General features: G+C 38.2%; 1 protein-coding gene across 1 annotated transcript; it reads left to right on the forward strand.

Moving 5' to 3' along the window:
• Positions 1-25,871: 25,871 nt before the first annotated feature.
• Positions 25,872-47,622, forward strand: brinp3b (bone morphogenetic protein/retinoic acid inducible neural-specific 3b). The gene is made up of 8 exons (XM_051701549.1): positions 25,872-26,311; positions 26,402-26,675; positions 34,488-34,678; positions 36,417-36,610; positions 41,495-41,600; positions 41,883-42,119; positions 43,128-43,350; positions 46,299-47,622. Exons 2-8 carry the CDS (start codon positions 26,443-26,445, stop codon positions 47,413-47,415), a joined length of 2,301 nt encoding a protein of 766 aa, XP_051557509.1. The 5' UTR covers positions 25,872-26,311; positions 26,402-26,442; the 3' UTR covers positions 47,416-47,622.
• The last annotated feature ends 24,467 nt before the right edge of the window (positions 47,623-72,089 follow it).

Genomic DNA, 72,089 nt, shown 5'->3' on the forward strand with positions numbered 1-72,089 from the left:
TATGCTTGGGGTCATTGTCCATTTGGAAGACCCATTTGTGACTGAGCTTTAACTTCCTGGCTGATGTCTTGAAATGTTGCTTCAGTATGTCCACATAATTTTCCTTCATGATGCCATCTATTTTAAGAAGTGCACCAGTCCCTCCTGCAGCAAAGCACCCCCACAACATGATGCTGCCACACCAATGCTTCATGGTTGGGATGGTGTTCTTTGGCTTGCAACTTCGGCTTCACCCTTTTTACTCAAAACATAACAATGGTCATTATGGCCAAACAGTTAAATTTGTTTCATTAGACCAAAGGACATTTCTCCAGAAAGTAAGATCTTTGTTCCCATGTGCACTTGCAAACTGTAGTCTGGCTTTTTTATGGCGGTTTTGGAGCAGTGGCTTCTTCCTTACTAGGCAGCCTTTCAGGTTATGTCGATATAGGACTCGTTTTACTGTTGATTATAGATACTTGTCTACCTGTTTCCTCCAGCATCTTCACAAGGTCCTTTGCTGTTGTTCTGGGGTTGATTTGCACTTTTCACACCAAACTACTTTCGTTTCTAGGAGACAGAATGCGTCACCTTCCTGAGTGGTATGATGGCTGTGTGGTTCCATGGTGTATATACTTGCATACTATTGTTTGTACAGATGAATGTGGTACCTTCAGGCATTTGGAAATTGCTCCCAAGGATGAACCAGACTTGTGGGGGTCTTGGCTGATTTCTTTTGATTTTCCCATGATTTCAAGCAAAGAGGTACACCTCCAATTCAGCACACCTCCTATCAGAAGCTAATTGTCTAAAGGATTGACATCATTTTCTGGAATTTTCCAAGCTACTTAAAGGCACAGTTAACTTAGTGTATGTAAACTTCTGACCCACTGGAATTGTTATATAGTCAATTAAATGTGAAACAATCTGTCTGTAAACAATTATTGAGAAAATTACTCATGTCATGCACAAGTAGATATCCTAAACAACTTGCCAAAACTATAGTTTGCTAATATGAAATCTGTGGAGTGGTTAAAAAAAAAAAACCTATGTGTATGTAAACTTCTGACTTCGTCAGCTTCGACAGGCGTTCAGCTTCAGCTGTATTTTAAAGGCTCTGGGACTCCAAAGAACCACAGTGAGAGCCATTATCTCCAAATGGAGAACACTTGGCACAGTAGTGAACCTTCCCAGAAGTGGCCAACCTTCCAAAATTCCTCCAAGAGCACAGCGACGACTAATCCAGGAAGTCAAAAAAAAAAAAAAAAGCCAAATGCAACATCCAAGGAACTGCAGGCCTCTCTCGCATCAAAGGTCACTGTTCATGACTCCACTATCAGAAAGATACTAACCAAAAATGAAGTGTGGCGAGGTGAAATCCACTGCTAACCCAGAAGAACATTAAAGCTCATCTGAATTTTGCCAAAACACACCTTGATGATCCTCAAACTTTTTGGGAGAATGTTCTATGGACTGATGAGTCGAAAGTGGAACTGTTTGGAAGACAGGTGTCCCCGTTACATCTGGTGTAAATCAAACAAAGAATTCCATAAAAAGGAAATCATACCTACGGTCAAGCATGGTGGTGGTGGTAGTGTGTGTTACACCAGCAGCGCCTGCTATCTCTCCTGAACACCGCCAGAGGTCACCATCTCCAGAGTACTAACCCTTACTTCACGAAATACATTTCCCATAACCCTCCGCTCAGACTGATTACTCACCCACCTGTTTCACATTTATCTCTGTCTAAGTTTCCTGTTTACACTCATTCAGTGTGAAGTCTCGTTCTGCCTAGTCTGCAGTTCTGAGCATTATTTACCATTACTGTTTTCCTTGTGTTTTGACTCCTGCCTGTTCACCGTATTTCCCAGCCTGCTTGTGTGTTTTTGGACCTATTGCCTGTTTACTGGATTATCCCTCTGTCTCTTGGATTTACTTGGTTTGCCTTTCTTGGACTGTTTTCCTGTTTGCCGAACACTTGCCTGCTTTTTGTTTAACCTTTGATTTGCTACTTGTTGTACTGTTTATACTTTTATTAAACTGCATATGGATCTTAACATTACTGCCCCGGCGTCTTCGCTACAGTGTGATGGTGTGGAGATGCTTTGCTGCTTCAGGGCCAGGACGACTTGCAATAATTGAGGGAAACATGAATTCTGCTCTCTACCAGAAAATCCTAAAGGAAAATGTCCAGTCATCAGTCCATGAGTTGAAGCTCAAGCACAACTGGATTACACAGCAAGACAATGATCTAATGCATAGGAGTAAGTCCACCTCTGAATGGCTCAAAATAAGCTAAATTTAATTTTTGGAGTGGCCTAGTCAAAGTCCTGACTTGAACCTGATTGAGATGCTGTGGCAGGACCTTAAATGGACCGTTCATGATCGAAAACCCTCCACTGTAGCTGAACTAAAGCAGTTCTGCAAAGAAGAGTGGGCCAAAACTCCACCACAGCGTTGTGAAAGACTGATCTCCAGTCTTTGCTTGCAGTTGTTGCTGCTAAAGGTGCTATAGCAACCAGCTATTAAGTTTAAGGGGGCAGTTAGTTTTTCACATGGGTGATTATAGGTGTTGGATAACTTTTTTTTTTTTTTTTTTTTGCTTCAATAAAAAAATAAATAAATTAAAAAAAAAACATTTGAAGACTATTTTGTGTTTACTCAGTTTGCCTTTTGTTATTTCTTGTTTGAAGATCTAAAACAATTTAGTATGAAAAATACACAAAAATAGAAGAAATCAGGATGGGGGCAAATACTTTTCCACAGCAATGTATAAGGAAAAACACTGAACAAGAATGGTGTTCATGAGAGGACACCATAGAGTAAACCACTGCTCTCCAAACAAAACATTTCTGCACTTATAAAGTTTGATGCTCCACAAAGCTTCTGGAATAATTTTCTGTGGACAGATGGAACAAAACTGAACTTTTTGTCTGAAACACACAACACTATACTTGGAGAAAAAAAGGCACTGCACATCAACACCAAAACCTCATCCCAACTGTGAAGCATGGTGGAGGAAGCATCATGGTTTGTGACTGCTTTGCTACATCAGGGCCTGGACAGCTTGCAATCATTTAGGGAACGATGAATTCAAAATTGTATCATATCATTGGTCGACAGTGGACTGACTTGCTAGGAAGACTTTGGTATAGTGAAAAGAAATTAACCAACTTTTTTTGTTTGTTTTTTATTACATAAATACTTTTTGATCAGATCTGTCCAAATTTTCTAAACGAGCCCAATCTTTAAATGCAGCTCAACTGAATGCTTCAGTCAAATAAAATTATCGCTGGCAGTCTGCTATTGCAGCACCTGTGTTTTGAAGCACCACAGAGTGTGATGAGGAGCTGATGTGTGTTGGCCCCTGGGGCTAGTGGAATGTTTTTACCTTTTTGTTCTTGCTGTCAAATTTTGTAATTCATTTGACAGTGCACCACTTGCTTTTCTCTTCCTTTAAAATAAAAGATCTGTCTTGATTCTTTGTAAAAAAAAAAAAAAAAAAAATAAAGTTTCTGTCACTCCATTTCAGTCTAAAATGACAGGTAGTTTTATGTATACAAAATATGGTGCATTCAGTGCACCATATTTAGCAATATTTAACAGCTTTTAGCAAAGCTGTTATAAGAGATTTAAGAAATTATTTCTCTACTCTTGTAATAATTAATCAACAAGAAAGAAGGCCTTGAATAAAATATACTATTCAAATGGGTTTCATTGTTAATCATTTATCATTGTAAGTTATGACAATAGGCCAAGATTGCATGTTTGTTAGTTTTCTATTGCCATAATTATGTTGAATTTGGACTTTCAGTAATGAGGGAATCTTTTGAATCAACCAGCAACTTATATTTTTTTCTTGTCTATTATCTACACATACAGATATTAGTTTGGCATCTATTTTAGGATAATTAATGAATTTAAATGTGTTATATAATGCACTACTTAATCACACATTTACATTTGGCAAATGACTTGTAGTACATTCAAAGTATACATTTTATCAATTTGGATGTTCCCTGGTAATCAAACCCGTGACTTTTGCGTTGCTAGCGCCATGCTCTACCAGTTGAGCTGCAAGAACCCACACGTAATCACATATAGAAATATTTGCTGCATTTAAAAGACATTATAAAAAAAAAAATCAAATTATTGTTTGTTTTATTTACAAAATATTGAACATAAGCTTATCACTGGCCCACTGTCCACATTCAATTTTGCAATCAAGTCTGTCAACCTGTCTGAGGCAAGGTACACCAGACTTCACACAAGATGCATTATTGCATTTCATCAGTACAATTTTTTTAAGCTAAAAGGTTCAACAGTCGAGCTGTTTGCTTGATTTAACGGCAGGCTCTCAGCCAAACCATTGAAGGGAGTTTTATAGAGAATGAGTGAGGTTTTTATCACTTCACCTGAGCAATGGGACTGCATAATAAACAACAAAAGATTATTTGTTTTTCTGTTTCCAATTCTATCACTCTTTCTCAGTATATGAACTATATGACTCCTTCTGCATCATGATGACATGTAGGTAATTAGCTGTGCAAGATTCAAACGATTTGCTTCATCTTCTTTTTCCATGAGTAGAGAGTGTAATTGGGTAGTGGAGTCTAAAAAAAAAAAATCTAAATAATCTTGTTTTATTACTGTCAAAATGAATGTGAGTTGTAAGCTTATTGGCGTGTCAAGTATTACTAGATAGGTACATTGTCAGAAGAAAATCTGAGTGGTGATTGCTGTCCCAACTGTTGAATGTTAAGAAAAAAGCCCATCCTTATGTCTATATTATATTTTGGTGCCAGGATATGGCTGGGGCATGTTGCTAGGGTATTGTGACTGGTTGATAGGCTGTGGCTAGGACGTTGCTATTGTGCTACATAATGGCTGCTTTTTGGCCCACCCTTAGGTCTCTATGATGATAACCCACCCTCAGGTCTCAATGAAATTCTGATCTAGAGATAAAATCCCTCTGATCCCTTTTTAATGTGAAATCTATGGGATAATGTCACCTGTTTTTCACCTGTCACGTGAGCATTGTAAGTACAAATGTTTAGAAACATCATGCACAGCCTTTATGACACAATGGCGGAAGTGATTAGAAACTTTTAACTTGACTAATTACAGTATAAGTATCACTCTTCTGGTACTTCTTTTAGCACAGTAATCAGTGTCTTCTTATTAAGTGTGTTTTCCCAGTTCTGGAGTAGTCTTGCTAGCTTAGACTATAGTCAAACATTCTGTAATCTAAATCCGGCAGAGACGAAAATGCTCCCAGCACAGCGTGGTATTAAGACCAGTCCCTTCGTATCTACCCCTCAAAGAAACCCACCTGCTGAGAAATGATCTCTGAGTTTCTGAATAAGCCTAGCTGGATTTTTAGTGACACTAGGCTGTTTTTCCAGCCTTTGTATGGTCTTTCTCCCAGCTCTGTGGGTGGCTCAGTCATTCGGTGAAACTGCATTAATTAAAAACCTTGATACTCTTGACTAACAAAGAAAAGGAACAGAAGATTTAAAAAGCCTTGAGAAATAAAAAAAAAAAAAAGTTTAAATGTTCCAGAGCACCAAACCAAATTTAATGTAACTGTCTACTATGCAGTAAAATACAGCAAGCTTGCATGAATTTGACAAACGCATTGATTGTTCTTGGTTTTATGATGATGTAATATTCCTGGGGTTTAAAAAAAGTTTAAGACTCTTTCCATCCAATAAGACAGGCAGTGTACAAGCTACTCAAGTGATTCTCAAGGATTGCAACTGGCATATAATTGGCATTCATGTTCAATTTATATTCAGTGATTTCTTGTTCTGCAAATTTTGTGAAATTGCATAGTGGAGTAAAATTCTCAGATATTTGTGGAGATAATCATTGGTGAGGGCAGGACAAACTTTTGACTTGATGTATAGAACTTACTGCATGTAGAAACAAAAATAGGTCAGGATGTATACATGAGTGTAGGCTCAATAGTACTTCACATCATCACTTTTTACAAGCATTATGGAACAAATGAGACACATCAGTTCTACCCTTGAAGCATGATGAGAAAAAAACTATTCCGTCCATTCTTTGAAGGTTATTATTTTTTGAAAATGCCACAGTTTTATCATACACATGAGCTGGCATATCACTCTGCTGCATGAACTGCTATGATTAGTCTTTTTTTCATGTCTAAAGATGTGTCCATACATATGTGCATAAATACAGTATGTCTGCATTTATAAGACAAAGCCATAAACAGTATGTGTGCCTAAACGGTGCTGTTTCATGTTCGGGAAATTAGCGTAGCAGAACTATTGCCAGAAAAATCATACACATGCTCAGATCTGGATCTGGATCAAAGTCCGCAAAATGACAACTGCTGTGTGCTTTTAAACTCACCACTAAGTTTTGCGCAGAGAATATTCTGATCAGGCAGTGCATTGGGGGGTCGTTTAAAAATGATTGATGTGCCAGATTTGGCCCATGGGTTGAGAGTTAAAGCTTGCTTGCATGAAGCTAATTGAACCAGAGTAAGTTTCAGGTTGACAAAACCAGATAGATCCAAAATGGATTAGATCAGGTTCAACAATCTCAAGATGCTCGATTTAAACATTCTCTGCTAACTTAGTTTGATCCTGAGTTCATGCTTAACCCTGAAGCGCATGCACATGAACGAGTGACGTGTGGCAAAAACAGTCAATGCGTGAAGCTTGGAGAGAGTCTGCACAATTTACTTCTCGTGAGAAATTCAGTGATTTATATCTCACTTAAGGTCAAGAGCTCATTATAAAAGTATGAATAATTTGAACATTTACATAGCATGAAGAAACACCACTGTTACCAAGGAAGTTTGAGGTTACTATGTGTCATTAAATTTATATTGAATAAGAACATACAGGTTTATTATTTTTTAAAAGCATATATATATATATATATATATATACACACATACACACACCGATCAGCCACAACATTAAAACCACCTGCCAAAAATTGTGTAGGTCCCCTTCGTGCCGCCAAAACAGCGCCAACCCACATCTCAAAATAGCATTCTGAGATGATATACTTCTCACCACAATTGTACAGGGTTGGTATCTGAGTGTGGAGCGGGACATGCTCATGTGTCTGTCACTGAGGAGAGAGGAAGTTGTAAGGGCCATCACCTGGTGATTAATGATATGTAACACCTGTGTCTCGTTACAGTGACGACGGAGATGGGCTTGAAAAGGCCGCCGAGAATGCCAAAGAGGGAGAGAGAGTAAGAAACAAACACACACCCGAAGCTGCAAGCTGAAAAGCCAATACTTTGATTGTGAAGCTGAAAACCCAATGCTTTGAGTGTGAAGTTGGAAACGCTTAAATAAAAAGCTTGATTTACCTGGACTGCCACCCCACTTCCTGCTTCCTTATTGTTGATTCCTCCACACTGAGTTACCGTAGACTTTGTCAGTTCAAACCAGTCTGGCCATTCTCTGTTGACCTCTCTCATCAACAAGGCATTTCTGTCCACAGAACTGGTGCTCACTGGATGTTTTTTGTTTTTGGCACCATTCAGAGTAAATACTAGAGGCTGTTGTGCGTGAAAATTCCAGGAGATCAGCAGTTACAGAAATACTCAAACAAGCCCATCTGGCACCAACAATCATCCACACGATTATATAATCAGCCAATCATGTGGCTGCAGTACAGTGCATAAAATCATGCAAATATGGGTCATGAGCTTAAGTTAATGTTCACATCAACCATCAGAATGGAGAAAAATGTGATCTCAGTGATTTCGACCATGGCATGATTGTTGGTGCCAGATGGGCTGGTTTGAGTATTTCTGTAGCTGATCTTCTGGGATTTTCAAGCACAACAGTCTCTAGAATTTACTTAGAAAAGTGCCAAAAACTAAAAATATCCATTGAGCGGCAGTTCAGTGGATGGAAATGCCTTGCTCGAACTGACAAAGTCTGTGGTAACAGATAACTCTGTACAATTGTGGAGAGAAGAATATCATCTCAGAATGTTTTTCTGAGATGCAGGTTGGCGCTGTTTTGGTGGCACGAAGTGGACCTACACAATATTAGGCAGGTGGTTTTAATGTTGTGGCTGATCGGTATGTGTGTGTGTGTGTGTGTGTGTGTGTGTGTGTGTGTGTGTGTGTGTGTGTATATACAGGTGCTGGTCATATAATTAGAATATCATCAAAAAGTTGATTTATTTCACTAATTCCATTCAAAAAGTGAAACTTGTATATTATATTCATTCATTACACACAGACTGATATATTTCAAATGTTTATTTCTTTTAATTTTGATGATTATAACTGACAACTAAGGAAAATCCCAAATTCAGTATCTCAGAAAATTAGAATATTACTTAAGACCAATACAAAGAAAGGATTTTTAGAAATCTTGGCCAACTGAAAAGTATGAACATGAAAAGTATGAGCATGTACAGCACTCAATACTTAGTTGGGGCTCCTTTTGCCTGAATTACTGCAGCAATGCGGCGTGGCATGGAGTCGATCAGTCTGTGGCACTGCTCAGGTGTTATGAGAGCCCAGGTTGCTCTGATAGTGGCCTTCAGCTCTTCTGCATTGTTGGGTCTGGCATATCGCATCTTCCTCTTCACAATACCCCATAGATTTTCTATGGGGTTAAGGTCAGGCGAGTTTGCTGGCCAATTAAGAACAGGGATACCATGGTCCTTAAACCAGATACTGGTTGCTTTGGCACTGTGTGCAGGTGCCAAGTCCTGTTGGAAAATGAAATCTGCATCTCCATAAAGTTGGTCAGCAGCAGGAAGCATGAAGTGCTCTAAAACTTCCTGGTATACGGCTGCGTTGACCTTGGACCTCAGAAAACACAGTGGACCAACACCAGCAGATGACATGGCACCCCAAACCATCACTGACTGTGGAAACTTTACACTGGACCTCAAGCAACGTGGATTGTGTGCCTTTCCTCTCTTCCTCCAGACTCTGGGACCCTGATTTCCAAAGGAAATGCTAAATTTACTTTCATCAGAGAACATAACTTTGGACCACTCAGCAGCAGTCCAGTCCTTTTTGTCTTTAGCCCAGGCGAGACGCTTCAGACGCTGTATGTTGTTCAAGAGTGGCTTGACACAAGGAATGCGACAGCTGAAACCCATGTCTTGCATACGTCTGTGCGTAGTGGTTCTTGAAGCACTGACTCCAGCTGCAGTCCACTCTTTGTGAATCTTCCCCACATTTTTGAATGGGTTTTGTTTCACAATCCTCTCCAGGGTGCAGTTATCCCTATTGCTTGTACACTTTTTTTCTACCACATCTTTTCCTTCCCTTCGCCTCTCTATTAATGTGCTTGGACACAGAGCTCTGTGAACAGCCAGCCTCTTTTGCAATGACCTTTTGTGTCTTGCCCTCCTTGTGCAACGTGTCAATGGTCGTCTTTTGGACAACTGTCAAGTCAGCAGTCTTCCCCATGATTGTGTAGCGTACAGAACTAGACTGAGAGACCATTTAAAGGCCTTTGCAGGTGCTTTGAGTTAATTAGCTGATTAGAGTGTGGCACCAGGTGTCTTCAATATTGAACCTTTTCACAATATTCTAATTTTCTGAGATACTGAATTTGGGATTTTCCTTAGTTGTCAGTTATAATCATCAAAATTAAAAGAAATAAACATTTGAAATATATCAGTCTGTGTGTAATGAATGAATATAATATACAAGTTTCACTTTTTGAATGGAATTAGTGAAATAAATCAACTTTTTGATGATATTCTAATTATATGACCAGCACCTGTACATATATATATATATATATATATATATATATATATATATATATATATATATATATATACACACACAGGGTAGGGAGGGTTACTTTTGAAATGTATTCTGCTACAGATTACAGAATACATGCTGTAAAATGTCATTTGTAACATATTCTGTTAGATTACTCAAGGTCAGTAACGTATTCTAAATACTTTGGATTACTTCTTCAGCACTGGTAGATTTTTTGCACTTGTTTTGACTATAAAAAATCTGCCAGTGCAATAAGACAAAATACACATGTTAAAAATGCATTCTCTGAAAAACCTAAATATCTTATGCAGTGTTGTTTCTAAAACAAGATCAATTGTTTTAAGGATTATTAGATATTTTTACAGGAAAACAATAAAAAAAAAAAAAAAAAAAATATTATCAAGAATAAGACTTTTGCCCTAATATCAAAGGTCTTACTAGAAAAAAAGAAATTATGATCCGATGTGAATTTTCTTGATAAAAAAATATGATCGTGCCTGGTAACATGTGCATGTAAAATGGATAGAAATAGCATTTTAGCTTAGCGTAAAGCTAACAATTTACACAAGGTTTATTTCTATTTCTTCTGCTCCAAACTTACTTCAAACTTCTCTGTCTGCTCGTATGAATGTAACACGTGTTTCACTGCTGTTCAAATGCACTTTGGATCACATCATTTATATGTACAAATGTTTTCCATCTGAAATGACTAAATATTAAATGAAACAAATGACAATAAAATGCAAAGTAATCTCTTTGGTAATCAGAATACTTTTTGAATGTAACTGTATTCTAATTAACAATTATTTAAATTGTAACATTTTATTGCGATCAGTAAAAACATCAGACTCATCAAATAGCCATGTGTCATATGTTGTCGGAAAGCTCTCAAAGAGTAGAATACAACCAGCCTATTTGTTTTACTCACAGACAAAAACATAGCGAGCTATAACTAAGTATATGTCTTTGATAATTATGTCGGTGTTGCTTGTATCATGCCACATTTTTGCTTCACGAAATACGGAACATAAAATATCACATACCATTACTTAGAGGATGCGATTATCTTTCGGACGAGCCTACACACAAGATAACCGGATGCACAGATCATAAAATAATCCACACATAGCATGTTACATATGGCCACCAAGAGATGGTGCCATGTAAATGATACAAGCTCAGTGATGCAGACTCATTGAGTCAAAATTTACTCATTCTGTAAAATTTCATTACTAATTTCTGCATGCTATGCAAACCTTTAGTCATTGTTGTGTTTGCATGTGTAATTAGCTCTTATGTACAATTATTATGTTTTATTTGTTTGGAGAGGCTTCCAGATATATGGAGGTGTTTTTGTACACTAGGATAAATTATTTTTGTAATGCTATAACTTTTGATTGCTTTGTTGTATCAACACAAAATTTTCTCACATACAGTTGACATAATTGGAAATAAGTTTTTCGGAGCCACCTTATTTACACCCAGAGATATATAATGTAAAATCTGAAATATATATATATATATATATATATATATATATATATATATATATATATATATATATATATATATATATATATATATATTTGGCTCAATTTGTTTTTGATTTATCAGCAGTTTCTTAAACTGAGAGTCTTAGACTGTATCATAATGTACACTGATGAGCCAAAACATTATGACGTTGGTCCTCCACAAGCTGCCAAAACAGCACCGACCCACCAATGGCATGGACTCTACAAGACCTCTGTAGGTGTTCTGTGGTATCTGGTACCAAGACATTAGCAGCAGATCCTTCAAGTCCTGTAAGTTGCGAGGTGGAGCCGCCGTGAATCAGACTTGTTGGTCCAGCACATCCCACAGATGCTCAATCGGACTGAGATCTGGGAAATTTGGAGGCCAGGGCAACATCTTGAAGTCTTCAACATGTTACTCAAACCATTCCCGAACAATGTGTGTCGCAAAAACCTTGTCGCCAGTTTGTGGTTTGTCCCTCCTCGGACCACTGTCGTAGGTATTCACCACTGCTGACCGGGAGCACCACACAAGCCTTGCTGTTTCAGAGATGCTCTGACCCAGTCGTCTGGCCATAACAATTTGGCCCTTGTCAAAGCTGCTCAGGTCTTTACTCCTGCCCATTTCTCCGTCATTAAACACGTTGACTACAAGAACTGTTCTACTGTTCGCTTAACATCTAATCTACCCAGACCTTGACATGTGGCCTTGTTAGGAGATGATCAACGTTATTCTCTTCACCTATGAGTGGGCATAATGTTTTGAATTATTTGTGGATATCATTAAAAAAAATTAAAAGTTTTCTTTACAATGATACCAAACACTTGTCTAAGTGAGCCTTTAATTTTGGCTAACTAAGCCTTTAATTTTGGGTATTCCACTGAAACAGGAAATCTTTAAAAACACCTTCAGAGCTTAAAGGGTTAAAAGCCTAATATGAAGTGCAAGCCATATCACTTTATGTGAAAGTCTACAATATTATTTTAACCAGTATATTTGTTCAGGTGGAAAGATTCGTCACAAAATAAATGTGTCTTTAAAGTGTGAGAATCACCTTACGAACACTTCTACAAACCATATTTTTTCAGAGATTCTCAGTATTCCGCACTGCATACAGGTACCATAGTTAACGAAATGCAAAAAAACTCAATAATACATTTGAATGTGCTGCTCAAAAGATACACGGTTCCCGGATCTCTTATAATAGGTTAATAAAGAGGTCTAATATATGAAATCTTAATATATAAATCTAAATTAGTTAAATGTATACATTCCCCTATGAAGCACGTGAAAAACCAGAGTTTGCTCAAAATAAACTCAAACTTACCTGGGTAGCCACTGAAACCAGCTTTGTGCAATGGGCCTGTGATATATTCCAAAGATTCACTCTTAGTACTAAAAGGTCTTCAGGCTTTTACCGTAAATGATATACTGTACTATACTGACATTCTGTCAGGATCCTGACACCCATGTTGTGTTTTTCTTTTGTTTGTGTATGCACATGGATTCTGTTTGTGTTCTCTTGCCATGTGCCCTTTAGTCAGTTCTCGGTAAGTGTAAAAGTCTCAGTAAGTCTTAAAAACGTTTGCCTTGTTATTAGTTAATCTGCTTCATCTGCCTCCTTTTTTACCCTCCTCATTTCTCCCTCTATTTATGCTGCCTTCATGTGCTATCGGAATTATCATAATTTCCACTTTTGAAGTGGTAATTACGAGTATGTCGTATTCAAGAGCTTTGTTGTTGGAAAGAACAGGAAACATGGATGACACCAAGTTCAGTCATACATATTTCTTGAGGAACTTTTTTTTTTTTTTATACAATAATACATATTACTCAGTTAGCTTGCTGATAACAATGGAATATGGTCAAATACAAGTTATGTTCACATTGTAAAAATGTACAATATGCATCAAATGGTTGCTGATAAACATAAATGAATTTGACCGAAACGGCAATCTTTAACACTTAGCTGTATTTAGAAAAAATTACATAATCTGTCATTCACTACAGAAACCATACATTCCTCTGCCATGTTAAAATGTACTTCTCCCATCTCAGAAACTCGGGTACCAAAATGATCTCCAAGTTTCCCAGTCATAATTATGACTTGAGGGGTCATTCATTTGCAACTTCCAAGTGGGAAAATCATATTTACAATAATTCAGATAGCACCTGAAGGCAGCATTAATCTCCCCATGTGCTCTATCTGGTGCCAGTTCATTGTGGCTGTGCATGTGCTTGTGCTAACCCATCCTGGTGTTAATTTGGTGCTTGTTTTGTACCAAGCCTGTGTCTTCTCAGTCCATTTGTCAGTTATCTAGTGTCCTTTCTTTTCCCATCGATCGTTTAGTTCATATGTTCTTAGTGGTCTCGGCTCATTTGGCCTTCGACCACATTGCACGTGTGGCTTTCCCTCGTCAGCCCTGCCTGGTGTACCTGCTCTCTGGCTCCTTTCCCTGTCCACCTCCCTACCACGTGAGTGAGCTCATTGCCTGTGTCAGTCTGCCAAGTCACTTAATTCTTCGGCTCTCACCAGGGCCCTGTGGCTTTGCAGCTCCCTACCTGACACTGCCTGCCTGTCATGATTGCCTGACTGCTGCCTGTGGCTCACCTCTGGATGCTAGATGTCTGCTCATTTCCGGCCAGGCTTGAATGCCCTGTCTGTCCTCAAGTTCAGTCGCCCAGCCAGACCATCCTCTCACTCCCCGTCTCCAGTCTGTCTGTGCCCATCACTGGGTTTTTGGACTGCATTTTTTTCTCTTTAGGGTTTGATTGTTTATCTAAAACTATGGTAGCACTTAATTTTACAGTACTTTTCTACATTTTTGTACAAAATATATTACAACAACTATAGTAATTACTAGGTACAACCCTAACCCTAACCTTAACCCATATTAGTACATGTTACCTAATATTACTTGGGTAAGTACACTGCAAGTATACTGAATGTACACGTACTGTAAAATAAAGTGCAACCAAACATTTTTTTTTAGTTTTGGTTGCACTTTATTTCTTCATTCTGCAAACCATGACACCTTGCTTGAACAATCTACACAGATTTTACAGAAGACATTCACTTCTGATTGCAGGTGATAATGGCAGAAACTCAGGACTGTGCTGCAAGTATTCCAGGTTGAAGGCAGAAATCAGAATTTTCTGAACTTTGACCACTATATTCCTGAAGAATTACAGTATTTGGTCAACAGTAATGGAAAAATTCTCACTAAAAAGGTTCATTGTTTTTAATAGGCTATTTGTGAGTAAACTCCATCTATTCTTGCCTTCAGATAACACACGATGATTGTTATTCTGGTGAACATGGTGTCCAAATGGCCTGAACAACTGCCAAAAATGGTTTGCAAATTTATGCAAACTCCCATTTAATTTTGCAATGATTATTCTTCATTACTCCGTTCTCCATTCCATAGGTTTGAATTGCTCAAGCTATAGGCTCTGCAACTAACCTCTCCACCCATACTGCCCAATATGCTTCCATTAAAAATGCATTAGTGTTGCAAAATCCTATTCAGTCCTATATCAAATGAGGCTCTATGAATCCTCTGCCAGGTATTTCAAACCATCCCAACAACGATAAATTAATGAAGCACATATGAACAGCTCTCGTTAATAAGGACCTCTCAGACTAATGGAGGTATATCAAAGCTGCACATGTAAATTTGCAGAGTTGTTTGATGGAGAACCCATTGAAATACAAAAAGGATCTGGTAGTCTAATAGTCATACATGTAACACAAAGGTCACACCAGGGACTAGTTAGTAACTGAGATACTTTCAACATTATGGCCCTCGGCAAGGCACTTTACTACAGGAATTATGCAAATCAGATAACAGCGTAAACAAAGCGAAAAAAATCTGTGCTGAATGCAATGTGCACAGCACAATTCCCCATTTTGCAGGTTGGTTCTAGGTTGTGGAGAATGCAGCAGACAGCTGTGATCTGGTATACTTAACTGAGACTGTAAAGCATCACTGCACCACTGCTATTCAGGCACATGAATCAGACTGATCTCACAGTGAAATCGAAAATAGTAGGTTGACTTTTCTTTCCCTAAAATCGGTCTGTACTTACCGAAATTTGAAACTGCGCACCCAGTAGTTAAAGCGGTAAGTTTTATTGGGCATATATGGATGTGTTCCAATTTCCAGGAGTAATGTCCAAGGATGGGTGCCAAAAGCGAGTTGTGAAATGAGTTTTTAGCTGTACAGGCTGTAATACAGTGAAGAGGAATGTATATTTTATAAACTGTACACCCAAAGCCTGAACCTAACCATCAGTGGAGTAAAAATTTAATGTTCGAGGGAAAAATGCAATCTCTGAATTGTGCTCATCACTGATTATGCGAATGCAAATACTTCTGTTTTCAGTGTGTGATCCAAATCAGGATCTGTCACACTAATGACACAATGCACTTCCAGACGCACCACAAAGGAAGGTAAACATGCTGGAGCTGATGTAAAAATGCCTGTGGTCGAACCTAGGGTACGGAACTCTCCAAAATAACATGCTTCCGTTCTTTGACATGCTGAAAGTGTCCTGATACACTATATGACCACTTATAGCAGACATCCTCATCATTTGATCATCATTTTGATTATTACTGCTGCCATGCTCAATAGAAAATTTACATAGATTGTTATTTTTGATAACCTTCTGCTAACTGCCTGCTTTCTCTGGGCGGTAATAGTGCAATATTAATTGTGACATGCAAAAAAGTGCAGACTTGTAAATAAGGCACATTCTATAATAAGCATCATTTGCATAGAAATGAAGCATTGGCACTGAAAAGAATGACAGTGACTTAATTTAAATGTGCCTGGTGCAGTTTTAAACCAGCACAAATAGTGTCTGGTCAAGTTGGACTGTGGGTAGCTGGACCCCTGTCTGTTGCCTTAGATTGAAAGCATCATGTGAATCTAAAATAATGGAGTAACAGATGTGTTTGTATATCAGGGTTAGCATGCCCTTTGATTTCATATGTAGCCACCTCCAATGACCATTCACTGCTGAAATGAATTCCCATATTCTCAGTGGTTGTGTGGCTACAGACTGTCACAACAGATCCCAGATGTCTCAACCTGTTGCAGATTCCTGAAGCCAAAGTTTAAATACAGCAGGTGAAAGGAGTCTAGAAAGAAGATATGAATAGATCCTAATATGTATCTACTGTATATGGGAAAGTGGACTATGGGACTGAACGGTGCATTATGTTTGCTGTAAAGCATTCATTTTCTGTCAGTGCAGGCACTGAGGCAGTGATGCTTGACCTAGCAAAGGTTAATAACAACCCATGAAACTACAAAGGTTATAATTAAAGAACTGGGACTTGGCAGTATTTCAGCACAAAACATTTTGTACCTGAAGAGAAAACCACTATTACTGATAATTATCCATCATGCAGAAGCCAAATGATTTTATAAACTCCCTGAGGCAAAAACAAAATAATGATGGTTTGTCCTCAGCTCTCTGCCCAGGCATAAGCTGTAAAGCTAGAAAAAGAAACCTTTTTATCCTACATAGCAACTCTTACAGGCTGTCTTCTGTCCAAGAACTATTGCCCTTAGAATTTAAAATGACTATTCCCTCCAGTGACTGAGTTGTAAATCATTCTTGTGTCACATATTGACCTCTATTTTGACATAACTGCATTTACATGAAGTTGTTATGTCCCTTGGGAAAGTCAACGGCTGTTCTACAGTGTGGTCAGTGCTGATATAAAGAAGACAATGGTTGTCTTAGTTCAATACTAAGTATGCAGCATGTGGACTATAAATTAATCCAAACCATAGATTGTGAAATCACAGATTCATCATGAAAAAAGAGATACATGGTTTTGAAAATAGCACTCTTTATGTTGGATTTCATCCTCTCTTTTTAATATAATATCATTAATAAACAGAGGAGACCAGGGCTAATTGTCACACAGGGAAGTTTTCACGAGAGATATATTTTAAATCAAAAGTCCACTTACAATAATGCTTGTTTGCTCTAAAAGTGGTTGTATGTTGGCTTCTAACAGCTAGTTCAAAACAAGTGTTATATAATTAATTTATATTATTTAATTAATTTATATTTTTGTTATAGCTCTTGGGTAAACATGTTAACACAATAAAATCACACTAGCATACATTAAAGCAAGTGTTAGCTATATAATGAATATTTTTAAAACTGTTATCTGTGTCCAAATGTCAGGTCAGGACAAGTTGTCACATATGTTTCATAAAAATAATAATAATTGATTAATTAGAATTTCTGTTGACCTAAACAATGCCTCAAAATGTTTGTATGTTACCAAATAAATTTTTGCTGTTTCATATATTGTGCTGTGTTTTTTTAAATAAATGTTTTAGTGTTTTGTAAAAATAATAGAAACATAATAATAATACAAATTGAATAGGCTGTGTAATGACGGATTGCGATTGTGACAACTTGCCCCATCTAGTGTGATAACATACCCTGCTATGGGGCAACATCCAAAAGGTCAACATGTGTTCAGTGAACTGTAATTTCTTTAATTGGCAATAACGGTGGAAATGGCTGTTCAATAGCTTCAATGTAGCTATATGTTCAGTAGGCTTTTTGCAGCCAGTAATTTAAAGTATGTTAAAGTCACATTAAGGAGTAAAAAGTGTGACAACTAGCCCCGGTCTCTCCTATACAGTATTTTTACTGTACTTCATTCCTGGATAGCATTCTACTGCACTTTAATACACCGTACATTAGCACTGGTGTGCCTGACTAAATCCATCAGGCATGATTAAACACCATGGCTTAACAATGACCTCAAGCTGCTTTTGTAGACCATTTTAGTAATGCTTTCTAAATGTTTTCCCATTAATGCCATGTAGCAAAAGCACTTGTCCATATGTACACCTAACATGCCTTGACAAGTGCTAACCTTTTGCATGGCCCTGTTGCTAAGTTTTGTTGTAATCTTTGTTCATTTGGGTGTTATTGTTTTGCTGCTATAAAGGATTATGGGTTAAATTGCATGGCTAATTTTACAGTTAAAGGCTTTCGTAAGAATTAGAGGCACAACGGCACTTCTCACCTATAAAGGAATAGTATAGTATCTCTCATAGATTACTCACCCTCATGTCATTCTTTGTTCCGTGGAAAACCAAAGGAGAAGTTTAGCAGTCTCCCGTACAATGAAAGTGCATGGGGACATGGGACTGTCAAGCTCCAAAAAGCAACATAAAGCCATCATAAGAGTAGTCCATTCACTATATTCCAAGAATTCTAATGAAATACAATAGCTTTTTGTGAGGAACAGACTGAAAATGTAACTGTAATTCATTGAAAACCTTTTTGCTTGACAGCCATGGTTACCATTCACTTTCATAGTATGGAAAGAGCACCCTTGACATTATATATATATAATTATATATATATATATATATATGAAAGAACAAAAGACATCCTTGTTTCACAAACCATGATGGTAAATGGTGACAGAATTTTCATTTTTGGGTGACCTGTTCCTTTTAAAACAGTTTGAGAGTGAGATGCAAGGTCAAGCATCACCACAGTTATTTAATATGCAGCAGGTTACTGCCCAATTTCATCGAAACCTCTTGTATTGCACATGGATAATTCCGTTTCAAAGTATTACTTTTCAAAACTTAATTTTTCCTCCAGGCTTTGCTGTGTTCATTTCACCCCCAGAACAGAGGCTGAGTAGGCAAATCAATACTGTATCCCAGCATGTTGTCTGGGGTTTAATTTGCTGTGCAGCTGAAAGTAATCAAAGAATCTTGAAACCACTATTCAAGGTAAACAAACAGATCCATTCACACTTAATATAACAGAAAGACCCTACAGTGCTGTACCATGAATACTGCATGCTGTATATTTCCACTGGAAAATATTGCATCAGATCTACTTGTATTGCACAAGATCAGCAAAACTCCAGTAAACTCCAGTACTAAGGGTATTCGTTGCATTTATGTCAATTAACATATACAGTGGCAAGAAAAATATATGAACCCTTTGGAATTAGCTGGTTTTCTGCATTAATTGGTCATAAATGTGATCTCATCTTCATCAAAGTCACAAGTATAGACAAAACAATGTGCTTAAGCTAACAACACACAAACAATTATAACCCTTCATGTCTTTATTGAACACATCCCATTAAACATTCACAATGCTGTGGGAAAATTAAGTAAACCATTGGATTTAATAAATGACTGATCCTCCCTTGGCAGCAAAAACCTCAACCAAGTGTTTCCGGCAGCTGTGGATTAGACCTGCACATCGTTCAGAAGGAATTTTGGACCATTCTTCCTTACAGAACTGCTTCAGCTCAGCCATATTATTAGGATGTCTGGTTTAAACGGCTCTCTTGAGGTCATTCCACAGCATCTCTATTGGGTTAAGGTCTGGGCTCTGACTGTGCCACTCCAAAAGGCAGATTTTCTTTTTTTGAAGCTATTCTGTAGTGGATTTACTTCAGTGTTTAGGGTCATTGTCCTGCTGCATCACCCAACTTCCACTGAGCTTCAGCTGGCGCACAGCCACCCTGACATTATCCTGTAGGACATCTTAATAAACTTGGGAATAAATCTTTCCCTCGATGATGGCAAGTGGTCCAGGCCAAGAAGCAGCAAAGCAGCCTCAAATCACGATGTTCCCTCCACCGTTCCTCACTATTGGAATGATGTTTTCATGTTGGTATACAGTGCCCTTTTTACGTCACACGTAGTGCTACATGTTCTACCGAAACAATTTAACCTTAGTTTCATCGGTCCACAAAACATTTTCCCAGTAGCGTTTTGAAGTGTCAAGATGGTCTTTGGCAAACTTCAGGCACGCAGCAATGTTTTTGATGGAAAGCATATGTATAGTTTTGACTATAAAAACTCTGCCAGTACAGTAAGACAAAATACACATGTTAAAAATACATTCCCTGAAAAACCTAAATATCTTATGCAGTGTTCAATCAAATTGATCCTGTTTTAAGGATTTTTAGATATTTTTACAGGAAAACAATACAAAAATTATTATCAAGAACATGATTTTTGCCCTAATATCAAAGGTCTTACTAGAAGAAAAGAAATTATGATCCAATGTAAATTTTCTTGATAAATAAATATGATCGTGCCTGGTAACATGTGCATGTAAAATGGCTAGAAATAGCATTTTAGCTTAGCGTAAAGCTGACAATTTACACAAGGTTTATTTCTATTTCTTCAGCTCCAAACTTACGAATGTAACACATCATAAGAAAGTGTTTCACCGCTCTTCAAATGCACTTTGGATTGCATCATTTATATGTATAAATGTTTTCCATATGAAAGAACTAAATATTAAGTATTATTCATGTATTATATTTGCATTGCATAACCAATTACATTTTCAAGCTTTTTCAAGTATGATCAAGTTGCATCATAGCTCAATTGATAGTGCATTATATTTGCAAAGTCCAGCAGAGCACACGAGTTGACACGTCAACCCAAAGTATCAGATAAGCACCACAAAATGACCTGGATACTTCATTGCTTTTATGACACTATTGGTTAGGTTTAAGGTTTAGGGTAGGGACATATTTATTTATTTTTTTAACTCAAGCATTAGAGCATTAAAGGGATAGTTCACCCACAAATTAAATTCAGTCATTGTTTACTCACCCCTGTGTTGTTATAACCCCATATGACTTTCTTTCTTTCTTAACACAAAAGGAGAAATTGTGAAAAAAAATGTGTACTCAGTGATGTCATACAAAGGCAGTTTATGTTGACCACCTCTTCAAGCTTCATAAAGGATGCAAAAGTATAAATAAGAACTCTAATAAATAATTGTATGTGACTCATGCCTTGGTCTGAAGGCATACAATAAGGTCTGGTCTAATGCCACAGTTTTCAAACTGGGAGGCGCCAGAGCTTGTCAGAGGAGGTGAGGAGATTGATGATAAATTCACCAAGTAAAATCAATAGATACAAAATTACAATAAAAATGTATTGTCAAGATAAATGAAAATTAAAAGCTGAATTGATCGTATGCCAGCTTGAAAGACCGTAGCAATATGGCATTATAATACTATTAAATGTCATGAATGAGTGCATATCATGCAAGAGCACATCCATGTACCGGCTGCGTGAGCGCGAATCTCTCTTCTCACGCGGATTTTCTTCATTCTAACAAAACTGAATGCGCACTCTCAAATATATGCTGCTTTATGAAAGCTCCCTGCTCTAGAGTGCGTGTGCATGGTCAAAACGTGTCATGTTCACTCGCGATTCTATTATAAATTCATATAGCTCTGCCTCTGTTCATCCATCACGACATGTCTGTTACGAGTTCAACATGATATCGGGTCGATGTGTCTTCATGTGTTTGTGACAAGTGCAGTTTCACATAGAGGTGGACACTGGTTCATGTGATGCGAGTTTATCACAAATAAAGGCTAAAAAACAGTTAAGTATTTCCATTGTCATAAGGGCAAACGTGTATTTTTAATCAAAATAATGCATAATACTGTTTCATATTATTAGACGGTTTCATATTATTATGGTATTCAAATTAATAGAAATATTTATCGCCGTTAATCATGCATCAGTGTTTGACATATTGCTGAATGAATCTGTCAGACTGAATTTAAGGTTAATGGTCATCATTGGTGAATTGCTCCAACGCCTGAAATATGATGAATTTTGATAATATAACAAATAAGTTGCCAGAATGTACTGCTGTTTTTAGTGGAACAAAGATATTTGTGGCATTTAGCATAGGTTATCTTATTTTTTATTTTCTTGGCTATTGTATAGGCCTATACAGTATACAGCATTATTGTAGCCTATGTATATAAATCTGCAACAAAAACAAATCAAAAACAAAAAGGGGTGGGGGGTTGATTTGTAGATTTTGTCAGAGATGGGGCTTACTGTTAAAGACTTTGAAAACCCCTGGTATAATGTATAATTAAATGAAATTCTTGACCGTCCGTTGCTGTTCTGTGTGCATTCATGAGAGTGTACAAGAGCAGCAGCAGTTGCGCTGCACCATCTCGCAAAATGGGCCGTTTAATCGAAAACTTGTTTTGTTTATCTAAAAACAGGTCCGCCACAGCGATAGTAACAACAGAACATTGAAAATAACTTATAAAACATGTCTGAAGAGTTTGTAGTCAAAGAATAGATGCATTTCTATGCCCAGACTTATTTGTTTGAACCGAATTTCATCATTCATACAGAGACACAATTCATTAACATAGTTTCCTCCATTAAAAATGTTCAGTATAAATTCATTTCATACTCCACTTTATAGCAATTCCTTTTTTTTTTCTTTTTTCTTTTTTTTTTTTTTTTGCAAATAAAAGAGGTCAAGGTAATCCTGGAATTCAAGTACAATTTTGCAAAGTGTGGTGTATAATTATTTAATAGATTTTAAAATGTAATAGAATTTTCTGCATGATGATCTTAACTTGATATAACTCTTTATAAACTCAATTTAATGTCCTTTACACACACACAAACTTGTTTTTATATCATTGTGGGGACCCTCCATAGACGTCCATGCATTTTATGGATTTTATACAGATCTAACGTTAATTTATATCCCCTACCCCTAAACCTAAACCCATTCAACTTAAATATTATTATAATTTGTAAACAAATAATAATATATTATAATAGTAATATATAGTAATATATCTCAATCATGCACCTTTAACTTTTAAACCCTCACGCTTTTATTATGACATTCTGAATTCTCCAGGAAGTCCTGAAAATGTGTCTGTTTGTAGGCAAGTTCACAGTAGTTTAATTCGCTTCTTATTCAAATTCTGGTTAAAAAAAATAAAAAAATAAAAGCACCTCCAGAGCAATTCTAAATTCATATTATAAGTGAACCGAACTATTGAGTATCTACATCTGAGATGTTATTCGTGAGAAGAGTTCAAATATTGTGCACCGTGTGAAGGCTAAAAATAGCCGCGAGTGTGTGTAAACATAGCAGAGCCATTAAATAACGTGCTGGAGTTGCGCGTGCATTTTCTATATTTACTTATTAAACACAGCCTTTTGTGATTCACAGAGTTATTGCACGTCTTCAAGTGGCTTTGAATAAAATGCACGAGTCATATGAACTACTTTAATTGTGTTTTTATGGTTCTTTTGTGTCATTTTTTGAACTTGACAGTAACGAACATGATTAACATACAGTTAATCCGTCTAAAGGCTTCAGTATCGGAGCCGATACCGATCCAGGTATCGGATCGATGCATCCCTAGGTTTTACTTTTACTATCCTTGTGGGGACATATGGTCAACTGTGCTGTAGACTATGAACATCTCCACAAGCATTGATTACATATGAAACTCTGAAAACTATATTAGGGTAGAGAAGAGAAAGTATAATAGAGGAGTGATTTTATATTCACAAAGAGACTAAATCAAGCAAGCATGGGATATCTGTAAGTAGTGGAATATTGCTAGTCTATTTAAGTGCAACTTTAGCGTTGGATTTTTAATTGGAAAATATTTCATTTTTCCAAATCCGTGATACATTTTAGATGCAGCATTACCCTACTGCCTGGTTTCTATTCAAATTTTTTGAGTTGAGTTTTTCTTTTCTCATCAGATAGTGGAGTCCAAAAGTCTGAAACCACTATTACATTTGTTTTTAATCCAGCATTGTTTTATAATTGAGTAATAATAATAATAATAATAATAATAATAATAATAATAAATGTTTTATTACAAAATACTGTATATTACAGCATAACAATTTGAGTGAAAACTTTAATTAAAAGATTAACAGTGTCTTAGAATTTGGAATGTGCTTTAACCTTGTGCAGCATGCACTCAAGCTGGCATGCACTAGACAAGTTTGTGCAAGTCCTGGTGATCCATGTTATCCCAGCATGATTTGAGAATGTTCCAAAGACCATCTTGTGTACTTCAAAAGCAGCAAGGAGGATATCTGACCTTTTGTAAAAAGATGTAACATGGTCAATGTCACAAATTTGTTTACACTTGAATAGTGACCAAGAAATAGTGCAGAATCTGAAATATTTGTACTTCATTTTATATCATAACTATTGTTTACTTTGTTAAAAATATTTTTATTTATTTATTTAATTAAATTGTTTAATCCTTAAACATTCTGTTTTATGATTGTTTTCATTTAAAACATTCACTTTTGGACCCCACTGTACTGTAGGTCACACTTAGGGATTTATTTATATAAGCCTATAAGGCAAAACTGAGGAAGATAAATTAACACTTGTTTAGTTTTTCTGTTATTCCCACGCCAAAACTTTTGCTATGTATGTCTATAACTCATCGTCTCATAGTCTGTCTGTGCCTAATGGAAATACAGTAGCTGCTCTGTCCAGATAATGTCACCTATTAGCTGGGTATGACCTTGAAACTCCAAGTGAAGCTCCAACCAATTACAAAAGCTATTACAGCATTTATTAAAGTGAAATTAAAAATACTCTGGATGCTTGGAAATATTCTCCACATACACGTAAAACGTTATCTCCACTCTTGGTAAGTTGCTCACATTTAATCATTACGGGCAATTCATTACCCTCAAGCTTTTGAAGATAATTTCAGATGTGATGAAAGTCTGTCAGTAATGGCAGAACATCAAATGTTTGCTCTGTCTGTCTCTGACATTATTTTGGTGCAGAGCAGAGTTGAGGGAGGGGAAATGAGTTTCCCTTGAGGCTAAAAACTGTTATAATCTCTAGGGTTCCAGGTCTTTGTTGTCTGTTTACACAGTAATTGAAATGTTCAAAAACCTCTGCCCTTTCTTACTCTTCCTCTCTTCCCTGTTTCCCATTCCCTCTGTCTGTTCATTTTACTTTCTTTTCCGCACTTTACCCCCTGCCCTGTTCGCTGTTCCTACTTTTTGTTGCTCCCTTTCTTTCTTTATCTTCCTCACATAGCCTGCATAGCTGAGGGATTCAGGCACTGTAGCTTATTTGTGTGGTAATCATATCCTGCACCTTGATCAGTAGCACACACTGCATTGATGAACCAGTTGCTGGGGTATGTCTTTTATTCTGGAGAGATGCTTGGTTGTTTTCAATGCTTCTTTTTAACCATACCAAAAGAATATGGAGATAAATGTATCTCCTGGAGATAGGTTTGTTGGTTTAGGTCATTATAGGATAATTGTGTGTGTGTGTGTGTGTGTGTGTGTGTGTGTGTGTGTGTGTGTGTGTGTGTGTGTGTGTGTGTGTGTGTGCATGTTTATCCTACATTTTGGGGGCCAAATGTCCCCACAAGGATAGTAAAACCTGAGATCACTTACTTTGTGGGGCCCAGTCAGTGGTCCCCACAATGGAAATGGCTTAGTAAACATAATAAACTATGTTTTTTGAAAATGTAAAAATGCAAAAAGGTTTCTGTGAGGGTTAGGTTTTAGGGAGGGTTAGGGGGTAGAAATTATCATAAGATCTGTATAAAATCCATAAAATGCATGGAAGTCTATGGAGAGTCCCCATAATTATATAAAAACAAGTTTGCGTGTGTGTCAGAGAGAGAGAGAGAGAGAGAGAGAGAGAGAGAGAGAGAGAGAGAGAGAGAGAGAGAGATGGGGGCTCATGAGTTATCATTCATATGTATTGCTCAGTGTGAAAAGGCAGATGTTCTAGTAGGATACAGGCATCAGTGCTCTATTATAATTTACAGCAGATTAAATGCGCCTCAGCACTGGAGACAGAGAGAGGACAACCAACCTGCGAACCCCGAGAGAACAGAGGAATCTAAATAAATTCTTTTCACTTTATATTGCTCCGAAGATCGTTACCCTCACGCGTTTCCGACGTATGTAAAGACATTTGCGGTATTTTCCACTCTGTCCTCTGTAAGACGTGCCTCAACTTCCATTGAGCGCGAGCGTGGATTTGGGAACGCGTGTGCACCTGGTTTCAACCACACCTGATTTATGGAAAACAACGTCTATAGAAATCATTCTCACCTATCGTGAAAGGATCATTTGTTGCTTTTGTTTTGCTGTTTGTTTGTATAAAAAAGTTGTATATTTTGTAATTCACATTTTCCGTCTCTTGGATATAACGTCATGTCAGGTAGTGACCCTATTTCAGAAATGTAGCGTATGTGATGTTAACTTGAAATCAGTGTTTGAATATATTATATAAATATTATTTGAATTTCAGGAGAAAGAAGCGATGTGAGACGAAACATGTATGGCTGAAGGATGTGTGCTCGGAGCGTTGGTCCTAGACCGCCTGACCTGATGCTCTTATGGGAGGTGATGGTGATCGGTCTTCGCTGGTGCGGTGTGCTCGTCTCTGTGGCTGTGTATGTCGGCTCCGCGGAACCACTCGGCTGCCTGCTGTCCGATAAAGGTCCATTCCACCGCTCTCAGGAATTCATTGAGTTCACCGAGCGATACCAACACGGGTTTACAACCAGATACAAAATATACAGGTATGACAGAGTACAGAAATAATACTCCAATAGGGTACTCCATGCGCAAGTGAATTGCCTTTTTTATTATCCTGTTTGGTTATTTGAACTGATGCTTAAAGGTCATGCCAGATTCCCCATAATGAGAGTGCAATTAGTTTACTCCCAAAGACTACGTTTTAATCTAATTAAAGTTTTCTTTAAGCCTACATCATCAAGAACATCATTATTTTTTGCCATTCTAATTGCCAATAGGTCATTGGTGTAGACTGTGTATTGAAATATCTTTTAATATTTGATTCCTCTTTTCCATAAATTTATTTTACTATTTCAGACTGAATTCCATTCAAACTTTAACTTGTAGACAGCTACAAGAAATTTAAGATAAAAGTTCTCTGATTGACTTACATTGTGGAATGTTCGCCATTCAAAATCAATTTGCACACAGAATTACAATTGGTCTTCTTTCTTGTGTTTATTTTCATGCTGATTTGTGGTCCATGTATGTTGCTTTCATTTGTTTTTTGTTTTGAAATTGAAAAAACAAAACAAAATAAAATATAAATTATGCTTTAGTTTTTTTTTTTTTTTTCATTTAAAAATAATTAGGCAAAAACAAGGAAACAGCTTGTTTTGTTTATCATTAATTTTGTTTAAAAAAAAAAAAAACGAAAATGTGAGAAATCAGCAAAATATCTTATATTGATTGATACATGGATATAAAATGAATATAGGCTACAGGTTGAATATTTGATTTGCACATGGTTGGATCTGAAACGCGATTGGTCAGTCTGCAGTCCTGCCTCAATTACATCCATCAGGATAAGACCACAACACCATACAGCTCTGCAGATAGATTAATTTAATTTTTAATTAAGAACATTAACATTCTTCCAAACTTTTGGCAGTTTCGCTCATAAAGGACAAACAATGGATCTCGAGACCAGCTGAATACTGGTCACTTAATCTCAGCAACCACTCTTTTTTTGTACACATTCACTTATGGATGTAGATGAATCATGGCTGAATATGAACAGTGAATTTCTACAATGGCAAAGGTAACTGAAAATCTTTGTGTTTGAATGATGATCCATGTCTCAGGTGTCAGTGTCAAGATGACAGAAACACAAAAATGTCAGAGTGCACCATTAAAGATGCAAGTACTGTCTTGTGCCTTTGTCTTTTTATCTGATAAAAAAAAAAAAAAAAAAATAGATAAGATTCACAACAAATAAATTATTTGATTCACCTCAGGGCTGGTTGGTTTGGTTTAAGGCTTAACTCTTTTATGAAGAATTTTAAGAAATCCCTATGGAAAAAAAATTTGTGGGGAAAATTTTTTTCTGAAACCCATTGTTGGGGAAGCTACTTAGAAATGGTAGCCTCCCAAGCCGCAAGCTACTCATTACTTAAAGTAGTTAAACTACTATCAAGTTGTTATTTTATTTAAAAAAATAAAATAAAAAAAGAAGTTAGCTACACTATAAGGTGCTAACAAAAAGTACCTAACTACACTGAAGCTATTTAAAGAAGATAATATTTTTAGATGCATAACAATCGGATTATATTATTTAATTCTGCAATCAGTTCTGTATATTATATTAGGGTGACATTGCCTTATGAATATTTACTCTCATAACTCTCGTAACCTTGGTTCCCTGAAAGAAGGGAACAAGATGCTGCTTTAGAAGCTGACGCTATGGGAGCACCCCCCTGGGGGCATTGACTTTGAAACCCTATACCATCACGTCAATTTGATTGGCTGGTGATGCGTAGTGCTCTGCCTATGCTGATGTCATCATGGCCAGATAAGCTGGAGCCCATCACCACACCATCAGGATTTTACAGCTGAGGGGAAGGAGAGCGTATATCCTGTAAAAATGTAACAGTGAAAAATCAGTAGCTGCGGCACATCTAAGCAATGTCTTCCTCCCTCCTTTCAGGAAATCAAGATTATGAGAGTAACTGAGACGTTTCTAAATAACTTCAATGCTGTGTCAGAAGCTGACACTATGGGAGCCATATACTATAACGCGTAGCACTGATGTGCATTGTCCACTAGCCAACATGGTAGTAAAAGGCATTGTGGTAACCACCACTTTATGTTGACAAATAGGAAGGAAAGTGGGGACAATAAAACAATGGTTCGCCATGCCATGCCACATATTGGAGCAATGTCTCAACACATCTTCCCAGTTAGTGAGAAGAGAAGCAGAGTGATTGTCTACCCAAGGGCTTTTGTACAATGATGCTAGCTCACAGGGTAGTGAAACACTGCACACATGCTATTATTCACAGCAGTGGAAATGAAGAGACCAAAGTTTTTGCCCTAACATCATTACTAACTAATTGTCAACGATCAACCTTCTTCCTCTGTAAAGACCTGGGAAGAGAGGAAAGATACAAGCAGGTTATAAAACCTGGAAAATGTGTTAAGGGAAGCCCAAGCTGCAGCCAGACATACAGTATGTCTTCTAGTGACACACCCTTTGCCCATGCCCAGTAAGAGGCCATACTCCTGATTGAACAAGCTTTTATGCCCATGGGATATTGTATGCCTTGTGAATCATATTCAAGCACAATAGCATCCACGACCTAATGGGAAATGCTTTGCTTGTAGATGGCCAATCCCTTTGAGTGGCCTCCAAAGCAAATAAAGAGTTGTTCTGGTACCCTGAATTGATTTGTCGGTCAATGCACATGCTCAATGCCCTCGCAAGGTAGAGTGTATGCAGTCTCTTAGCCTCATCTGTCTTCAAGGGAGGAGGAGAGAAAGCCTACAAGGTAACAACCTGAAAAGGGGTTGCCAGTACTTTGAGCACATAACCCTCTCTGTGCTTGACAATGGCCTTTGATAGGCATGGTATAAGCAAGAGTTTTTTGACCAAAAGGGCCTGATGGTCCCCAACACATTGTACTGATGCCAAAGCGAGTAGCAGCACAGTCTGCAGTGAGAGTAAATATAAACTTACTGCCTCTAGTGGCTCCAATTGGGAACCCGTAAGTGCTTCTAATACCAGTGCTAAGTCCCAGACCGGGATAGTAGTGGGTCGAGAAGGTCTCAGACATCTCTCACCACACAAGAATCTACTGATCAGCGGGTGTTTGCCTGCAGACAAGCCCTCAAGGAGATTGTGAGTGGTCTCTATGGCAACCACATATACTTTGAGCATAGATGGAGTGAATCCTGCATCCAGACACTCTTCTTTTTCTCCCCTTTTCTCCCCAACTTGGAATGCCCAATTCCCAATGCGCTCTAAGTCCTCGTGGTGCTGTAGTGACTCGCCTCAATCCAGGTGGTGGAGAATGAATTTCAGTTGCCTCCACTTCTGAGACCATCAATCCGCGCATCTTATCACGTGGCTTGCTGAGCGCGTTACCGTGGAGACGTAGCAGGTGTGGAGGCCCATGCTGTTCTCCGCAGCATCCACGCACAACTCACCATGACCACGAGGAGGTTACCCCATGTGACTCTACCCTCCCTAACAACTGGGCAAATTTGGTTGCTTAGGAGACCTGGCTGGAGTCACTCAGCATGCCCTGGATTCGAACTCACGACTCCAGGGGTGGTAGTCAGTGTCAGCACCCACTGAGCTACCCAGGCCCTTCTCATCCAGACACTCTTGTATAAAGAAGAGGATCGTCTGCACAGGGCAGTGTGCCGGGTCCTGCCCAGTGAGGACCACCAATCAGCAAAGAGTCGTCAAATGTGCCAAATGCATGAGCAACAGATCACTGTGCTTGCACACCTGCACCTCTGATTAAGCAAGTAACAGCCAATCATTGAGGAAATTTAATATGTGGAAAGCACTCAGCTTCAGAGGTGCAAGCACAGCGTCAACACAGGGACAACCCAAAGTTTAGGACCTTGAACTGGAACACAGTCCCCTCAAAGGTGAATCTCAAGAATGGCCTGTGATGAGGGGCAATCTGTACATGAAAGTATGCATCATTTAGGTTGATTGATACAAACCATTCCAGATGATGGACACGAGACAGAATCTGTCTCTGAGTCACCATCTTAAACAGAGACTTCTTGGGTGTCCGATTCAAGGGTTCATTCAGAAAAAAGACATTTGGTCTCAATTATGGCCTTGAAGCGCAGGGAGAGCAAGAGGAATGCTGCGGGGACACAAAAGTGGTCCGGGCATTCTTCTGAACCGGAGTAGACTGGTCTGCATGCGAACGACCCTACTTCCATGGAGCCAAACCATCAAGAACGGTTGACCCACCCAGAAAGAACTTTACCACTGAGAAGAGGATCAGGAAGCATCACCTTCCACTTGGGTGTAGTAATACAAGATTACGCTGGCCTAGTAAAAACTGTTTGTCAAATCTAAGTTGCTCGAGCTGAAATCTCTCAACTGCCTGACCGAGAACCTCATTCAACTCAGTTTCTGAAGCAGATATAGTGCTGTTTTCCATCACTCATGGGGAAATACAGAAACTCTGCTCATCAATTGAGCATGGCCAGGTCTCAGCCCAAAGGCCTCCAGCTCTTTGTCCGTGACACCAAACGTGATTAAACCATGTGCATCAATCTCAGGGTGCAGGTCATCACGGGTGAACCGTATGGAACAAGACACCATACATGGAGTAGTAGAGGTGTGCAAGGCTTGTTGTAGCAACAAATCCTCCTCAAAATTAAAACTGCCATGATGGTATAAAGTTTCAAAGTCAGTGCCCCCTTGGGAGTGCTCCCGTAGCATTAAGCTTCTGACACAGCGTTGAAGTTACCTTCTTGAAAGGGAGCAGTGGTTTTACTAAAGTAACCATAATTTAAACATGCTATTTGTAAAACAATAGTAATCACAAAAATAACCATGCTTTCCGTAAGAGTCAAACAAATAGAGTGAAACTGAATGTAAATTTATACTTAACATACAATAATTAAATAAATAAAACACCCTAATTTATATAACTGAATCAAAATATATTAATGCAGTAGCAATACAATAAATGTTTTGCTTCAGAAAAGAAGGCAAAGTCCCATTAAGGCTGCGTGGGACTCAAGTGAAACAGTGAATAATTGATGTGAAATATTTTATTTACATGAACTTTCCGAAAGAACCGAATATCTAAAATTATTCAATTTTCCCAATGCTACATGAAAGAGACAGAAGACAGTTTAGGTGAGCGTGTAAAATTAAAAACATGGAGTGCTTTTCTTTCGAGAAATAGCGAGATCTATTGGATATTTCTCTTTCACTTCATTTCTCTTCTTTTCTCCATATAAATGAATGCATAACTAGGGTAAACAGGCTTTGTTTTCTCCTGTGCTAAACCACACCTCCAATAAATTGCACATTGCTAATTGCATTTATAGACACCTTCACACTGCAAAGACAAACTCAGAAAGTCTTAGAAATTAAAAATACCCTTTAAAAATTAATAATGGGTAAATAAATACACCTCCACATCCTACATTTAAAGGCCTTGCAGCAGATCGCTTAATTATTATTAGCTTCAGTTTAAAATTGATCTTATCTTCATTTTTGTCTCTGGTTTGTCCACAACAAATAGCTTGTGGCTGTTAATTACATGATGCCCTCAGGTCTGCACTGTGGCTCTCAGAGAGCTCTCCAGCAAAGAAGCGGTATGCCCTTTAAGGTCTGTCTGTGGTGATCAGTGGCTTAGGTGCTCAATGCTGATGCTCACCAGGCTCTTCATCTGACACTTACACCATTCATCTTTGGGTTGATTGGTGATAATGACATCCTTTGTTGCTTTCATGATTGTTCTGTAGACTGAACTCTCATGTGAGTGATTGGATTGGCTCCCATGAGCCTAAAACTCTGTATTGAGAGTTGTGCTTTAATTGCTAATCTCCAAAGAGAGATTTCTTCTATCAAGGCTGTTTTCTCAAGTGTGGAGACTAATAGCCTTGTAATGGATTAGGAATGTAGGAAATAGGATGAAAATAATAAATATTGATCCAAAGGTAGGGCGTAGGAACCTGAGAAGAGGTATACTATTTTGTTTGCCATGCAGTTTGTTAACTGTGTGATGAGATATTACCACATAAGGCAAATGTATCTCCTAAAAATCTAATTTGAAGTTATTTAACAGACAGGTAATACATGGTATTAGGTAAACATGGTCAATGACCTTGAAATTGTGCAGAATCCTAAATATTTCTCATTTATTTTACATAATTTTTTTGTTTTGTTTTACACATTTTTAAAAATCCTAAAACATTTTGTATAATTCCAGATTTAAATTAAAAAAACAATCAAACAATCAAAAACTGGTTATGTATGTCTATTTGAAAAGCTTCTCACCCAAATTTTGCTGCAGCGTGTTTGTTCCACACAAGTGGGATGCTTTGCCAGAAATCTACCAATGAGCCCTAGCTCCAGGGGAAGTTGCAAATTCTGTCAGACCTGATATCAGATGACTGAAACTTTGAAACTGAGTTCTCTTGCTCGGTAATGTTGGGTGCAAATGTATTTATTGTGAAAGAAAATAGATACAGTAGTCAACCCACAAAACCTTTTTTATATTTTAGTGGGTGTATACATTTTAGTTTACTTCCTTTAGTAGTGATAGATAAAAAGTTTGGAGGGATTGTTATCTTGCGTGAGGGCGTAATTAGATAGATTTAGAAATAAAATTTCACGCACACTGCAGCAAACAATAACACAATGTGCAACCTCAGTGTTTGGTACTGTATTTAGAGCAGTTAAAGGAACAGCTCATCTAAAAAATTCAGCTGTTATTTACTCACTCTTATGTCATTCTAAACCTGCATGCTTTTAATTTTTTCTGTGGAACACAAAAGGAGAATTTTGTAGATTCTTCACACAGCTCTTTTCCATTCAAGGACAGCTGATAGTGACCACGGCTGTCAAGCTCTCAAAAACACAAAAAGCATTATTAAACTACCATAAAAGTAGTCAATGCTTACAAAAATCGAGAGTCCATGGCAAATTTGATGCAGACTTGCTGCAAATTCGCCACTAATCATTTTCAGATGCAAATGAGCTTTGTGGCAAACTTGCGGCAAAATGTCCATTGTTGCCAAAGGTTTGCTGCAGGTTCACCACTATCGGTGAGGAGCTGCAAACTTCTGGCAAACAACTGCGGCAAATCACAAGTTCATTTGCATGTGAAAATAATACATTACAAATTTGTGGCAAGTTTACGGCTAGTTTGCACTCTAGATTTTTTGTAAGGGGACTTATGCACTATATTCTAAGCCTTCTGAAGCCGTGCAATAGATATGTGTGATGAACAGACTGAAATTTGAATAATTATTCACTATCGAATCATTCATGCAAATCGTTTGATCACAAGATACTTAAGAACCAATGGCGTTTGATGTTATTGCTTTCCAATCTGCCATAATCGCCATATTTAATTTGAGAGCTGAATTCAGAAGACTTGAAATAAAGCATACATTTTACATTTATGGTGCTTTTATAGTGCTTTTTTGTACTTTTTGGAGCTTGACAGCCCATTGTCACCATGAACTGTCCTTTACAAAGAGGTTGTTCAAGGTACTGATATGTAGTTAGTATATCATTTTTCGAAATGCAGAGGCACTGAACAAAGTTTAAAGGAGGATTTTAAGGGATTACATGCTCTTCAAGCCTCTACACAATGAAATACCACCTACCATCCTGGCTACACTATTCAAGTCCAAATGAGATTTTTGGAATAGAAGTAAATCTGGAGAGGGGGGGACCTGGAGAGGAACCAGATTAAGCCGATGCATTAGAGGGTGATGTGAATGTGACTATAATGAGTAATGGGAGGGCCAGGTGGGGATGATTAGTTGTGCTCTACTATGAGCTCATATGACATCTCACGTAAATTCTTATGAACTCACAGGGAGTTCGGCCGATGGAAAGTCAACAGCCTTGCTTCAGAGAGGCAAGAAGGCAATGGGGTGGCCGTGCCCTTTGACCCTGACTTCATACATAACATCAGGCTTCTGGGGAGAAGGCCAAGTTTGCAGAAAATAACTGACAACATCATTAAGAAATATGGGACTCACTTCCTGCTCTCTGCCACTCTGGGAGGTAAGGGAACATTATTATGTGTGAGACAGTTATTATCCCTGCAAAATAGATTTTCATTCTCATCCTGTTCCTGAGTTAGCAAGGACATCTTTATATAGTCTCAGTGGAGGTAACGTTGACATGACATAATGCATTATTGAGCGCCTGGGTTAGTGTTGTCTACTGGATGTGTCACTCATTGTTTGACTTCATGGATTATCTCAATGAGTCATTACAATTTATTGTTAAAATACAAAAATCAACAGATTGTTTGAACAAAGCTGCTTTAAGGCAACATCAATAAAAATCAAAATTGACCATATTTAATTTTTTATTACATGTTCCTGATCTTATTGTGCACAATTCATCTGTGCATGTTATTAAAAAGAAAAAAAATGTTTGTCTTCATAATTTCATCAAAATATAATAATTTAATGTTAATATAAAGAGGTTACAGTGATAACAAGCAAATAACGATAGATTTGACAAAAAGCTTTAGCATTTGGATATATCAAGATTCTCTTGAGCATGAACTTGAAGTTGGCCTTCACCTACAAGTCAAATAGTCTCCTCATAGTGGGTGCTGGCCGTGTTTCAGGAGGGGAGTAGACCACCAGTCTGGCTCCATTCTGGTATGGCCCACAATTAACTATTCATTCAATTCCCAATGGACAAAATCAAGTCCAGCAATAGATTTTTCTTATTTAATATCCAGTTTCACTCAGAAATACTTAACATCGTGGAAGTAACATAGGTTGTGACTACTGTTTCAGGTTGACTTTAAATTGTCAGAGTTTACAGAGTCAAGAACAAGTGTGTGGATTGTTGGCCTGACTCCACTGGGGGGCCAATTATTAGATTAACTTACCCACCCTGGTAACCCTCCTTTCCCTTACAGGATGTTCAATACTTTGTTAGTACTGATATATATATATATATATATATATATATATATATATATATATATATATATATATATATATATATATATATATATATATATATACATATAATAGAACTGATTCGTGGTACTTCAAGGTACTTCAAAGAATATCATGGTATTACCATGCCCAAAAACTCTTGTATTATCATGGTACTGTGTACAAAATAGAAGAAGAAAAAAAGAGTGATAACTATGATGATTTTTGGTAACTTTTTGTTAGTGCCAACTGTACAGCCCACCCTGAGAGACCTATGTCCCACCTTGCATGTTATAGCTAGAGCTGGAGGATAGGTACATTACTTTCCCTGTCTGTTAAGCGATTTTCACAGATGTCATCTCTGAAAACTATTTTGTGTGTTGATATACTGCATCGAAAAGCCTTTCAGTTCTCTATAATCTTTTATACCTTCCCTGCTGAGAGATTGTTTACAGTACACGCCTCTTCAAAAGGTATTTTAAGTCAACATCTCAGTTCATAAATATCCCTCTTTTATACCATGAAATACCTAAAAGTCTAGATCATTTGAAGGTCTGGCTTATGCTCCACAGGACACCTTTTGACTCCAACTTTTTTCTTTGGCACTTTTTCCTTCCAAACATACCCACCAGCTGAGTCAATTGATTTTCATAGGGTCTCTCTGGCTTAGAGATCTCATCTGTACCATGCTTGTAATGAGAGCTGACACATCAAGGGGAAGACTACTGTGGCTTTGTGGGCCACTGACGAGCTGAGATGCAGCGAGCTCATGCTGTACATGATTAGGGTTGATTAGCTTCTCCAGCTGATATTATAATTTTTGTCTGCCTTTTGATCAGGCGAGGAGTCCTTGACCATTTTCGTGGACAAAAGCAAGCTTAGCAGTGGTCAGCAGAACGGCGGTGCCTCCAACAGTACAGCTGGTTTGCTGACTCTTGAAGCCCTTCACCAACTGGCTGCATCCTATTTCATCGACAGGGACAGCACACTGCGGAAGCTCCATCACCTCCAGATCGCCTCCACTGCCATTAAGGTACCACCCCCACCAAGAAGTGTCATGCCTATTCACCTGAGGGGCACGTTCCCCCTGACATTTTTTTGATCCAAGTGGATTTTGAGTGCAACTTCCAAAAAAATAATAATAATAATTTTAGTCTTAATATGTTTATTAAGGTTTTGTCTAAAACGTTTTTAATAGAAAAAAAAAATCCTCCATATAATATATAAATTAGGTCAGTCCAGTCGAGTCACACCTTCCACATTATTTGCTTTAAAGGTGAAGTGTGTAATTTCTGCGACCACTACCATCAACAAATTGCAACAAGAATTATGATGAACAATCCTCCTGTCTGCCATTGGTCAAACAAAGAAGTGGTCTTTCCCAAAAATCATGATCATTGGGTGTTGCTGTGTTGGGTTGGTCGGAATGCTCAAACAAACAGCAATGTGTCAATAGCACCATAAGGATGCATCGTCACACTCTTTGGGAAATCAACCTATGAATGGTTTACTTGTAGTTGACTCTGCATCTTAACCTGGAATAAGAGAAGGTATTTTAACATTGAAAAAATTACACACTTCAACTTTAAAGGAATAGTTCACCCAAAACGACTAAAAATTAATATGTAATTCGTTTTTGATTTCGTATGAAGTATATCAGGGCCTTGATGCTCTTGTATCTGAATGAGAGCAAATCCCAGCAGCCATGTTCTAACGTCTAGTGGAAAGCCTTTGTCAGAAGAGTGGAAGATTTTATAACAGCAAAGGGAAGTATTAATGCCAATGATTTTTTAATTAAATGTTCAACAAGCACATATGGGTCTGTTGTTAGGCTGTACACATACTTTTGGCCATGCGATGTAGGTGCCTGATGCCTCTAACCCTGTGGTAATGACACAGGGAAAATGGGTTTCAGATTCAACCTGAATTTATGTAAATACAATTATTTGTGCCTTGTAGGTCAATTTATTATTCAATATGTAGTAATCAGCAAAGTACTGTAACATTGTGCCTGCAGCTTTTTTGATACACTCCACACTGATCTTATTTGCTCAGGCTTTGTTTAAAGTGCTTCTGCCGAATGCAGCCTTTAAATATAAATCCATGCTTAAAACAAGTGCTTCAGATATGAATGACCCAAGGTTTTCTATGTAAAAACTCTCAAAGCCGTCATCAGTAAAGCAGGGTCTTAATCCCAGGCAGCAGTTTTCATCCAAAAGCCAATTACCTTAGAACTTGAAGTCACTGCCGCCACATTCAGTCATTTGCAATCTCAGTCAGGCAAACATTTTTTGGGTCCGTGTCTGGTTGCAAAGAGGATCCTGGGCTAAGTTGCTATTAATGAGGACAAAGCGCCTGTCGGTGTTAGTCACAGCATGCATCACAATGATAGATCAGCCTAGCTCTTCCATTTAGATTCCTTTCTGCATTGACTAATTCAACTCATTAGTTGCATCTAGCATTAAGCGAGCTCTGAGGCAAGAAAACAGATGAATGAAAGATACATGAGAGGGTTACCAGATGTGTTACGCTTATGGATGAGAAGGGGAGAAGGGTATTAGATGGGTGTTTCAGGGCATACATTAGAGGTTTGATTATGATGCACTGGTTCTGAATTCATGGGTCTCATTAATTGAGCTGGGTCTTCAACAGAGTCACAGATGGCATCAGTAACTGACCTCATTGGTTGTTTGAACGATAAGCTGTCTCTACACTCATTCATTTCTCCAGAAGAAGAACAGTCATTTGTCTATGTGGAACAATAGTTATTTAATGTTATATGTTATTAATTATGATTAATGATTATCTCAGCAGGTGTAATTCAGAGATTACTTGCCGTTTTAATGTTTTCTTTTTTGTTTTGTTTTTCTCATTAGCGACAGAAGCAGATTACTCACTCAACATTTGTATCAATCAAAGTAGTAAATCCAGAGAGTAGTTTTAAAGTGGCATTCAAGTTCCTTGCAGGCAAGTAAGTTCACTTGACAGCCATCTTGATAACCCTGGGCATCTGTTTTCTATGAAGGGAAATGGCATACAAGTACAACTACTATCTACTTGAATGAGGAAAGACTGTAATGAAGATTTTTTCAATACTATATTTCAAATCAGCAAATAAAAGCATAAATGATGTCAATTTTACATAAAATTGCTAAGGGCCCATTTTTAACATTTTGAAGTTTTGGTATTTGGTATGCATGCAAAGCACTAATGGGCTGGGTCAAGTGCAATTTAATTTTGAGGTTCTTCTCTTATTATATATTCCATTCCCTGACAAGCATCCACGATATAAACAAAAACAGCACATTCATAAGAAGTTGGTAGTGTAAATGGGCTGTATATGATGCATTAGCAGAATAGAAATATGGACTTATTACCATATTACAACCTGTTAGTATAGTTTAGACTTTGCACCGAGAATTGACGTGGTTCTCAGTAGTCTTAGTGCAATGACCTATTTCTCAGGAAAATAGTAAATTGCGTTTTGCACCACTCATGGACTAATTAACGCATGGGCCTACCGGGCATTAGCACAGGGCCTCTGACCAGCAGGGGGCCCTGGCGAGCTGCAGAAACTTTACATTAAACAGAATTTTATTTAATTTGTTTCTTTTTTTTTTTTTACAAATAATGATTATTTTACAGTAACAGAGCATTGTCGAACACTTTATCATATGATTCGTTTTGCAATTATTATTAATTAATAATTGCAATTAATAATAAATAGGCCTCATGCTGCTTAGTCAGAGCCCTCTAGCTTAGTGGTGAGGGGAAATTATTGCGTTATACGAGTGTTAAGCAACATATTTTTTCAAACTAAACTAAATGTATTGAAAAACCACAACCAAGTGGATCTATTTAAAGAAAAACTAAAACAAAAAACAAAGCAACTTGCTTTCTGTAGTTGCTATAAAACTTTAATGACGTTGTGGAAGACTTTTCTTGAAGGGAAGCAATAAAGAGAAAGCTAAGGTAAGAAAACTGTTAATTTTACTGAGCTTGTTGATGTGTTGCTAGTCGTAAATGTATTGTCTTATGATAGCATGATCTGGAGAGACTTTAAATCTTTAGTGGATACTGATAATAAATGTAATAGTTCATAAGCCAGTTTGTTGTCTTATTGTTAAATTGTGGTGTGATGTGTACATTTTCCCCCGTTGCGTATTCTTGTCATTAAATGCAGTTTAAAGGGCAATATATATGTAAACAATGCTGTGGAAATTGTGCTGCTGTTGGTGACATCCATTCATCTACGTTACACTTGAAGAATGCGCTGCAACGATTACATTAGAATAAGTTTGTCACGTCATGACTCTCTGCTCATGATGCCTCTTTCTGGCACCTCAATTAAATGTGACCATGAGACGTCATAGTGAAGCAGATGAAACCCATTTTCACTACCAAAGTGTTTCTAAGGAAAGGTTTTAGCATTGTTTACCCAATGTCTGGCAAAATGTTATCCCAGTCCTCTCAAAGAGAGATCAGTATCTGAGCATTTATGCCAAAGAGTTGGATTTGAAAATGAAAAGATTTATTGAGAGTGATTTAATTTTTTACAGAATCTGCCTTCCATAGATGGAATATAAATGAATTCACAACAAACCTTTGTAATTTACTATGTCCATAATCCAATATAAGGATCTACTCCAATTATTTCTTTGATATACAATTAGATGCAGAATAAAACAAAAGGCTTATTTTTGGCTCGGACCTCACAGAGATTTTTGGGGGATTTAATGAATCTCTCTCCAACAGCATTAGCAAAAGTGCAAGAGCCTGCTGTGGGTGTAATGAAGTTGCAATTTTCTCTCTTCTCTTCTCTTTCTCTCTATCACACTTTGCTGTTTCTTGCCCTTGATGTGTTTGCGTACTTATATATATATATATATATATATATATATATATATATATATATATATATATATATATATTATTATTATTATTATTATTATTATTATTATTATTTATTATATAATGATTAATTATCTGAGCTTTTACATTATTTTGCTGGGTTTGTAAAGCCCTTGTGTACAAAATCCATAGTGCTATATACTAAAGCAGAGAAAAGAGATGAACAATTCTCCATGGGCTGCAAAAAGATGCAAAGATAATAATAATAATAATAATAATAATAATAATAATAAAAGGTTAATTAAATACAGTGATGTTAACCTAATTAGTTTTGTGATAAATTAGGACCAGATGCAACCAACTCTTGTATCATTAGACAAACAAAGGTAGGCGCATACTTCTGCATTTACAAGGGAAAAACATGTTGCAAAAGTTATGTATTTTTCTCATTAAAGCACTTTCCAAAATGTAATAATTTGGATAGTGTTTGAAAAATAGAGAAAAAAAGAATCAAGTCAATGAAAGAAGGTGCCCACAGTCAAGGAAAGCCTGGAAATATCAGGGATTGCTTATTTATTTATTTGTTTGTTTGTTTGTTTGTTTTTAAATTGTAATTGCCAGGCCTGAAAAACATATGGAAATTAATACAATCTTAAAATTTCTATAGTGAATCTTTCTAGTTGCTCTGCTCTAAAACATTTAATCGTCTAGAAATTGCTCTGAACATAATATTTAAAAATCCTTATTTAGTAATCATAAACAACTTAAAAAGTATTTAAAAAGTCATGGAAATTCATTGATCAAAATGTCTGTGAACCATGGTGTGGATTGTTAAAGGTAAAGGATGCAATTATTTGGATGTAAAAATGCTTTCTCCTAACCAATGGCAGGGTGGATTGTTCAGGAAACCTGTTTGACAATAGTCATTATTTTTGCAGTTAAATACACACTTCGGCAAATCCTCACTGGCCAGGTGTATTGGTAATTTATCATTTTCTTAGCCAATAATTTGTTTTAGACAAAGCCAATAATTTCCTTTTTTTTTTTTTTTTTTTTTCTCTCCCAGGTAACTGAGACCAGGACCGGTCCTCTGGGCTGCAGTAACTATGACAACCTTGACTCTGTCAGTTCTGTTCTGGTTCACAGCCAGGAGAATAAAGTTAAGTTGCAAGGTAGAGAAATGCACAATCCCATACCACACTTCCCCTCATCATGATGCTAATTCTTGAGTGTTTTCCAGAGGTCGTGGTTGTGTGATGAGCCACAGTAGCTACACGATCAAAGCATTGATGACGGAGTTGTCTAAATAGCCAGTTAATTATACACTAAACTTGAATGTTGATAGTTGACTGTGCTTGCTGACAAGAATGAGGCCCTATTAACTCTCAGCCAAGGAAAACTGGAGACAAGTATGGTCTGTTTCACAAATGTCCTTTCAATATTTCTTCTTCTAGGACTTCAGGCCATTCTGCCTAGTTATTTAAGGAACAGTTTTGTTCAGGCTGCATTAGGCTACATAGGCTGCAATGCTGAAGGCCAATTTGTGTGCAAAGACAATGACTGCTGGTGCCAATGCAGTAAGGAGTTTCCGCAGTGTAACTGCCCTGAGGCTGATATCCGCTCACAGGAAAGCTACCTGGAGCACATGAGGGAGGCCTGGAGGCAGGAGAACCAGGAATTTCAAGACTCAGGTGCCAAAACAACGCTGTCCTCCATACTGAAAATTTTCTCTCCCCTTCATGACTCTGCTGGTCCACCAACTAGACCAGCACTCAGTAACCATAAAACATCCTGACCCAACATAGAAAAGCATGCTGGTCTAAACTGGTCTTTTCTGCAATGTTCTAGGCAATGTGCAACCCCCAAGTGACTTAAATTTATAGGTCTGTTCCAAAACCTAGTAAGCTAAATTGCTGTCTGCTGCCTACATAGGCGACTGCCTTCTAGGGTAGCATACTGCCTAAAATGCAACCTCATAAGTGACTGATCTACATTGGCAGCAACTCTGCACACCTTGGTAAAATATTATATAATTGTATCAATAATATCGGTTATTAAATTAAACACACTCACTTAGCAATTTATTAGGAACACCTGTACACCTACTTATTCATGTGATTATCTAAATTGTGTGGCAGCAGTGCAGTCCATAAAATCATGCAGACACGGGTCAGGAGCCTCAGTTAATGTTCACATCAACCATCAGAATGAGGAAAAAATGTGATCTCAGTGATTTCGACCATGGCATGTTTGTTTGTGCCAGACGGGCTGGTTTGAGTATTTCTGTAACTGCTGATAGGCTGCATAATTACGCTGCCTACCTTTCGGAACAGACTTCGCTTCAGGAGCACACCTATGATGCCTTACAATGTTGCCTAGATAGGCAGCTCACTAGGTTTTGGAACAGAGCTAGTGACTCATAATTCTCTGTCTTAGTCATTGAATATGTAATGGACAATTTATGTTCAACACATGTAGTTATTATTAGTATATTATTTGATTGGTGTATTATTATTACTTTTAATAATCTCTTACCAGGTAAATTATATGGGTCTAAACACGTAATTCTGTGTCTACTTAGTATACTATGAGTAGCAGGCTAATTAGCACCTAGTATGGCTAATTTATTGTGAATGACATGTTAATTTTGGAAATGTTGAAAAACAAGTTGTGTTAAGTCATACCTCTTCTTTCATTAGATGAGTTCCAGAGTTTCATGGGTAAATTACCAACACAGAGTGCTCTAAACTCATCAAGCATTCAGCAATTGTGGAGGGCAGATAGTGCTCTACAGCAACGCTACAGGCATCTAGACACCCATCTTAGCCTCCTGCTCACCAAGACCCATAGAACTGCTAACAAGCTCTTCAGCCTCAGCAAGAGATGCCGCTCTCAGCCCAAAATAGTCTCTCTAAGGGAAAGGTACAAATATTTATAGACACACATTAAACCCGTGGATTCCAATTTTTTGTTGGATAATTATGCAAGTTATGCAAATGAAGCTACATGAAAAGCTGCAAAGTTTTAACAGTGTCTACAAGGAATTATTAATGTATTTGTGCATCCTTTAACTCTGCAGAAGTTGGGTTTGAGATAGCTGAGATTGATTAATATTTTCCATTGCATCCCATTGGAAATAAAAAATTCGATTTTTGCCTTAGTCTCCAGCTTTTCTGAAATTTTCTCGTCAGAAAAAGACCCAAGTAATCTTACATGTGTCTCCTCTGGAGTTTTAGGAGAAACATCTGAGATAGATGGTTGCAGTTGATAGTTGATACATGAATTAAATATAACTATGATCTCCATGAAGTGTCCTAAGCTGTGAACGAATAACTCCTGAGAAATAAAATGTTCCTGTTGGATCTTAAAAACCTTTAGAATGGCCATTATTACCATGGACGTGAAGTGCAAAACAAAACAACAAATCTGAAAACACAATGGCAAATCCAAAAACTAAATAAAAATTCAGAAACAAAACAATAAATTATAAAACACAACGGCTAATCCGGAAACAAAACAACAAGTCAGTTGAAACAGAAAGGGTAGGTACCATAGCTTCTCACCTGATTGGCTGTGTCGATGATACCTTGCCATTTCTTCATGATTGGTTCACTTTCCACTTAGCGATTATTACAATATCCATGCCAAAGGCTTACTGAGTGAATTACTGAATCATTTGGAGTGGTTTCAATGTGGTTTGCAGTATGCTGCCAGTGTGTTGGCTGACTTACTACATGTGAAGTTTTGTGAGCATGTCCAATTATATGTACAGTATTAAGTTATTTTAGGAAAACGTCACTAAAATTCACCAAAATATTATTTTCATATTCTAAAGTTTGTTGTAGGCTGCTAGTGGACTTATTTTAGGTGAGGTTTTCCCTAAATGTGCAATTATACAAAACCAGTATTCAATTATTATTATTATTATTTTAATAAATGACTAGAATTCATCAAGTAAGTTGTCATTCACACTACTAGCAGCCTACTACAACAACTGGAATGTGAAAATAACATCTTGATAAATTTTAGTGATTGTTAATTGAACACTGTATCCATATAATTGTATATACTGGGAAAATAAGTATTTCAGTCTATCCACTGGCAGCCAACTGCAGATTTTATAAATGTTTTATGTTTTATTTATTTATGTATTTTATTTGTTAAGTTAGAATGTGCAAGTCAATTGAATAAATGCTTGGACACCTCAGACGTTTTAGCATAAGGAATTTTTAGACAGCCCCTTACACACTGGTGGGCGTATTTAAAACTAATTGAATCCCACTCACTCTTTTTGCTGTGTTCTTAAGTATCCCGTTACTGTTTAACTGTGTGATAAACCGCTCTAAATAATTCAGTGCTTCACTTAGTGACCTCTTGGCATTGATTTAGAAATAATCCCACAAGTGGTCAGTGAACCATGAAGAAAGGGCTGGATACCATCTACACAGCCAATTAGGTGAGAAGCTATGGTGCCTACTAGGCATGTCATAAAACATAGATACATCGATTATTGATCAGCAAGTTATTTTATCGATATATATATTTTGAGGCATTGATATATTAACATTAGCCGACATTTAAATTAGAAGCCTAATTTGCGTGCTTTCCAATTCACTCAGTTGGGCTTCTGCTGAATGTCTGGTGTAATAGAGTTGGGAGATCACAAGGGGGTGATTTAAAATTTACTGAAGCAGATCACAAGGCACAGGTATCACAACATAGGATGGGTATTTAAGAGATCCTTGCACAGGACGCATACACACAAAAGCTACAAAGGTTTTTGTACTTCAAGAATGAAAGTGATATTGATGAGTTTGCAGGTTGGTGTATGAAACTGGTTGATTAGAAATTATTATGCAATTTCTCTGTATCTTTGAAGAGGATTCATTCAAGCTGTCAAACCACCAAAATATATAATTGTAACTGAAAATACATTGTGTAGGCTATATGAAAGATGTACAGTATATACACAATCATCGACTGATGGCTAGATTAAATAATCTTTGTCCTTTGATAATGATTTGGGTTGAATTTAATGTAAAACTATGCAAGTTACACTCCGTGGCGCTGCAGATTTTTGAGCAGTCTCAAGAGTTGGCGAGCCCGTGCTGTGTATGTACCTTTATAGAAAATAATTGTTTTGAATTTTATAATGCACAATGTCGTCCATCAGACATGTCCGGTGTGTGACCCCCTTTCATTTACCCTGTTGCTCACGCTTTACCAAAGTTTTGTTGAGAAATATGTTTGAAAAGACATAAAAATCCTGATAAATACCGGTAATCATCAGGAAAATCTTCTGATTATCGATCCAAGGCATCGATCTAAAGCCTAGTACCTACCCTTTCTGTTTCAACTGACTTGTGTTTTCTGTCTTGTTGTTGTGTTTTCTGACTTGTTGTTTTGTTTTCAGATTTGCCGTTGTGTTTATGATTTGTTGTTTTGTCTCTAAATTGTTATTTTGTTTTTGGATTTACCATTGTGTTTAAAAATTTGTTTGTTTTTCACTTTATGGCCACTGTACATTATGGTTTTCAATTTAAAATTGCAATTGTTTTGCCCAGACCGACCTCCATATGAGCAAAAAAGACTAATGACTAGTTTATTGTTTAACCACCCACTACGGGCTTCGAGGCTATAGCTGCACTAATAGATTACTTCTGTCTTACCATTGCTTTCATAGGCAGATATTAGCAGAGCTCAAGGTTAGAAACCAAGTGCACTGTCACTAAACAAAGCTGTTTATTGGCAGTCAGTATATCATTTATTGTTTGTTTGCTAATGATTGCCTTATGATCCATGCAATCATTTGCATACATTTTAATGCACAAAATTGGCCCATTGTTCACATTGTTTGTTCACTTTTCCAGGTCCTTGGGCTACTGGCTACAATTCATCCTGTCCATCCTGTACTGCAGTGAGAATGACCAACTAGGATATTACGCAGAGGAATTACGGATCTGTGCCTGTCCGTATGAGAGCCCCTCTTGCCAGGGTATCATCCCTTGCAAGGTGGGTGATGGCCCTCTTTGCGCTTCCTGCTCTATGGACAACCGCACACGCTGCTCCAGCTGCAACCCTGGTTATGTGCTCAGTCATGGAGTTTGTAAAAATGCTGTACCCAACCCAACAGACCACTACCTGGGTTTTGAGACAGACTTACAAGACCTGGAGCTACGCTATCTACTGCAGCACCGAGATGGCCGCATTACTACACACGCCATTTTTGTCAGCAACGATGTGCGCCTCAATGTTTGGTTTGACCCCTCCTGGAGGAAGAGGATGTTGTTAACACTAAAAAGTAACAAATTCAAATCCAACCGTGTGCATATGCTCCTGGGCATCTCGTTGCAGATCTGTATGACAAAGAACTCCACCTTAGAGCCTGCACTGTCTGTCTATGTCAACCCATTTGGTGGTAGTCATTCAGAGAGCTGGACCATGCCCATCAATCAAAATGGTTACCCAGATTGGGAGAAGACCAAGCTTGAAATTCCTCTGGACTGCTACAACTGGACCTTGACTTTAGGCAACCGGTGGAAGAGCTTTTTTGAGACAGTGCACTTCTACTTGAGGAGCCGGATTCGGGCCGACTCCTCTCAGGGGAACAGTACTGTCTACTTTGAGCCTCTAGAAGTTACGGATGCCTCTCAGAACTATGGATACATGAAGATCAACAGTATGCAGTTGTTTGGTTACAGCATGCACTTTGACCCTGAGGCTATCCAGGACCTGATCCTGCAGTTGGACTATCCGTACACTCAGGGATCTCAGGATTCAGCCCTACTGCAACTAATGGAGATTCGATATCGTGTCAATAGACTATCTCCTCCTGGGCCACTGCCATTAGATTTGTTCTCCTGCTTACTTCGCCACAGGCTTAAACTCTCTAGCCCTGAGGTACAGAGAATACTCACCACACTGCAGACTTTTAGTGCCAAACAACCCTTCTACAAAGAGTACGGAGCTGCAAAACTTTGTAGTTAAAAGCAAACCAATTTGTTTTTTGCCACTGGTGTTTTGATTTACTGATAGTGAAAACTAATTTCACTAGAAATTTTAAAATAATTTTTTGAGGGTGGTCATTGTTGTTGGTGTTTGATATAAAGTCATACTGTTCATATACATATATTTGATGTCTTTAGTTCAAATGGTAGTTCAGATGAAACAAATTTTTTTGCACAGTTTTATCAATTCTGCCATGTTTGAGGTAAAATTAAAGTAATTGGGGGGTGGGGGGGGGGGGGGTGGGGATCCCTAGGTAAAAATAAAACATTTTGTCATTCTGTTTTTTTTTTTTTTTTTGATTGGGGTTGGCTGGTTCTCAACTCTGCAATGAAACATGTTAAGCATTTATTCAAAATGTAAAATTCTCTCCTCCCTGTCTCAATTTTACAGGTGAATATCACAGAACATGTCAATAACATTTTTATTTCACCTCATATCAAAATAAAAAATAGGAAATTGTATTTTTGTTTTGCTGCCTTTAATTGTATGCTGATTTTTTTAAATCATTGTATTACAGATAATCTAATGAGAATCACCCTTGAGAATAATTGGAATTAAACTTTTTCTAGTATCTTCTTATATGACCAACATCTTCAGACACAAATAGAACTTGAGAAACAATTATAGTTAAAGCCAAGAGCTCAAAAACAGTGCAGATTCACAACATTTTAACATTCACATGGGATTATTTTATTGGATATTTGAAAGGTAAAAAATGCTAAAATCTTTATACTTACACAACCACGCAGGAACGCGCATGTCCAATAAAATTACTAACAGATGGCTGATGATCAAATTTGTTATTTGTTAGCTAATGTTAGCCCTGCAGCAAAATATTTGACAGCTTATCCTAATGCCTCCTGTTAATTGTATAACACAATGTACAGTTAATAAGACAGTTACTTGTCAATACAGTTAATTATTTTGATTAAATTAAATTCAGTTAAAATAATTATTTTCTGTGGTTTTAGTCTACAATTTAAAGGAATAGTTTACCCAAAACTGAAAATTCTCTCACCTTTAAGCCATCCCAGATGTGTATGTCTTCCCTTCTTCAGCAGAACCGAAATGAAGAATTTTACAAGCAAATTTCAGCTCTGTATGTCCATACAATGCAAGTGAATGGGTGCCACAAGGCTGCTGGCTATTTGATGGTCCAAAAGGCATATTTAGGCTGCTTAAAATGTATCCACATGACTCCAGTCTATCAGTTAATGTCTTCTGAAGCAAATTGATAGGTTTATGTAAGAAACAAATAGATAATTAAAACATTTTTAACTTTAACTAATTACTTACTGTTTGAAATGACCTAGCTCTTGCATTAAGTTCGTTCCTCTGTTGTAAACAAAGTGCGTGCTTCCGACTTCTCGCACGAATGCGTCATCACGCTCACACGACAGCTGCGTGATGCGACCACTGCTAGCAGTGCTATTTTTTTTTTTTAAACAAACCAGAAGACATTAATTGATCGACTGGAGCCGTGTGGATTACTTTTATGCTGCCTAAATATGCCTTTTGGACTGTCAAACAGCCAGCAGCCTTGTGGCACCCATTCACTTGCATTATATGGACATACAGAGCTGAAATGTGCATATAAAAATCTTATTTTCAGTTCTGCTGAAGAAGGAAAGTCATATACATCTGGGATGGCTTAAAGGTGAGTAAATCATAAGAGAATTACCATTTTTGGGTGAACTAATCCTTTAAGAATTTGAGACTGCTTTTGACACCATCGTCTGAATTTCTACATCACATTTTCAATGATGACATTCACACTGACATGTCCCCCCCTATGGTTTTTCAACAAATCGCACCCTGGTACAATGCAAAAAAATCTTAATGGTCCAAACAAAGGCTTTATTTTTTTTGTGCAAAATGTGAGTTAATTTTCTATCTTTCGATTTTGGGATGAAATGTGACCTGGACATGTTTTTGTGAGATTTACACTTACCTTACTTTACATATCACCTTTTAATCATGCAGTTTCCAATTACACAAGGACTAAAATAATTCATCCTACTTTAAATAATCCATCAAAAAATCTGATGGCAGAAAACTCATTTTAAATCCTGAAACAGAAGTTGTCAAAGGGAACACTGAAATGCATCATGAAGCGTATCATTGAACTTTACCATTTGCACTGACAGAGGTGCTGCTGCATCTTCAAATGTGTCATTCCCATTGAAAGCTGAATTATTCTATTCTAGAAAGACATCATGTTAAGCAAACACACTAGTAATGACATTCAGGTGTGTATTGGATATGCAACTTAATTCAAATGAATTAAAATTGCTAAAAATATATGAAGTTGCAGAGGAAAGAATTTGAACCCTTGGATTTATCTGAATTTCTGCATAAATTGGGCATAAAAATCTGCCGGAATCTTCAATTATGTCACAATTAACAATTGCAGGGTGGAAAAATTATGTCAACTCTTGAATGCTTTGGCAGCAGTAGCCTCCACCAAAAATGTCCTGTAATTGCGGATCAGACCATCAGACCTGCACAATGGTCAAAAGAAATGTTGTACCATTCCTCTTTACAAAACTGTTTCAGTTCAGCAATATTCTTGAGATGTCTGGTGTGAATCACTCTGTTGAGGTCATGCAGAAGCATCTCAATTGGACTGAGGTCAGGACTCTGAATGGGCCACATAAAAGGCATATTTTCCTCTTTTGAAGCCATTTTGTTGTTGTTTTAATCTTGTGATTTGTGTAGTTGTCCAGCTGCATCAACCAACTTCTGTTGAGCACTATGTAACACAATTTTTGTTCCTGGGTAGTAAGTGTTATTTCCTAATTGCTTATGCCTCAAAGTATAGAAAATGGCTATTATTCCCCACAGACTTTGCTTTTGTGACCAGGACAGTGATATTTTGAAATTTACCTATTTCCAATGAGAAAACGGGTGATTGTGTGTCTTTTTGTTCACATAAAGTCCGAAAAAAACAACATATGAATCCAAATTAACATGTATTTATACTAAAGTAATACAAAAATGACTACAAAAGATTTAGAAGTGAGTAGTTTTTCAAAATTTATGATTATACTGTAAATCACTTTCACGAGTCAGCCCCCAAATGTACTCATCATACTTCAAGGTGTCCAGCAAGGTCTTGATGCTGTTGTAATCCTCTTTGAGGTGCACCGAGTGAGCCAGAGGAAGAGACGGGTACTTGTTACCATTATGGAGCAGCACGGCTTTGAGGCTTCTGGATGAGCTGTCAATGAAGAGGCGCCACTCATTCTGGTTATAGGCGATTCCAATTGCCTCGAACAGACTGGTCACATTGTGGCAGAAGCAGAGCCCATCTTGATGGGTGAAGAAGCTGGAAAAATGTTGGTGACACTTCCTCTGATCTGTGACTTGCACAATTTCATCCAACAAGTTCCACTGCTTGAACCTAGATGTCAAAAGCTCAGCATTGGACTTGGTGAGACCAAGATCTCTAATCAAGTCATTGAGGTCTTTTTGGTTGTCGTAGTATGGGTTTCTCTCCTCAGCTCCACCTCTGAAATTGTCATCTGGATCTACAACTTCTTCCTCACTCTCTGACTTGCTGCTCTCTTCTAAAGATGGCTGCTTTTACAATTTTAAAAATTTACAGATTTTATAACATAAAATTCAGAGCAACAATTGTCCATCTTACCTTCCAGAGTTTTTTTTTGCAGTGCTCGCAGGTGAAATGAGGTACCCAGGGTTTGTCTTGATCCCCCATGCCGAAATATGCCTTGTAGGCCTCACACATCTTAGCAGATGCTCCCACGGAGTACTTTTTCACTCTTGTCTTGATAAATTGGCCGCAGACATGGCAAAATGCGTCTGCCGGATATTTGCAGCCTCTTGATGCCATCTCAGAAAAATGCAGATATGTATCCACTGTAGGCAGCTGGAACTAAACTGAACTGGTGGGCTTAAGGACCCTGTATTTATGCTACTGTTTATATTACTGGAAAGTTCTAGAAAGTTCTAGAAGTTACTCCAAGTTTAATCAGCACTGAATCTATCTGGAATGTTCTGGAAAATAGGTACATTTCAAAATATCACTGCCCTGGTCACAAAAGCAAAGTTTGTGGGGAATAATATTAATTTTCTATACTTTTGAGGCATAAGCAATTAGGAAATAACACTTACTACCCAGGAACCAAAAAAAAAAAAAAAAATAAATAAAAAAAAAAAAAAAGGTTACATGGTGGTATCAGTTGGCAGACATAGGGCCTTGTGTTTATCTGGCAAAATGTCCAGATAAACTTGGGAATAATTTTTTATGTCAATAAATACGTTTCCATCCAAGGAATTTTTGCGAAAAAAGTTTTAGCGCATCAAAATAAAGCTGATGGAAACGCAATTTATCGCTAAAATTTCACAAGTGTCCACATCATATTTTTCCGTTTAACTCTAGCGCATAAACTCTATGTCGATACTTCAAATGTCACGAAAAACTGGTTTGGAAACACTTTTTGTCGAGAAAATTGGCATTAATGCAAAAATGTAGTGTCACATGACAGAATTTGCCCCAATCGTTAGACTGTGTTAATCATAACTACAGTATACATCCTTGAAAGCTAGTTTATTGTACGTGATTATGGATTGATCTGAACGGCATATAGATCCGATCACTGCAAACATGACACTTCCAGGTGTGCCAACACAAATATCATGTCATGCACATGGACAAGCGCACGGAGAACAAATTAATGGCCAGTTTGTGATTAATTTAATCACGGTAGACATCCGTTTATTTATTAATTGCTTTTCCACACCATTAAAAATAATAGACGGCAGTCACGGAATTAGACCAAAATTTAAAAAAATAAATAAAAAAATAAAAAAATAAAAAAAACATATTTCTGTGCACAAAGATGTTTAAAATTAAAAATAAATACACAATACTAGGAAAACGCTTCAGTGTGCTTTTTTGGAACACTATAGCCCAATTCCATAAAATGATTGCTTAGTTTACTTTTGAAAAATGCCGGCACAATTTCCTGTATTAAATTCAATAAATTGGCAAACGAAAAAAGCATTAAATAAAAAAATAAATAAATAAAAAAAAACACACATTTCTGTATGGATACGGCTTCAGGGCAGATTTATTTTGCGCTAAACCAAAACTTATACGACAAAGTGTTTTTTAGGCATGACGTCATCACGCATACCATTTTTATCGATAAAAGGCCATTTGAATGGAAACAGGCAGAAGACGGTAAATTTCGCAAAATCTTTTTTACGCATTTTCACTTTGTCGATAACAAAATAGCGTGAAAAGTGGATGGAAACTAGACTAATGACAGCAAGCTGCCCAGGTCTTAAAGCAGCAAAAGGATTCCCAAACTATGATGGCCCCTCCACCATACCTAAAGTTGGAATGAGGTTTTAATGTTGGTGAACTGTGCCTTTTTTTCCTCTCCACACAACTCATCTTTGATTTCTTCTGTCCACAGAATATTTTGCCTGTAGTGCTTTGGAGCATGTTCCAGAGGTGACCATAAAGGGGCTTTCACATGACTCAGTCAGTGTTGCCAAATATAATTAACTTTACAGAGTGAAGCATGGCATTACTCTCCACCTCATGTTGTGCTTCCACCAAGCACTGTAACGCTGTGGTCAAAATTCAAACAATTTTACAGTAACTGTGATCCCATTACCACTGACCTTTCGATGCATAAGCCAATGATTACCAGACAATTCAGATGACTTACCATTACGTTGGTGGTGCTAGCGCTAGAATTAATGTAAGATGTTCTCTCCAGCGCTTTTCATGTGGAGATCAAAAAGGTGCTTGATGCTGCTGTTGAGCGGTGCATTGACACCCCGACACAAATCATGTGTAATCCCCTGAATCTTTAGCTGACAATCTAGGATTCTTCTTAACATCACTGTGCATTCTGCTCTACACCCACTCTTTTCTCCATTAATTTTCTCCATTTTTAAGTCTTCCAGGCTAATTATCCTTGAGGATTTTAAAGATACTTTTATAACCCCTTCCATTAACAGTTCTTGATCGTAGGTGTTCTGAGATTGAGGCATGGTTCACATTAGGCAATGCTTCTTGTGAATAGCAAACTCCAAATGTGTTAGTGTTTTTAAATGGGCAACACCTCCAATCACCTCCAGTCTGACCAACACTTCCAATCTCATCTCATTCTTTGAACTAGCTGACTCCTGACTCCAGTTCCGTTTTTAAGAATTAATTAGCATAGAGATTCATGTACTTTTCCCACCCTGCAATGTGAATGGTTAACTATTTGTTTAATAAAGACATGAAAACATATCATTGTGTCTTATTTTTTTAAGTAGACTGAGTTTGTCTATACTTGTGACGTACTGTAGTTGAAGACCATATTACATTTTATGACAGATTTATGCAGAAATCCAGGTAAAAACCAAGCATACTTTTTCCTGCAACTGTAAATATGTATGGATCTGTCAAAGGAGAGTATGTGTCTTTAGTAACATTTAGTTGTTTTGCACATTTGAGATTCATTTTGATACTCACATAGTAAATGTTGAAACAGATTTGCATTCTAAAACATCAATCACTCTGTCATTAATAAACATTTTCTCCCTGATTCACACAGCATATTCTAACATATCCCCTCACACTTTAATGTGTGAAGAAGCTCTTAACTATCATTAAAAATGAATCCGTGAAGATGGACAGCATCAGGTTCCTCCCACTTCCTTGGTGACAGATTTAAAGAGGCCCTATTATGCTTTTTGGGATTTTACATTTCCTTTAGTGTGTAATATAGCTGTTTGTGCATGTAAAATGTCTGCAAAGTTACAAAGCACAAAGTCCATGCCAAAGGGAGTTACTCTCTCCCACTGAAAACACTGCTCCTGAACTGCCTGAAACGACTGGTTTGCAGTCCAGCCATTACTTCTGTGACATAGCTATGTCACTATGTAACACATTTGTATAATGCCCACCTAAGGGCTACTTTAGCTTGCCCTCAAACAAAGGTAGTTATAGGCGAGGCCAGGATGAGTTGGGTTAGTGTTGTCGCCATATCGAGAAGATGCTGTTTTCTTCACTGCGAAAGCAAAACCCCTTTGTATGGACTTCCAAAGGCAGACGAACTGAAGAATCAGTGGTTAAAATTCATTTTTACCACTATTCCTCAGCAGTACAACCACAACAATAACAAAATTGTCAATCTCAAGAGTCTGTATCAGTGGTAAAGTGAGGAGGTTTACTTATAATTACAAGCTGCAATGTTACGGCCACTATCCACGGTAGTACATGGCTAACTTGCTCACTAACTCTCTAATACCCCCAATAATGTCCATCCGGGAGTAAGCCTCTGTTCTCCATTCATAGCTCTGGTGACAAAAGTTCGGCTACACCCATTACAGCAAAAGATGACTAACTAAGATTCACTATGTGTCTTTTACTTGAAGCTTTGTTAGGTTCACAATAATCAACAGTGTACTTGGTCCCGAGTTACACTACCGTTGTTACCGTGATGTAGAGAGATTACACAGTTATAACATCACATCTGAAATGTAAGCTACAAAATAAAAACATACCACTGTGAAACGTCCTGCTCAAGTCATGCTTGCGAAGGTGGTTTGGGTCGATCAGCTTGTTCTTCCAAACTTTCATTATTGGACTCAGGCTCGAACTGGTACGGCAAAACCGACACCATTGTTACTGTATTTACAATAGTGTTTACAGCTACTCAGGAAGCCTCGGGAACTGAAACTCGGTTATGGTAAGGGCCGTTTACATTTCCAACACACACTCTAAGCAGTTGACCAATCACAAAAGACTGGGCCAGCTGACCAATCAGAGCATACTGGGCTTTTCAGAAAGGGGGGCTTTAAAGAGACAGGAGCTAAAACAGAGCATTTCAGACAGAGGGTGAAAAGAGTTGCAGCGGCAATGTACAGTGTGAGAAAAATAATATGTTTTTTGAACATTAAAGCATGTAAACCTATTCTAGTAGACCACCAAAATAAAATTATTAACCTGTAAATGAGCATAATATGGGCTCTTTAATTACCTAAGTGCACAGTTCTCCAGATACAAGCGCTGGCACTTATTGGCAGGCGAATAATGATGAGGAGAGTGACCTCCCTCAGTCCTCCACTCCGCCATTGCTCCCAGTGTGATGGATGAGCACTCAGGAGATGGAGACATGCAGCGCTTGAAAGGCTGGCATCCTGGACAGAGCCCATTATCTGAGATGCTTCTCCACAGCTGCAGGAGTCCATTCAAAGCGTGTGAGCTATTTACCTCTGTTGCCGGGGTTCAGATGACTTTTTTTTAGGCTCTGCGAAACCATCTGCTGCTCCAGGGCGCTGGGTTGTGATTGACAGCAACATTGTAAATTTCACCCTGTTTCTCTCTCTCAGGCAAGCTTGACTCACAAGGTGTTGCCACATAAGGTGACCAAGCGTCCTGTCTGTCAGGATGGATGTCTGTGGAGTGTGGTGGCATCCATTGGTGGCACATGGGGGAATTCAGCTGAAATGATGGCATGCTAAAATGCTGGAGGAAAACATAAAATACCACTGAAGTGTAATGATAAGGCAGTGTTTCTCTGCTGGTGGTGCTGTTGTGGCATTCATTCATCTTTCACTTGGTTCAAACCAAGGATGCATGTTATACCTTGAGAGAGTTATCTGTTAGCATTCCAATTCATCTGAATGGCAGTTGCAAGTCCATTTCACACAAAATTAGGCTAACTGGGCCATGCGACCAGCCAGATCTTGACACTTTAGTAGAAAAGGGACAAATTAAGAAGATGCCAGCATGGACAGGCATGACATGCCCTGATCCTAGAAAACCAATAATTAAACTATGCAAAGTAAAATAAAACATGACCCAAACTTTTTTTAAATAGATGTTCAATGCAATGAGGATAAATGTGGTTTATGCCACACTGTGTTTTGTGTGGTGATTGATTAGCTGTTGAAATTACTTAATATTTGAATGGTTTTCAATGTTTCATTTTAAGTAACTTTTTTATATACTGGTATTTGTTGCCACATGAGTCAGGAAGCAAAACTAGAGACCCACTACTCTAAGGCTCAGTGGACAGGATCTCACTATTTGTTTCTGTTTCACTTTCTAAAGCTCTTATATCAAGCTGAAAATTTGAAATATATCAAAACATGCAAACCTCTACTGATGTCTGTATTTCTCAAATCAGGAATGCAGAAATGCTCATATGCTTTTTGAAAGGGAGAATTTTTAATACCTCAGACAGTGAAAAGATAATACAGAGTGAAACGATTGTGAGTCACAGAGAGATTAACTGGACCACTGAACTGACAATTCTGCAATACAGAATGACGGACGGACACAGGTTCTGCTGAGTAACAACACCAACAAAGCCCAAAGCATAATAAGATGGAGAATGTGGACTCCAATATAACAAGAGAGAGAAAAATTACAGAAAAATTAACAAGAGTCAGTCTTGAAAACAGAACTGAAATTATGCTAATAAGTGGATGTGATCAGAGGAAATATCTCAGACAACATTTGTGAATGTACAAACAATTATCCCAATTAGGGTCCACAAATTAATACTTAAATTCATGACATGGCATGACTGTTGAATTGTTGAATTCAGACAACTAAATGACATGTTAAACTTGCATTGAAATGTGTATTCATAAGTCTCAAGAGTTCCCTATCTGTCACTCACTCGATGTTGTATCGATGTAGTGACACTAGGGGTCACCCTTGGGAGCCCCAAACACCTCTGATCTTTGAGAAAAGGCCAATAGGAATTGGCGAGTGGAATTTGCTTGCCACTCCCCTGGACATACAGGTATAAAAGGAGCTGGCTCGCAACCACTCATTCAGATTTTCTCTTCGGAGCCGAGTGGTTGTATTCAGTGAGCTGAATTACTCTGCTGATCCATTCACCTCGAAAGCTGTTGGATTTACGGCACATTACAGCGGTTTTCTCCCTCTCGTGCACCGGTGGAGTGCAGAGAATGCCCCTGGGCGCTTCGACAGTCTCCGGCATCAGGATTGGTTTGCGGCGGTAGACCTGAAGGACGCGTACTTCAACGTCTCGGTTTCTTCTCGGCACAGGCCCTTTCTTTGGTTCGCCTTCGAGGGCCGGTCGCACCAGTACAAGGTCAAGCGCAGGTAAGCCTGTTCGCTTCCCAGGAACCCTCCCACTACCCACTCTGGTACACCCTGACTGAGGCTTCCCTCGGCACAGATGCGCTGGCACACAGCTGGCTCCCGGGGGCTGCGCTAGTATGCGTTCCCCCCAGTGGGCCTAGGTGCTCCACATGCGCTGGTTACCTGTCTGTAACTCCGTGTGATGTTTATTCTGTGAGATGGTTTACCCGTTGGTAAACCCGCATCTTCCTTGGGCAGAGTCCCCTCTGCCACTGGTCACTGTGTTTGTAGAGCTCCATCCCCTCTGGGTAGGACCTACCATGGGCTCTTCTCCACATGCAACACTGCCGACAATAAGACCATGTGACGTATTTACACACATTACCTCCCCTTCGGGCATGGTGTGGTCTCTGCGGTGTCTTCCCCTAGGGAGTGACACCCCCCTGACAAGGACACGTACGGCCCCCAGTTGATCGATTTCCAGTCTTTTTTGGGGAGAAAAAAGAGGAGAAGAGGCCACGGCTGGGGTAGCCTGTCCCCATTGTTTGGGCAGTCAACTTGTCCCCGAGGTGCAGGTCTGCCTGTCTCGCACCACCAGTCCACGTAACACAGTTCAGCTAATTGTGGCATTTTGTATAGGGACCCCTAGTGTCACTACATCGACAAAACGTCGAGTGAGTGACAGATAGGGAACGTCCTGGTTACTTTTGTAACCTCTGTTCCCTGATGGACCGTTCCAATTTTTTGGACCATTAAGATTTTTGGATTGTGTCTTTATTTTCAAGACATTTAACAATATTTTTATTACCATAATGCGTAAGGACTTTTTTCTTTTTCTTTTTTTGGTAATTCCATTATTTTCAATGATGATTCTCATTATTAGGGCCCTAACACTGATGGTGTGAGGACCCTATTTTTCTTTTAGGCGTTTATTATTTTTTTCCAAAATGAATCGCATTTTTGAGGGCCTAAACACACTCGAAAACTCATGAAACGTTGCACACGCATCAGAAGTGGCGAAAAATTAAATCTGATATGGGTTTCAGAATTAGGTGTGGGAAAATGGCTCGATAGCGCCACCTAAAAATTTTCAACGATGTGAGGTTTACGCTACGTTTCACCTACACATAAGAATCGGTACACATGTGTAACATGCCAATACCTACAAAAAAGTCTGTTGGACCCATGCCCTAAACTCAATAGGAAATCAGCCATTTTGATTTTTCTCTTCATTTTTTGCTCAGTTTTTGCCATTTCCGGGCCTCATACTTTAACGAACTCCTCCTAGAGATTTCATCAGATCTACTTCAAATTTGGATATTCTAATCTAAAGGCCTTGGCATTTTCACTGCACGGCCTGGCCGTGACGGTCTGACAAAGTTCGGTGTTTCGCCATGAAGTTGTTATAACTCATACATACAATGTCCAATCTGCCCCATACTTCACATGTTTGATTATAATCCCGGCCTGAATACATCTATATGCCAATATTCAGTTATAGTCATAGCGCTACCTACTGGCAACAGGAAATGGCATGTTTTACACTGTGATACACTCTTAACAACATTTAAGAGCTAAAAAAATGCAAAAAAATTGGAGTGACATTCCCCTGGCACAGCAGCCCCAACGTGCACCAGGGTGCGAGGGCCCGTTCATCGCTGCTTGCAGCTTTAATTGTAATTGTTATTTTAACTGTATTGTAGTAAAATAAAAATAAATATATATAAATACTGTAATATATAATTTTTTAAAAGGCAGTACAACACATACTACCATGATTTTTGTATTATGTTAATGTGAGGGGAGGGGGAAGTGGCTAATTGTCATGAAAATAATAATAATAATATAATAATAATAATAATAATAATAATAATAATAATAATAATAATAATAATAATAATATTAATAATGTTCTTAATATAGGCTTCATTTTCTTTAAGCAAAATATAATTACTTATGTATTTTGTTTGATTTTGTCATGACCTGAGGATGTTCTTAACAGGTTTCTTGAGATTCACCGAAACACTTCTTTCTTGGGGTTCGAAAATATATGAAATATGGAATGCCACAATAGTGTGACATTTATTCTTATCTGTGGTGTATGTTCCTTATATCTGTGGCTTTACAGCTACTTGGACCTTTATTAAAATGCACTGATATCGAAATGTAAAGATCTGAAATATCTGGATATCTGAATCTATGACCATTAAGTCTTATGATACTGAGTCTTCACTGACTTAGAAAGCTGTAAAGGACATCTGAGTTCAGTTATAAATGTGTCTTTTGTGGAAATGTTAAAGAAGACAATATATATATATATATCTCCCTCTGTTTAGAGAGGCATCATTGCTTGCTTTGATGCTCAGGGCCTGAAACAATAAATCTATTTGTTGGGGTTTCTCCATGTTACTTTGGTTTAGATTCTGCCCTGAGGGCAAAAGGTATAGGGCTTGTGTTAATTAACAGTTGAGCTGTAAAGTGCTATAGCCTAAATGATCAATAGCAAAGCAATGTGCTAAAAGAGGAAAAATTCCTTGCCTGGATTTTCACTACAGGTTCCCGGGTTATTCTGCTTTATCCTCCTCTAACACCAAAGAAAAATCATTGCTTACTGGAATGCCAATGATGTCCCATGACAGTTACACAAACAGAGAAGAGAAATTGTAGGAATCTGCAAGCATGCACACTCACATCTTTGGACGTGGTTGGACGATGGTCAGTTACATCTAGAGAAAGTTACAAACATGTGATAAACTACTTTAACAAATAAAGCGTGCATGTCTAATTTTCATTTCAGTTACACCATAATGCCATAATATTTAAAGAATTGTATATCAGTACTAAAACATATAAACAAAGAATATAACTTTCAAAGACATTATGTAAAAATTCATGTGCTCAACCTCCCCAAAGCTTGTAAAAATTAGGAATAATTGTTTTGAAATAGCTGTGAAATTAACATTTGATTATTTTAAATAACTTAGTAAAAGTAAACATAATACACACAAACAAATGTTTTAGAGGTGGTGAAATATTTGGAGCATTGTTGTACAGGTTAGCCTACTAAATAAATAATATAGAACCTATCCACATATTGTAAAAGCCCCCACCTGTGAAATAACGAATAATACTGTAGTGACATTCTGTCCCATAGTGACATCATATAAATCAGCAATTACTTTTGAAGTCAGACACTGTCACATGCAGATTTAGTTATGAAACAAAAAACATAAAAAAAACTAAATAGCACATTACTAACACTACTACTCATTTATTTACTTTTTTATCTGCTTATAATAGGGACTTTTTGCTCAGGCTGTAAACCAATCAGAATGACAAAACAAATATTGTAGGATGCGATCAGGCAATGTAACATTAGCTTATGTTTAACTTTGTTGAGATGAGTCTCGCACTGCTGCGTCTAATTGGGACCTCTTGGCCATGAATGAATTAATGAAGCAAAGGATCAACTGGAGCCTGTCTGAGTTCATTGCTGCAGCAGAAAGAGTAGGACATTTGAGATCTTTGAAAATGAAAGTGTCTGAGAGATGGGACACTGTCTGTAGAATTGGATACTTCCAATCTGAGTGTAGAATTGGGTAATCCCAATCTGAGTGTAGGAGAGACTGAGTAAAGGATTAGAGCCAGATGTAGAATTTCTACAACAGTCCCCTTCACCTTAATTAATTTTTATTTTGTTCCTAGTCAGTTGTGTACACTGAAAGCAGCTGAAATTATCCGGTGGCCACCTGTATAAAAGAAGAAAAATTTGGTCCTTAGTTGGCGATATAATGCTGTCCCTGACCCCGGTTTCATTTTGATCGACAACATCAATACCTTGAAAGTGGTAATTTAAAAAAAAGTGGTAAAATTACAGACCCCCTTTGTTTCTTGCACTATTCTGTCCACCTCATCAATTAAAAATTTTATATATATATATATATATATATATATATATATATATATATATATATATATATATACATATGTCATACAATCACAAATTTAAATTTGTCTGTTTAACTCATTTCAAACATTTAGTCTTTCAAGATCAAAACCTTTTTAAGATCATGAGAAACATATATTCAATCTGAAAATCAAGTGTGTCTAAATGGTGTTTTAATGGTGTCTAAATGGTGTTTCACACCTCGCAGCTCTTATTCCTTCCAATACATCACTTCCGCGTGTCACGAGGCTACGACGCCAGCAACTTTGCTGTTCCGTTTCTTGGCTTCTTTTGGGGGGCATTCTAGCTCAGGTCAAGTCTCGAGCCTCGAGCCCTCCGCCAAGGACAGAAAGCCACATATGTTTACGCTATCCTCACTGCAGGATTACATTAACTTGCAAACTACTTAAATGGTGTTTTATTAACAGAGTTCGGGAGGAGCAAGTTCATTTAATCTGACCAATCACACAGCCAGAGTAAGAGTATATAAACAGCTGCTTACCTCTACATAGCATTGAGAGTTTCCGGCATCCCACCACATACCCATCTCCTCCTATCAATTCCATCAATACTAATCTGGTCCGGGAGGGCATTTGAGCTCAGGTCAAGTCTCGAGTCCTCCACCAGGGACAGCAAGCCACATATGCTTACGCTATCCTCACTGCAGGATTACATTAACTTGCGAACTACTAAAACCTTAGCATTAACTGCACTAACCCAAAAACATACTGCACATGTCTTATGTCTTAAAACATGTATTATGTCTTATGAAATGACTCAGAATTATCATACAAATGCCCTCCTATGGGACTTTAGCCAAACATGAAAGATCAGAATGTTTTTTTCTTCTTTTTTTTCTTTATAATGATACAATACTAAATGTAATGACAAAATTCGGGTAAAAAAAAAATATATATATATATATATATATATTTATACATTACGCACACCAAAAGAGCATTATGCAAATGGATGTTCACCACCCCATCAAACAGCGTACTATTAGAACCTCCACATGCAGCTCCCTGTGACTAGAACAGTTTTTATTCAACAATAACACTGGTTACAACCAAAGATAAAGGAGAAACTTACAATGGAAAAATGAGCATTGCTTTAGAGCATTGTGCAAAACAAGAATAGTATAATTTACAATCTTATTAATGATAACTTGAATGGAAATATTTCATTGTTAAGTAGCGTCTTATCTGATAGTTGGTTTATAGACAAAAATGTTATTCAAATCTTCACCAGCTGCAGCCTCAGGGAATTCTTAGTTTATAAAAAACTCATTAAAAAATAACAACACAGAAACACCACATAAATCAGCCATCCACATATCTGCACCTAAAGGAAAAAAGAGGGGACAGCTTTGCAATTAAGTGACATGGAAAAAAAAAAAATCTCCACGTCAGCAATCTATGCAGTCCTCCGAGACTCTGGAAGTCATATCTTTCAAAAACTGGTGATAAATAATCTCACAATTCACTGCATCACAGCCAGTCACTGAATGAAAACAAGCAACAACAGGGGCCACCAGGCCTAATTACAGTGAGGGGATGAGGGTCATTAGATATCTAATGTTTTTTTTATTTTGTTTCCTGAGGGTATTTCATTCTGAGTTAACCAACAAGAAGCTACACATTGAAGCTAATGTTATGAAAGACCCCATGAAGACCCAATCTGTATGCTGCATTTTATTCTTAATTAGATTTGGGATATTTCTACTTGATATTTCAGACTTGCAACTATAAAGACATTCCATTGCCTGACATTTGGAAGATGATAAAGAAACAAAATGACAATACTAAAGTTGACAACAAGTCACCCAGTAACCAAAATATAAAACGAAAAATACAACTTTGACTCATTGATGCATTTTATTTACTTAAAAATGAATGTTTATCATGGTACTGGCATGGTTGGATGTAATAAACCCACATCTCAGCAAAATGTCCAACTTGGTAGTCTGACTTCAAAAAGCATTCTATTGCACTTTTCCAAGTAGGAAGTTGGAAATTCCAAATTTTTGTGTTGAACAGAATGCAGTATAAGTCTTATATATAGATAAGGCCATCTGTATCAGCAGTCACCAATTAGTAGGCCATGGGTCAGGTTGGTTCATCCAGAACACGAGACATCATGACAACGGTAGCCTCATCTCACCGTTTAAACACATTAAGTGAGCAGTGTGACAAAACAACAGAGCTGTGTACACCGCAAGCACTGATCTTTCAGCACTATATCCTTGAATATTTTTCTCTAGCACTGAACACACTTCTTTTGCATTCCGCACGTGTTGCCTCTCTCCCTCGCCTTGCGACATGAAATAGATAGATGATAGATAGACCATTTCGCTAAAACACACTGCGGAAAACAAGAATGAAGTGAAACAATCTTCATGTGTCTGATATGACTTCAGCTAAGCCATGTTTGTGACAATTTATCATGGTTCCAGAGCACCTTTAGACTGTAACGAACAAAAAACATCCAGTGAGCACCAGTTCTGTGGACGGAAACGCTTTGTTGATGAGAGAGGTCAACGAAGAATGGCCAGACTAGATCGAGTTGACAGAAAGGCTACGGTAACTCAAATAACCCATCTGTACAATTGTAGTGAGCAGAATAGCATCTCAGATTGCACAACATGTCAGACCTTGAGACGGATGGGCTATAACAGCAGAAGACCACTCTGGGCTCCACTTCTGTCAGCCAAGAACAGAAAACTGAGGCTGCAGTAGGCAATGTTTTTTAAATTGTCTACTGTCCAATTTTGGTGAGCCTGTGCCCACTGCAGCCTCAGTTTCCTGTTCTAAGCTGACAGTAATGGTACCTGGAGGGGCCTTCTGCTGGTGTTCGACGTGTTGTCTGGTGAGAAATGCTTTTCTGCATAGCACTGTTGTAACACGTGGTTATTTGAGTTACTGTCACCTTCCTGTCACCCATATGCAGTTTTTTTCTTTAACACAAAAGGAGAAATTGTAAAGAATTTTAGTGCAGCTCTTTTCCATAGAACACATCATTAGACTCATTTCACTATCCTTCAGGGCTGCACAAATAATCAAAATAACATCAGAATCATAATGTAGTCATATGTCAATATTAAACCACAAAAGGCAATGACTTTATGACACGAATACATAGTCTGTGCATGCTACAGAGGAAATGGGTGACACACTGCTCAGTGTCGACGTGTGGGGATAATGATACCTAGTAGATTGCATGATACTGTCACAGTCTGTCTCCCTCATGTTTCCTAGCACACTTATTTTGAAGTGTTTTCCCGGACTACATTTCCCATAATGCACTGCCCTCATCACTGCCATCTGTTCCCCATCATTCTCACCTGTTTTCCATCCCTCATTAGCCCTTGTATGTATATATACCCTCTAGTTTTGCATTTCTTTGTCAGTTCTTGTTTTTGCTGAATGATTTCACATTTGTTTCACTGTCATCATTGGCATTAAAAGCCTGCAATTAGATCCAGCATCTCCCGTCTCATCTCAGCATCTACTTGTGACAGAAGAACTGACCAACATGGATCTAGCGGCTGTCAGAATTCTGCTTCTCAAGCAAGGGGACTGTCCAGTTGAGGATCACATCTAAGTTCTTAGAACTAGCAAATTTAGTGTACTATCCAGACCGCTCTCTGGTGGTTTTCTTCTGAATAGTGCACTGAAGGAACTAATGCCTCCGGCTGATCCTCATTGGACACTCTGTGAATATGTTGAGAAGGCTCTGGAAATTTGCGCTTCCCCTTTCACAGTGGATTATAGCGGGAACCCCGGGCCAAAACCTGCATCCACGGCTCCTTGCTCCAAGCCTTCCACGGCTCCTTGCTCCAAGCCAGTGCCCACGACTGCCACGGCCAACGAGCCAGCGCCCACGCCTGTAGCCTCAACCGTCCCAGAGCCCATGCCTGTGGCCTCGCCCGCTCCCGTAACTACGCTCCCAGTGGTCCAGAAAAGAAGGAAAATGACACCTTCTCCCCAGTCGCTGCCCGTGCTCACGACCACGGAGGTCGTTCCCCAGTCGCTGCCCATGCTCACGACCACGGAGGTCGTTCCCCAGTCGCTGCCCGTGCTCACGACCACGGAGGTCGTTCCCCAGTCGCTGCCTGTGCTCACGACAATGGAGGTCGTTCCCCAGTCGCTGCCCGTGCTCACGACCACGGAGCTTGTCACCATCATTAAAAGCCTGCAGTTAGATCCAGCCTCTCCCGTCTCATCTCAGCATCTACTTGTGACAGATACACAGTTTTCAGAGGTCTCAGAACGGTTCACACCCATTGTGAAAGCAACCAAACATTTGTAAGAGCAACAAGTTATTACCCATATACCCATATCTGCATGATTTTATACATTACACTGCTGCCACACGATTGGCTGATTAGATAATCGCATGAATAAGTAGATGTACAGGTGTACCTAATAAAGTGGCTTGTGTGTGTGTGTGTGTGTGTGTGTGTGTGTATATATATATATATGTATATGTATATATATATATATATATATATATACACATACACACACTGGTGGACAAAAGTTTGGAATAATGTACAGATTTTGCTGTTTCGGAAGGAAATTGGTACTTTAATTCACCAAAGTGGCATTCAACTGATCACAAAGTATAGCCAGGACATTACTGATGTAAAAAACAGCACCATCACTATTTGAAGAAATACATTTATCAAATCTAGACAGGCCCCATTTCCAGCAGCCATCACTGCAACACCTTATCCTTGAGTAATCATGCTCAATTGCTAATTCAGTACTAGAAAATTGCACAGTTGAAAGCTATTTGGTTCGTTAAATGAAGATTAACATTGTCTTTGTGTTTGTTTTTGAGTTGCCACAGTATGCAATAGACTGGCATGTCTTAAGGTCAATATTAGGTCAAAAATGGCAAAAAAGAAACAGCTTTCTCTAGAAACTCATCAGTCAATCATTGTTTTGAGGAATGAATGCTATACAATGCTTGAAATTGGCAAAAAACTGAAGATTTCATACAAAGGTGTACACTACAGTCTTCAAAGACAAAGGACAACTGGCTCTAACAAGGACAGAAAGAGATGTGGAAGGCTAGATGTACAACTAAAAAAGAGGATAAGTACATCAGAGTCTCTAGTTTGAGAAATAGATGCCTCACATATCCTCAGCTGACAGCTTCATTGAATTCTACCTGCTCAACGTCAGTTTAATGTATAACAGTAAAGAAAAGACTCAGGGGTGCAGGCCTTATGGGAAGAATTGCAAAGAAAATGCCACTTTTGAAACAGAAAAACAAAAAGAAAAGGTTAGAGTGGTCAAAGAAACACAGACATTGGACAACAGATAATTGGAAAAGAGTGTTATGAATCTTAACCCCACTGAGCTTTTGTGTGATCAGCTAGAGAAGTGAGAAGTGCCCGACAAGACAGCCACATATATGGCAAGTGCTACAGGAAGTGTGGGGTGAAATGTCACCTGGGTATCTGACAAACTGACAGCTAGAATGCCAAGGATCTGCAAAGCTGTCATTGCTGCACGTGGAGGATTTTTTTATGAGAATTCTTTGAAGTAGGTTAAGGTAAGGTTAATTTTTTTTTTAATTTGTAATTGTAATTTTTCTCGTAATTAATGTCCTGACTATACATTGTGATCAGTTGAATGCTACTTTGGTGAATAAAACTACCAATTTCTTTCCATGTGAGCAAAATCTGTACGTTATTCCAAATTTTTGGCTACCAGTGTGTGTGTGTGTGTGTGTGTGTGTATATATATATATATATATATATATATATATATATATGTAAATATTTAATTATGTGTTAGCTCTGAAATGGCGTACATTTTTTTTTTTTTTTTTTCAGAGGAACCATAATTTCAACCAAACAGCCATTGTATTCAAGTAGATCCAGAATGTTTAATGCATGAAGTAAATTTCTAGTTAAAAATAATGAAGGCATATTTTCCACATTTTGTAACATTTTGAACATAATGAAGAATTATATTTATTTGTTTTCAATTTATATTCACCAATATCAAATGGTTTAACAATAGCCTCATAAAAAGCATTATTTACCTAAATATGTTTTTACGAAAACATTTTTGTGAATTAACTTCTCTCACTTATTTTTTGAAACCCAGTTGAATATTATATAAATGACTAAATTGCTAAATACTGAATTGCTATTGTGGGACCCAGTCAAGTTCCCTATTTCATTATAATTCTGAATAATTCAAACTATTACTTTAAGGATTACATTTAATTTATACAATAGTGATGTGTTTCTGTCATATTTATTTCACATGGCTGGAGCTTTTATTTTGGAGTGTGTATTTTACAGTTTACAGTGTTCCTCATTACAAATATGGTGAGAAGCTGTGATTTCCTTCTTTTCTGTGATACTGTGCCGTGATTTAGATTTGTATAATAACTTGTTGCTGTTACAAATGTTTGGTTGCTTTCACAATGGGCGTGAACTGCTCTGAAACCTCTGAAAACTGTGTATTATGCAAGCAACTAGGTATCATTATCCCCACGCGTCAACACAGAGCAGTGTGTCACCAAATTCCTCTGTAGCATGCATAGATCATGTATTCATGTCATAAAGTCATAGCCTTTTGTGGTTTAGTATTGACATACTGTATAACTACATCACGATTCTGATGTTATTTTGATTATTTGTGCAGCCCTGAAGGATAGTGAAATGAGTCTGACGAAGCACTCCATGGAAAAGAGCTACACTGAAATTCTTTAAAATGTCTCCTTTTGTGTTAAAGAAAAAAAAACTGCATATGGGTTTGAAATGAAGAAGATTAGATCAAAATTGACAAAGCTATTCCTTTAACAAAAAGGGAGCGAACAGGAATTTCATTTATTATGTAGTCCTCTAATTAAGTTGTCAAATAGAAAAGTACAAATGAACTGAAAAGACATTTTGAATAAATTACAGATTGGGTTATTGAACAGGACAGAGTTTCTCTCAGAGGTATCCTGGCGCATTCAATACCTAACAGATGAAAGAGAAGCCCTTACCAAGCTCTGGACCAAACAACTCTGTTGGTTAATGACAAAATTGATTAGGTCGGCTGCCAGCCTGTCACTGTTAATTTACTTATAAAATTGGTTGAATGAACCATGGAGTCAGCCAAGAGATAAATCTCCCTCAATTCCAACTAAAACGTCATCAGTGTTAAACACTTTGTTTAACTGAAATCTTAATGTGAGATACAGGCTCTGTTCCAAAACTTTAAGCAAGCTGCTGTTGGGCCTCATGTATTCAGATAGGAGACAAAGGCAGGCCTAACACAGTCGTAAAAACCTCAAAAGAAAAAAAACTCAAGCCCCCACACACCAAGTCGTAAATCTTACTGATAAAAATCGTGCCAAAATCAAACAAAGGGAGTCCAAAACAGACTACAAATCCCATGAAGCCTTGCTCACTAAAGGATCGAACTCTCAACTCCTATTGGATGAGGCACACAACAGGCAAGGTTTCAAATCCCCTCAGAGAACAAGATATGAGAAAAGAAATGGAGGACATAAGGAGATGACTGAGTTAGTAACTAAGCTTGACGTGCTCCGTTGTTCACCAGGTCCGTCAACCTCCTCAAAAGAACACGGCACTGAAACCCCGTCAGTATGACTAGACGATGTACCCCCTCCCGTTAACGGCAAAGTTTACTTTGTAGGTCGGGAAAAGCGGAACAGTGTCCAAGTTGCTCCCCAAAACAGTCACTCCTAACATGCCACACCCTCCTTTTCTGACCTTCTTGGGCGATCTGTACCGTAAGGGCAACGCCTGACACATGGGTCATTCAGCTCCCACACACTACTCGACACCTGTTCCAAAATAGTCTAATGGGTTCCAACACCTTCGCAGAGGTGGCTAGAGCAAAGCTCTCCCTTGGCAAACCGTTATAGGCAGAGACCTGCAACGTAAGCATCACAAGCTACACGCAAGATAGGTCGTCTATCACAAAACGGGCTGGATTGACACCTTTCAAGGGATGACGCTAGTACACCCTGTTTACATATGTCCCATTAATACAGAACCACTGTTAGTTGGCCAGGACTTACTGAACCGATTGGCTCTGCTCATTGACTGCCATCGTGGACACATGTGGGCTCAGCATGACATACCGAGACCACTTGGTCCAGAAAACAGTTCGCCAGCTTTAGATGCACAAGTTGCCATCGTCCAAAAATCCAGCAGAGATGACGACTCCAATAAGAACAATTACAGGGCCTGGGTAAAACCCTTCAGGGTACTATAGTCACTGTAAATTTGCAATCCGTTCTTATCAATAACACTTTGCACGCTTTAGGGACTTTGTCAGAGAAAACAACTTATGCGTGTATTGTTAGAGATCTAATGCAGGACCTCAGGGAAATTAGCTCCTCAGTCAACAGTCTGAGTGGTGGAAGGATTCCAGCTTACCTGGTCTCCCTAGACCTTGTCGAACAAATCCTTAGATCTGCTACTATTTCCATTGTGCAACCTTCACAGATACACATGGCATATAGTTTTGGCATTGAAATTCCAATCCATGTAAATCCTCAGAACCTCAAAATAGGATTTATCCTCAATCTACCGTCATAGGCAGAATATATACAGACTAAAGTCCGTATTTAATTTTGGTTTTCAGAGAGGTAATGCACACATTCACCTCAAAACACCACCAACACTCGCCTACCATGATGAGGACCCCTCGCTCTACCTTATCCCTAACCTAAACATGTGTACCAAGACAAGGTACATTCATTGTGTTTGTCAAAATGCAACCCCTTTGTTAGAGAGGTGACTAACTACCTCCCTGAACAAGTGTCATGGTAGCATGTCCATCAAAGATGAAGGAACAGAGACAAAGGTAGAGCGAGCAGGCAATCGCTGGCTCGTTAACACACCAGCCACCGAAGTCCCAATGTCATACGACTGCCATGATACAGCCACTAAACTAAGGCTACCAAACCAAACAGTGTTCTTAATGGTTCCCCAACGAGCCACCGTGCACATTGACCATATTGTCTTCCATCATCTCAACGTTGACAAACATGACGCAGAAATTGAGATCATGGATGCATTTAGAGGTCACAGACTCACCGTTGATGACACCCTTCAACAGCAGCTTCAGGCTGAAGGGACGAAATTAGTGAAGTTCAGTCTCAAACTGACTCGCTTGACCACTATATTTCCTAGTCACATAAGCAGATCGTCATCTTACCAAGAACACCCTATCAGTTTGGTTGCCCTCTGGCTCCTCCTTAGTGCTTGGATCATCACAATTATTGCACATGCCATGTACAGGTACATTCAACACCTATAGGCCAGACTGGACTCACTTCTCATACAGCCGAGTTTTACACACCAGTCTGAGCCCATCCCACAGGTTAACCCCAATCATTTCCAAGGATAAGCCCTCTTAACCTTTAACCCTCCTTTCTGCTAACATTTTGTTCCTAGTAACCAATGTCAGGTTCTACTTTGATTTTGTGTTATGACCAAAGAAAAACAAAGGATTGTGTTATGGTTAATGCTGTGCCTTCCAATAACTTGAAATGTTTATGTGTGATGAATGTAGTTTTAGATTTAGCTAGAAGTTCTATGCCCAGATGTGCCTCAATCTCTGTCCAGACGATAAAGCCTCTGTGAACTCTAATGAATTGTATGGACAGTGCAACCATTTTCTTTCCTATCAGGAATACATGGATGGCGTAAACCCCAGGTTACTGTGAACCGACAAGAACTGTTCGGCCCTTCAGTTGCTCTAAAGATGCTGGACAACAACCATCTCTTCAGACCAAAGGGGGGAATGTTGGGCCTCGTGTATTCAGATAGGAGACAAAGTCATAAATCTTACTGATAAAAATCGCGCCAAAATCAAACAAAGGGAGTCCAAAACAGACTACAAATCCCATGAAGCCTTGCTCACTAAAGGATCAAACTCTCAAATCCTATTGGATGAGGCACACAACAGAACGCACCTCAAACCATTACATCATCAGGAGTAGAAAAACCTCTGAAATGCTTCCGGGATTTGCTTCCAGCAACTTTGTTTGCAGTGTGTAGATGCAGCTCATCGCTGCTCTCAGGTGCAACCTCGTGGCACAAGGAAGTAACGTCCGACTTGAAACTGTGGCCATACAATCTCCATCTCGCTGGACGAGTTGAGATTACTCTGTGTTCAACCAAACACTCTAACGGATCCGAAGGAGACCGCCGAGCAATCCGCATCTTCATCCGTTTGCCTGCATAAGTGAAGAGATTAAAGATTTCTTTTCCATCTTCCATCTTCAAGTCGACATTTCTGAAGTTCTCCGCCAGCCCGCCGAGAATCAACAGCCGTGCCCGCCAACAGAGCAAGGAAACAGCCTCCCGTCATCACACGAGCCTCAAGGAACCGGGTCAGATTTAAAGGACGGATGAACACACATTCTACCTGTGTCCTCATGCGATTCAAGTAAGAGGTTTACGTCTGGGCAGAGATAGAATATTATAGTGTGTTATTCTTGTGTTTCAAGGTTTTTGCTTGTACAGTTTACGGACCGCCATATCCGCTCATTATTAACACTCAGGGTATTAATTATCACAAATTTGTTTTGATGTATTGTGGTCCAACCAAACTGGACTGTTGT

Source organism: Myxocyprinus asiaticus, chromosome 6, assembly GCF_019703515.2.
Source record: "Myxocyprinus asiaticus isolate MX2 ecotype Aquarium Trade chromosome 6, UBuf_Myxa_2, whole genome shotgun sequence".
In the NCBI taxonomy this organism is placed as follows: domain Eukaryota; kingdom Metazoa; phylum Chordata; class Actinopteri; order Cypriniformes; family Catostomidae; genus Myxocyprinus; species Myxocyprinus asiaticus.

Bases quoted from the DNA above. Each gene is read 5' to 3' on its own strand.
- brinp3b (XM_051701549.1), top strand. From the start codon at position 26,443: ATGTGTGCTCGGAGCGTTGGTCCTAGACCGCCTGACCTGATGCTCTTA. The intron at 41,601-41,882 runs GTAGAGAAATGC...TTCTTCTTCTAG, and splicing joins GAATAAAGTTAAGTTGCAAG to GACTTCAGGCCATTCTGCCT. The intron at 43,351-46,298 runs GTACAAATATTT...TCACTTTTCCAG, and splicing joins ATAGTCTCTCTAAGGGAAAG to GTCCTTGGGCTACTGGCTAC.